Source organism: Pinus tabuliformis, chromosome 4_1 (genome assembly GCF_031772625.1).
Source record: "Pinus tabuliformis cultivar Carrire ecotype Pingquan chromosome 4_1, CPIR1, whole genome shotgun sequence".
NCBI classification, from domain to species: Eukaryota; Viridiplantae; Streptophyta; class Pinopsida; order Pinales; family Pinaceae; genus Pinus; species Pinus tabuliformis.
The window spans coordinates 713,671,850-713,743,938 of record NC_142303.1 but is presented as its reverse complement, the minus strand read 5'-3'; the positions used below and the strand labels follow the sequence as shown (position 1 = coordinate 713,743,938).

The 72,089-nt window shown below is 38.2% G+C and overlaps 2 protein-coding genes across 2 annotated transcripts; both read left to right on the top strand.

Annotated features, from left to right (window-relative positions):
• Positions 1–19,777: 19,777 nt before the first annotated feature.
• On the top strand, positions 19,778–26,444 carry LOC149178125 (beta-xylosidase/alpha-L-arabinofuranosidase 2-like). The gene is made up of 6 exons (XM_089423546.1): positions 19,778–20,224; positions 22,200–22,657; positions 22,753–22,850; positions 23,525–23,872; positions 25,006–25,419; positions 25,829–26,444. Exons 1-6 carry the CDS (start codon positions 19,823–19,825, stop codon positions 26,419–26,421), a joined length of 2,313 nt encoding a protein of 770 aa, XP_089279672.1. The 5' UTR covers positions 19,778–19,822; the 3' UTR covers positions 26,422–26,444.
• Positions 26,445–68,484: 42,040 nt separating this feature from the next.
• LOC149178124 (uncharacterized) lies at positions 68,485–68,949 on the top strand. Its single transcript, XM_089421992.1, has one exon. It carries the CDS (start codon positions 68,485–68,487, stop codon positions 68,947–68,949), a length of 465 nt encoding a protein of 154 aa, XP_089278118.1.
• The last annotated feature ends 3,140 nt before the right edge of the window (positions 68,950–72,089 follow it).

Genomic DNA, 72,089 nt, shown 5'->3' with positions numbered 1-72,089 from the left:
AAAGGATGAGGATGTGGAAGAATTGTTTTGTTTTATTTCTATTATCCAACTAGATTGGATAAATGAAGCAAGGGATGAATGGAATAAGGACAAAGAAGTGTGGCCACTCATTCAAAAGTTGCAAAATATCCCAATTCAAACAATATTGTCAGAACTTGAAGAGGAAGGAAAAATCATATTGGAACCTGGAGAAGTCATAGAAACAAGAACCCAAAAGCTACGAAATCAATCAATTTCAAAGTATCTCATCAAGTGGAAGAACTTACCTGCTGAAGATTCCACATGGGAGGACAACAATTTTATACAGAAGCATCAAGAGCTACTCAAGCTTTTAGGGCAACACTTTTTGAAGGAGAGGGGCATGTTAGGCCCCTATGCTACTAATGTAACCCCTTATTGTTAGTATTACAACCCCCTTATTATATTGTTGTACCCATGTAGTCCCCATATTGTTATTATTGTGCCCTTACATTATTATTGTTATGTCAGATCTAATTATATTAAGACCCCTTAGACTCCTATATATAGAAAGGAGGTCTTGTCATTTGTATGATCTAAGAATTGTTCATTTGCATAATGTAAAGAAGGTTGCCCCCTCGAATAGGCTTATTTCTAAGGCTTTCATCTATCTTTCTTATCTTTTTGTGAGCTAGTTTCATAACATGTGTTTTGCATGTTCATAAGTGTCATTGAACACCGAGAACGGTGTTCCCCCAAGGGGGAGGGGTTTCTAACAACCCTTGGTTGATTTTCTATGTAAATAAAATATAAGACCAAGGTCATGGGACACATATTCCACAATGAATGTTGGGAAAAACATAGTGATGGGTATCACTAGTGATTAATTAATGGTTATGGAAATTGGAAAAGGAAAAGAGGCATTAATTGGAATTTTATTTATGAAATAAAGGATAATAGGAGAAAAGGAAGGTGAAGAGATATATTTTCATGAGAGGGAATTGCAGGAAAAATGAAGGAAAATATAGAAAATAGAGGCCTCAATGATAAAAATGATTATGAGGATCAGTTGCTAGTTTTTTGTTAGTTTAGCTTTAGAGCTTTCTTTTATTCTCTCATTCTCTCATACTCTGCACACTTAGATAAATCTTGGAGAATTATTGGAGCATACTTGGAACACTTTAGCATTCACTTGGATTTGGAAAAAGAAGGAAAAAGAAATCAGGAAATCACAAGGGAACATGTGGATCAATGGCTACAACTGGATTGTTTTGTAGGTATCAAGATGCATATGTGAATTCCTTATTCATTTATGGATGCATGGTATATGTATGTGATTTCGTAGTTATGTGTTATCATTGGCATGGATATTTTCTTGGATTGACAATGGTTTTAGCCTTTCCTTTCCATTTCCTGGATAGCGATGGTGTTTTGGTATTTTCCACTTTATTGTTTTATAATTGGTGCTCATAATTCCTTATGGTTGTGGGTTGGAACAAACGCTCTGGGAGCCCTGGAACAACTTGGGTTGAGTTAGTAGTCTTGGAGCCTATGTTGGGAAAAAATCTCTAGAGCCCTTGGTGGGTTGAGCTACTAGTCCCTATAGCTGAGTTGGAAAAATGCTCTAGAGCCCTGGAAGGTTGTGGGTTGAGTTACTAGTTCCTAGAGCCTGGGATAACTTGGGTAGAGACCGATTTAGTTGGTGTTACTGATGTCCGACGGTGAGTTGGAATCACTGGTTGAGGGCTGAGATGGTTTGTCCTTTGGAAGCCTTGGTTTGGTTTGTCTTGGTTTATTCCATGAGATCCCACATCAATGCTTGGAATATGGTGTAGTGGTGATTGGTTGAAAGAGAGATTTGGTTTAGCCCAATCTATGGTCGACTAGTACATGGAATTCCTCAATTTGGTTGGTATTTTCCTATGTTGATATGAGATATTTTCCTATGATGATCTATTAGTATATGTATTGATTATTATGGTAATCTTATGGATATTCTACCATGATTTATATGTTGGTTGTTTTCTAGTTATATGTTGGTTATATGATGTGTATCATGTATAGCTCTTATCATGACTTGTTTATCTATTGATCGGTTGATGAATATATGGACTAATAAGTGTTGTTACATCTATGTGGAGAGGGCATAGGGCCTTCTTGGCGATTCTTATATAAATATCAAAATTTTATGATTAGATATACATTCATGACCTGTAGCTTACATGTTTACCACATGTTTTACGAAATGGGTGTTATGTTCTAGGCAGTCTAACTCAAGTTCTTCCTTCAAGTTTGAATGTCTAGCCTTGTTGTCAAGTAATTTATTATTTTGAGAAGTCTTTGTTGGGTGTGGAGCTTGATTATCTTCTTGATTCAGAGGTCTCAGCCACGTTGGACCCTAGTTCCTAAATGGGGCAGCAACGTTGCTCATATGATAGTTGCTAGGAGGGTCCAGAGGGGGGTGATAATTACTTTTAAAGAGCCTCCCCTAGCGGGGGTTCGGGGGCAGTGCCTCAAAAACTAAAAATAGATGAAATATTACCTTGTAAAATATTATAATTTCATATTCAATCTGGGTTTTTCATTAGGTGAATGATCGGATGGTAGAATTTACGTTAATTTAGGGTTTTTTGCCCTATAATGTAACCCTCAGTTTATATGAGGGAATTTTATTGCAGTTGTGAATGATTATTCTAAGAGAGAGAGAGAGAGAGGAGGAGGAGGTTGTGTGAGAGCAAAGAGAAAATTATAACGGGTCTGTTGTAGGTTATATCTCTTCATTTTGTTGGATAATATAAAAGGAAGGATTGGTTGTTTCTTCACAAACGTAGCCCAAATTTGGTGAACCACATATATATGTTTCTCTCTTGTTTTATGCATTTCTATATTTGTGTTTCCACAATATTTCATGTATTTGATTGTTCCGTTAATTCATTTCTAACAATCTCAGGCAGTTCTAGGCAGTGGTCTGGGGGCTGACCTGGAATTGTGGCTTAGATCTCAGGACCGCACCCTTTGAACCAGACAATTTTTGTGACAACAACACTCAGGAAGTGTTATGCATGTGGTTGTAGGCCTTCAACCACACCCAATCTGTGTCATGCATGCGGATAGAGGTTAGGTTGTGAGAAAAGCAACCCTAACTTAGGGTTTGGTCACCTGGGGTGGTCCTTTGGCCCCTGAGTGTCCTGTGGCCCTGATCGATGTTGTGTGTCATCAGTTTGAGGTCAATTTATAGGCCCCACTTCCTTAACTAGTGTTGGGAGGTCGGGTCATGTCATACTAGCTCTTCGTCTCATGATTACCTTGGAAGGCCGTTGAAATCAGGTAAATGTGGGGTGGGGGGGGATTATAGATTTAAAATGATGTGATTATTTTAGAGTTTTGTGTAACATATGTATATATTGTTAGAACAATAAGTAGATAGAGATTGATTGAAGAAATTTTTTGTTTAAATACAGTTGAGAGAAATTAGTATTTTAAATCAAAGAGAAAAATAATAGGAAATACTATTGATAAATCTAGTGCTAGTTATTTTCTTTCTGTAGTATTTACATAGAAGAAGCTTTGTTGTTATAGCTATGGAATAAAAGTGTCATTTTTATTTTACTTCTAAATAAGATATTGAATTAAAAAAAGATAAATAGTGTGCATGCATATGTATAATGATACATAAAAAGAAGTAATATAATTATCGATGATTAACTATAAACAAGAATAATAAAAAATATAAGAGTATATGTAGTAAAATATGAAGTAAATTATGTACAAATATACATACTATTATATATCATAAACAAACAAACTTTGTAAGATAGTAGAACAAAAATTAAAATATGTCAAATTGTACGCGCACGCACATATATAGACTGTGTGAAGAGAATCTAAACATGTATTCTTCAAACAACAAACAGAAGGATAAATTCCATAGTAATCCTCTTCTCAAAAATAAAGACAATAAAACAAAAATTATATTAAAAACTTTATTAGAACTATAACTATGTTCTATGTTGTAGACAAAATAACTAGATATAAAAACATCGGAAGGAAAATACAAGAGTATTTATGTGCATAACATTATGGAATTGTTTCTTCAAAATACAATATACAAAGTCTCTTGAAATCCTATATCACCATTATATGAAGGCCAAATCTAGAAAGAGGCAATTTCGACTTTAAAAGAAATTGCATTGAATAAATACTAAATAGAACCAAAGAAGTTTTGTTCACTATGAAAATAAAATTTTAATACACTAGAAGCTCATGGATTGTTTATATATTACTTAGTTCTGAAGGAAATATATGCCATATAAGGCATAAAATAAAATAATTAATACACAACTCCAGGTGCATACAGTCTAGGGATTGGCCTTCTTATAGAAGAATCACGTCCATGTAGAAGAGACCAAAAGTTGGAAATCTCCGACCTAGTGAATAAGACGAGTAATTTGAAGTAGAAATATTGATCCGGATTGGATCATTATATTGTTTTTCATCCATATCGATGCATTCAGAGTGGAAAAAGTGGAGGAATCGGATCACGGGACCATTTTTACCGGCGGGACCCAGTTTGGCAAAACTGGGTCTAAAACCTTTCGGGAGTGTTTCGAGGCATCAAACGAAGTTTTTTGGGGTAAAAAATTACCGCTTTAGCCCCACATCTTTTGATGCTATTCTACACACAAAGAGATTTCCAACAGTGCAAGAAGCGCATCAATGAGAGTCTGTATGCAGAAGTTATGCCACTCAGAAGTTGATCTTCCTATTTTCACACCTATAGTTCGGGATGTTGTCACGTCAACCCCCATTATTCATCGAAAGGTGGCTAGCCACGTGTTTTTTATGTAAAATACTTTAGAAGAGTCTATATTGTAACTCTAGTTAAGAGTTGATGTAGTCAAACTTAACCACTAGTAGGCCATCGGGTTGTGTTATAACGAGCCACTAGGAGGAAGAGGCATTCCATTCTTTCGAGAGAATTTTGTTCCATAGTTGAGCAAAGATAGCCAGGAGAGATAGGAGGTAGAGCACACATAGAGTATCTATGCATTGTAGCAGCCCATCAGCCATAGGCATTACTTCTTTGTAACTGCAACCTTATGTTCTAGACAGAGAAAGAGAGAGAAGAAGCCTCACCTTCCAGTTGGTTTTCTCCCAAAAGAGTTTCTCAAAGCATATATTGTGTCTTATGTGTGTGTGAGCTTATTTTGTCATTCCCTATTTTTCTACATAATTTACATTTGCATCCATGCACTAATTACAGTTAAATTTACATATCTAGAAGTTTAATAAAACTATAATAGGGTAAAAATCATAATTTTAATATATTATTATCAGATCTGTTATGAAAAACTATCTAGTGGAATATCCATGGCAGTTCACAGATAAAAAATGACTAACTTGAAAATGTTTATATGTAAATGCTATGATCAAATTTTGAACCCGTACTTGTAAATTTAGTCATAGATAAAATTAGTGAATAGTGATAAGAACTACATAGAAAAGTACGGAGAAGTGTTTAGTAGTTAAAGGAATATACACCGGTAGGTTAATCTTAAAATTACCTGAGATGAAGATGAAAAAGTCCAAGTGCCTTCCCTTCCTATATAGTGGAAATAAAAGATTAGCCACTATATACAGAATGAGGGATATTATTTCTAACAAGTGTTAAACGTATAAAAAGCATAACCAAAAAATAAACTTCGATAAACTAAGAAATACACAAGTTTGTAAACCCAAAACAGGGCTATATGTGAATGAAGACTGAGTTTTAACAAATTTTCTTTGAAGAAAGAAAATGTTAATATCAACATTAAAACCCAAACGTAAATAAATTTTGTAAATGATTGAAGTCACAAATAAAAATTAGTAGTTGTAAAACGAAGGTCAAAGAGACCTCAAACCAATAATTATAGTTAGAACACATGAAGGAACAGTGCTCACATTTAACAGAGAATCTATAATCAAAATGGGCTACTGAGAAAGTTGAATAATAACTTGAGACAATAGCCATAGAGTGATTATTAAACCCTTTCTAAATACAAATACTATAATATAATAATTTTGATAGTGTAATTGTATAGTATTTATATGAGAATATGAAATAAGGGTTACAAAACCCTTGAAAATTTCTTCTTCCTTCTAAATTTTTAGCTATGTTACTATCGACCAACATAAAATAGTGATTGATTCCTTTCCCGATACTACTGAAATACTAAAAACAAACCTAGAAAATGTTTGAAATGAAGTGAATGAGTAGTCAAATTTCATTCTTATTATGTTACCATAATGAATATTAAACCTAAAACACATAACGCTCTTATAGAACCAAAATTCCTGACCATTCAAACTTATTATGGTTTAAGAGGTCATAACTCAACAAAAGCCTAAACAACTTTGTTTGATGAATAACCAACGGTAAACTACTGTAGACCAAAACCATAACTTGGAAAAAATTACCCCAATAGAGGAGAAAGGTACTTGTTGTATAAATTTAGAACCAAATTTATAAAATTGCATGTTGTGCAATTTCATTCTTGGCAAGAAGTTGGAAGCAACAAGTTTTGCGAGAAACAGACCTAGTGAAGGAAGAAGTAGCAAATAGACCCGGTGAAGGCAAAAGTAACTAACAAACCTAGTGAAGGTAGAAGTAAATAACAAACTTGGTGAAGGAAGAAGCACAAAGTAGACCTGTGAAGAAAAAAGCAACAAGAAGACATGGTGAATGCAGAAGTAGTTGATATATATGGTGAAGGCAGCAGAAGCTAACATACTTGGTGAAGTTAAAAGTAGTAAGTAGACTCATTAGGGGTTGGTATCTCCTATATGATGTTATCTATAAAAAAACAAACGGAATTAATATTTCGTAGAAGGGTTCCTACAAAATAGTAGAGGAGATTGGTGTCTCTTGTAGGTTGGTGCCTAGAAAGAAACAAAGGGGATTGGTGTCCCCTATAGGTTGGTACCTATAAAGTAGAGGGGATTGGTGTTTCTTGTAGGTGGGTGGCTATAAACTAATAGAAGGGATTTGTGCCCCCTATAGGTTGGTTCCTACAAATTGGTGTAATACTAGGTTGGTGCATTCAATATCTTTCTTATAAACAGGTTTTGTGATTTTCTCTTGTAATGGTTTCCACATATATCTTAAGTTTTTCAGTTTATGAGATTGATGCTTTATGAAGTTTGAATGTTTAAATAAGTAAAAATTATCATTATATTGATTCAAAACCCCCCTCTAAGTATAATTGTGAATCCAACATGGACTCTAACGAATACAATTTCCATTTGTAGGCTTTGAAAACTAGGAATGGGTCATTTGTAGTTCACCATGGTTAGGGAGGAAAATAAATTCCTTAGGCCCCTAAATGAAGCTTCTTAGAAACAAGCATTTTGAAATAAATTTCCAACATGACACATGTCATATATTTGGGGGTATCTTTGGGCATTTACTACGATATTAGATTTGTTGGGAATATGTCCCATGTATGGATATTGGGTAAGACCATGATTGAAAAATGAAAAAGGTTCCCTATGGCCCATATGAAGGTTCTTGTATTCAATCACTATGAAAAAGTCTTCAAATAATTGCATAAGACCTCTATAATATATATTTAGCCTTCAAGTTGGATATTAGAGCCACTAGTAGATTTTGCACACTATGAACATATTTCAAGGTCTTGAGCCATATTTAAGGGAGGAGAAGAAGGGCCATAAACCAAACATTGAACCTTCTTGGGCTCTAATGTCATGAAAAAAGCCTTAAACCACAACAAAGGACCTCGATAAGGGGTATTTAGCACACAAGTAGGATATAGGTGCAATTAGGAGATTTTGTGTACCTTGGATAATATTTGAGTAATTAACAAACATTGAGGGAGCGAAAAATATCATTAGAACCTAAAAAAACTTCCTTACATCAAGTCCCATTTACAACAACCAACGCCATGAAATAATCTCCTATTATGTTATCTTTGGCCTGGATGTGGGATATAGTTGTCATTAATAAGTTTTGCACACCACAGATGAGTGTCAATACCTTTACCACAATTGGGGAAGGAAAAAATGACATTAAACCCATAGATGAAGCTTCTTTTATTCAAGTAACATGAATAAGGTCTTGAACCACCACAAAATCCCTTTTTATGGGATATTTGGTCCTTGAGTTGAATATGGGTGCCATTAGGAGATTTTTCACAAAGTGGATGGATCTCAAAGCCTTAGGGATAAATGAACATTTTCAAGCTCAAGTCCCATAAAAAAATGTCTATAATTTCCACACATGACCTCTATTAGGGACCTTTGGCAATGAAATAAGGTATGGACACTATTAGTTGGTTTCATACCCTAACAATGGATCTTAGACCTTTGACTATGGTCCAAGCTCCATTATAATTTTTTTCATGATGTGGATTGGTCATTATCCCTTAACCATCATTAGAGGATGAAAGTTAGGGTATTATGCCCTAAGTAAAGAGACACAATATCAATTCTCATAAATAGAACCTAGAACCTACAAGATATCATGGTTCTCACATATTAGTACTTACATATTCCTGCCCATTTAAATATATCATGGTGAAACCTTCTTCTATGTCATTTCCATACCTGACTAATCCAAGAATGACTTTTTTACCTCTTTTATTTCATGTAAAGGCTCTTATTTTCTAGATTATTTTTCCTTGGATCACCCTTCCATAGCCTAAATTTGTGGCCTCATTTTGGATGTGTAGCACTTATGTGAGGTTTCCTTACTACCTACCCTCTTGTGTTTATCCTTTAGCCATTGATTCTACTATTCTAGATCATGTTGAGGGTTTGATTGTGTCACTCTCCTACTATTTGGGGTTTGTTTTGGGCTCTAATCCCTTGATTTATCCTACAATGATGAATGAGACCTATAATTGGAATGAATTATCTCAACTATTTATTCCACCTCCAAGCGAGACTTTTGAGAAATGGCAACAAGAAATTCCAATTTAATTTGTCCTTAAATTAAACTATAAATTAAATTTGAAATCCATTCTCATAGGAACTTAAAAATAGTTATTTAAGTTTATTAAACTTACTTAACTTAGGAAAATCGAGTTGGAAGTCTTTCTGTCGTCATGTGTATGTTCTCCCTACTTTGTAGGAGTCCAGTGTGAGTTAATTGTGAGTTGTAAAATAGAAGACTCGGTTTTATGAGTTAGTTCAGTTAAATTAGTTCTCAAACTGATTGAGAGAACTAATAGTGAGTTAACAGTCAGTGGTGTCACTAATGAACTCCACTAGTGCTACTCTAGTTAACTGAATATTTACTCATCAGAAACTCATGCATGTCGATTCTGAGAAAGACCTAGTTGAGACTAGAGTGCAAGGACAGTGTGATATTTGTTTTGGATTTTTCTAAGTTGCACTGACAGAGCATGCATTCAGCAACTAATCGGTGAGGGATTGCACAGTATTTAGAGGCTTTATTTTCGTTTAAATACAAGTTATCCTCCATAAGAATTACGCATTAGAATAGAAACTTGGAGAGCTTGTGAAGAGGCTAATATTTTGCCTTGAGCTTGCCTATGAGTTGGAGATTGAATTTGTTGGGTGCTAGGATTATTCTAGATAGAACAAGCATTATAATTTCATCTTGATTTTCCGGATTAATACAAAACAGATAGTGGGGTTTTGATTTGTGGCTTTCCTCGGATATTTATTGTGTTATGTGCCTTCGATTCTATTCCTATATTGATTTTTGTTTGCTCGATGTTTATGGGCTTCTGTTGTAAAGAGTAGAAGTAGATTTATGTCTCTTGCTTTAGAAAATTTCATTAACTTGTGAATCTACAGTATTTTCTACATGGTATCAAAGCTAAGAACAGTATACTAGAGGAGATTTTGAAGTTTTTAGTTTTTGGGTTACAGGTGAAATTCGAATTTTTGATACATACTTCAGGATCGGAAGATGGTGTTCCATGGGTTGAGGCTTGAGTATGCCTTGGAAGGCAGCTCAAATTCCATAGCCTGGAGGAACGGGATGGATTCTGTGCTAGAGGACAATGGCTTGAAGGAATTTGTTGAACAAGAAATTCCTAAGCCAGCAGCAACTGATCCACAGAACTTGGCCAAGTGGAAGAAGTGTGTGGCGAAGACAAGGCAGATAATCCTTGAGGGAGTTTGAGATCATATTGTCTCGAGTCTCCGTGGAAACAAAAGCCCGCATGTTACATGGAAAACATTGACGGACTTGTATCAGAAAAGCAGTGATCAAAGGAAGTTGGCACTAAAGGATAAATTATGTAAAATCAAGATGGAGAAAGGTGAGACAATTCCAAAGTATTTGACCAAGTTCACTCAATGTCGAGATGAACTTGGAAGTGTTGGAATCATGATTTCCAATGAGGATATAGTGATCCTTACTCTTCTTGGACTCCAAAAGAGTTGGCATAGCTATCAGGACTCTGTCAATGGTCGGGAGAAGCTTCCATATTGGGAACGACTGGTCAAATTTGATGAAGGATGAGATTAGGAGGAACACCAGGGATGGCTCTTCATCAAATACCGATGATGAAGAGAATTGTGCCTTAGTAATTAAGGCAAGGAATGGGAAAGGTAAACTTTCCCATTCCAAATCAGATTCTTATCATGGGGGTAAGAGAAGCAGATGACAAAAGTTAAATGCTTTCATTGTCACAAGATGGGACACTTTGCTACAAATTGCCCATTGAATAAGTCCAAGGAGAAGTCCTCAGGAGGAGCGGCAGGTGAGGGTTTGGCGTCCCAATTCAAATTGGAATTTTCCCTAATTGCATGCCTGGTGTCTTCAATGATGCGAAGTGTCTGGTACTTAGATAGTGGAGCTTCATTCCATATGACTGGCGACAAAGAGTTATTCAGTGAACTAGAGAAGAAAGATCTCAAGATGCATATCAAGATGGGTGATGGCGGTAAGTATAGTGTTACTGGTGTGGGCACTATTAATTTTCAAAGGGAGCATGTGGCTCCACTTGCCTTGAAGAATGTTATGCATGTACTTGGACTGATGAAGAACTTGGTATCCGTTGTCATGCTTGAGGATAGAGGCTATGATGTGATCTTTTCAAAAGGAAAGGTGTTCCTTCGACACGTAGCCACGGGTCAAGTAAAGAAGATAGGGATTTAAGTTCAGAATCGCTATAAGATAGAGGTAGAGGATTATGTTGCATTCAAAAGTGAAAAATATGTTGAGCTAATACGTCGGCGAGTTGTGGCACAGGTGATTGGGCCACTTGCATCATGGGGCTTTGAAGATATTGCAGCAAATCTCTACCGGTCTTCCCAAAGGTACGTTTGAGAAAGTTGATACATGCAAGGGTTGTACTTTGGGAAAATACACCAAGTCTTCCTTTGGAGATAGAGATAGTCAAGAAAAGTCTATTATGGAGAGATTCCATTCAAATGTGTGTGGACCATTCTCGACAGCATCCACAGCCAAACACAGGTATTATATTATATTTGTTGATGACTATTCTCATAAATGTTGGGTATTTTTTATGCAGAAAAAGGATCAAACTTTCACAAAGTTTTGTGAGTTCAAAGCATTGGTAGAGAAAGAGTCTGGCAAGAAGGTTAAATCTCTACGAAGTGATAACGGTGGTGAGTATGTCTCCAATGAGTTTAAGAACTTTTGTGCAGCGGAAGGGATTAAATGAGAGTTGACGGCACCCCATAACCCTCAATATAATGGGGTTGTCGAGAGGAAGAACAGGAGCATAGTAGGGGCAGCAAGGGAGATGTTGCATGATCAAGGCCTACCACTACACTTATGGGCTAAGGCATGCAACACAACGGTTTATGTTCAGAACCGTAGCCCACATCGGATACTTGAGATGAAGACACTAGAGGAGGCTTATTTTGGTAAGAGGCCAAATGTTGGTCACTTTAGGATTTTTTGGTCATCGGTTTGTTTCCATGTGACCAAAGATGAACGGAAGAAGCTTGATCAAACTTCAGAGCTGGGGATCTTTTTGGGTTACACTTATACACCCCACAACTATCGAGTGTACATGCAGACCAGTCGGATGATAGTGGTTCGCAGGGATATCAGATTCAATGAGGAGAAGTCCATGCGAGTATCCCTTGAGAGGGATCTTAAGCTACATGTGGATGAGGAGATTTTAGCTCCTAAGGTTGAGGGGGCTCAGATTGATGTGGTGCAGCCACATGCAGAGGTTCAGAGAGTGGAGACATCGACTCAGACAGAGTCTTCAAAAGAGGGAAGAAAGTGCACTAGAGAGGCTGACAAATTGTTAGATGATGCACGGGAGAATGTGGGAGCACCCAATTCTCAGTGTAGACAAAGGAGGTCACTAGAGAGGTACACTAGATACATGCCACTTATGGGTGCATGTGTTGTGACAGAGCCATCTTCCTTTCAGGAAGCAGTGCAACAGCTGGTTTGGGTTGATGCAATGGTGGAGGAGTATGACTCCATAGTTCGAAACAGTGTTTGGGATGTGGTCTCGAGACCGGAGGACAAGTCAGTTGTGAGCTCCCGTTGGCTTTACAAGGTAAAGCAAGTTGCAAATGGTAGTGTGGAGAAGCATAAGGCCATATTTGTGGCCCGTGGATTTTCACAGGTAGAGGGGATTGACTATGATGAGACCTTTGCTCTTGTTGCAAGGTATTTGTCAATCAGATCTATTTTGGCACTATTAGCACAGATGGGTTGGAAGATCCATCAGATGGATGTGAAGACTTCCTTCCTCAATGGCATGATTGAGGAAGAGGTGTACATAGAGCAGACCAAAGGTTTTGAAACCTTGGACCGTGAGTCGCAAGTGTGCCAACTCAAGAGAGCGTTGTGTGGGCTGAAGCAAGCACCCTGTGCTTGGTACACCAGGATAGATAACTACTTCACTAGGTTTGGCTTCACGAAGAGTGAAGCGGATGCAAACCTGTATCACATAGTGGTGGAAGGTAAGTTGTTGATCATTGTACTTTATATAGATGATATCATACTGACAGGTGATGGGAAGCTCATCAAATTTTGCAAAGAGGGCATTGCAAGAGAGTTTGAGATGAAGGACATGGGGCTTATGAATTACTTTCTTAGCATGGAGGTATGGCAGGGAGATGGGGAGTTGTTTGTATCTCAGGGAAAGTATGCCAATGAGATACTCAGGAGATTCTGCATGGAGAGCAATAAACCCATGGAGACTCCTCTAATTGGTAACTGGAGGAAGGAGGATGCTACTTCAGGGGAAGTAGTGGAAGCTATTGTTTACAAGAAGCTTGTGGCTTCACTCATGTAATTGGTGTACACACGACCGGATATGTGATATGCATTTAACCAGCTTAGGCAAGTGATGGTTAGGCCTACCAAGTTGTATTGGAAGGTGGCAAAGCATGTATTGAGATACCTCAAAGGCACTACTCAGTTTGGGTTATGGTACAAACGGACAAAGGGAGTGAAGCTTCAAGGCTTCACCGATGCAGATTGGGCAGGGAATCCATCTGATAGGAAGAGCACATCAGGAGGGATCTTCAGTATTGGGTCAGTTGTAGTTTCTTGGTACAACAGGAAACAAAGATCAGTTGAACTCAGTTCGGCGGAGGCAGAGTACATCGCTCTAAGTTAGGCAACATGTGAGGTTATCTGGATGAGGAATATCCTAGTTAGTTTTTTTGGTCAGTAGATGGATCCGATAGTGATTTATTGTTACAATCAACGTTGTATCAAACTCTCCAAAAATCCAGTTTTTCATGATCGGTCCAAGCATATTGATATCCCGTATCATCATCTCAAAGATTGTGTATTGAGACAGATCATGTTGTTAGATTACATTCCCACGAAGGAGTAAGATGTTGACATCTTGACAAAGGCATTGTCAAGATGTAAATTCGAGTTTCACAGAGACACGATCGGGGTAGTTTATAATCCATTTCTTGTTGAAAGGGAGTGTTGAGAAATAAGAGGATCGTTTGTTTCTTGATAATCCATTTCTTCAACCTCCAAGTGAGACATGGCGACATAAATGGTTTATGGGGCCTTCACCTTGTCTAGGAAAGGAATCAAGTGCCTACAATGGAGTTGCTCCGTGTTTAGAAGGGAAATCCAAGACATCATAAAAAACCACTACAAAATAAAACAAAGACCTAATCAATTCTTACCAAGTAAGAGCACCTTTGTTCATTGACATTGCTACAATACTACAAAATGTCGAGCATAAGGATCATATCAATAACTAGAGGTCATTTTAGGACTGTCACAAGAATAAAATCAAACACAAAATCCCACTAACTCATTATATTGTCCACAAGTTTGTGTATCAACAAAGAAGTGGTATAGAATAATGAATAGTGTGGGAGTATTAAGTCCCCATTTATTTGGTGATCTATAATGAATAGTGTGGGAGTATTAAGTCCCCATCTATTTGGTGTTGCATGTTGATGCACTTGTTAAAAAAAAATTTAGCATTCATAAATAATGGTCATTTCATGGGGAGATGAAGAAAGTCTCCCCACACCGTGGTCCCATTTTCCATTATGCAACCGTCTTAGGTATTAATGTTTGCATTCTCATAAAAAAAAAAAAAAAAATTATTACATAGTCTTGATTCATAATGAAAATTCTTTGCATGTGGCAAAAAAAAACCCAAATTTTTTTTTTAAGAAAGTTGTTGAAAAAATATTAGAAACATTTTAAAAACTTTTATCCTTATAAACATAAGGACACTTTGAAACATTGTTAAAACCTCCGCCTCATTATTGAATCATTTCTTAAATCCATATATATTACATTTCCTTTCCGCAGTTGAAGATCCAAACATGCAACCCTTTTTAATATTAATTTTATTAATATCACTATATTAAATTAGCAATTCCCCACCTTTTAAAACATGTGATATTTCTATTCAAGGTAAGAATTAAAATAAACACATTTTAAAGGTGGCTAGTGTATGTGGAAGGCGATATAGGTTGTATGTCTTCTTTTTTAAATTGAAATTGAAAGATTTGTATTAATAAATAATGTAATGAACTTACAACAAATTAATAAATTATAAAGTTGATTTGTATAATAAAGCTAAGTTGTTATATATTATGTTATTGTTGTTTTAGAGATAATTATTCAATTATCAATTCTTACCTCATCTAATGAATGCTCAGATTCTACCAGCTGACAAGTCCAGTACTTCAAAGCTTCCTCAATAACCTGAACTCTAAATAATTTCACGGGTCACACCGCTGATGTCTAGAAAACTGGCGGTGATTAACCAGACAGATTCGTTTTTTCAGTGAAATCTTGGTTCCACACCCATGTCGCCGCTGTGTTGAAGACAGGCAACTGCCTATTCGTGCCTATTACCATGGGCACATTGATTAAGAAGAAAATGTGCCGAATTTCGTTGAAACAAAGATATTTAACGATCACAAGAGGCCGGTATGCTTCAACGGAGGAGGCGACAAAAAGAATCTGATTAACGAGGTTGAATGCTGGTAGGAGACAACTACCAGATTTAAAAATCTTTGCCATCAAATCTCAAAGTATCGAGAGCAGCAATTTTATTTGGAATGGTTATCGTTGTGGCAGCAATCTGCAGGTTGAATTTCCGAGTAGATTGATGTTTATAACCAACAAGGAACATGTTTATTACACTTAACTCTGTAGATTTTGAAAATATGTAAGTCATATTCAATAAATTTTTGCATATCAAATTTATAACTAAGATCTCTCGATATAACTAAGATCTCTGTGTTACAGTGGTGCAGTTGGATGCCCTTATCAAGCAGTGCAGGTATTTTGGCATATCATGAAAGAAAACAATGAGTGATTTCTTAACATTTTCGATTCGGCTGTGGTATATTTTGGGTATGTGGATTGTTGATTTCTCGAATATTTCCTTATCAGACCATCAATTATTTAACCGCGCCCATATTCTTCTGATTACAAAATATTCTATAAATCAGCAATCAATATAAACTCAGGGCTATATTTCAATTATAAGTTCTTTTGACTATAAATACATTGATGTCCGGTTTGGTAGGGCCTCAAGTCTTTTCTCTGTATTTGCATAGATGAGAATAGGGTGGCTATAAGCGAGATGTTTGAGGCGGGTGACGATCTGTTGGCTGTAAACGATTTGTTTCAAGCGAATGAAGATGGGCGGGCTCATTTAACCATCTGATAGTTTGTTGGATGAAATGAAAATCGGTTGCATTTTTGCCCCGCGTGTATTTTTGGACACTCTTGCTTGATGCTCAGGCATTGTTTCGTGGAGTAATGCAGCCATTGGATATAGGAATCTCCAATTGACATCAGGCATTGAGATATAACTTTTTATTCAATAACTTTTGTTTCATGCTTATTCTATATTAGAATATTTAATATATTTAATTAATATTAGACACTAAAAAAATTATAATAATATTTATTTATTAAGTTTATAAAAAATATATGTAATTGTTTATTTTAATAGTTTTTTGGAATTTTAATTTAATTATTAAATATTTAGTTTAATTTTGGATTTATGAGTAGCAATCATTTTTTTTTCATTTTAGAAAAAGATATAAGTTTACATCTCAAAATTTGATCTAGGAACTTGATAAATCAGAACTTAAGTGATTTAATTATTAACCATTAATAATTATAATTATAATTTTTTATTATTATTATTATTATTTTAATTTTTTTTAATGTAATTTCTTAACATCAAAAAGTTTTAATTAATAATTATGATTTTTAATTTTACTGTTTTATTTTCATTTATTTTTATGTAATTTGACTAAGTCAATATGTATACATATCATGACAAGAATAGACATAGTTGAATTGAGGCTTCTGTGATCCATAGTAGTTGAAAGAATAACTTCGGCGTAAATCACATGTAGACATACATTTGTTTCGAACCAACTAGTGTGGTTCATCGTCAGGACAAGTTGTAAGAATAGACATTATAACATCTCTTTTATAGAGGGTTGGAGAATGCCTCTAATAATTATTAGGTGGATGGCAAGGATTCAAACTCTATAAAATAATCATAAAATATTTTTAATAATAGTTAAGGATAAAGGGTAGAAAAGAAATAGTAACTAGCATAGCAATATAAGTTAAATGGCTAGAAATGTCGATAGCAATAAGTTAAATGGCTCCTGAATGTCGATAGGCTTAGGAGATAGTGCAAACAAAAAAGACCATAAATCATCTCTTTTATAGAGGGTTGGAGAATGCCTCTAATAATTATTAGGTGGATGGCAAGGATTTAAACTCTATAAAATAATCATAAAATATTTTTAATAATAGTTAAGGATAAAGGGTAGAAAAGAAATAGTAACTAGCATAGCAATATAAGTTAAATGGCTAGAAATGTCGATAGCAATAAGTTAAATGGCTCCTGAATGTCGATAGGCTTAGGAGATAGTGCAAACAAAAAATACCATAAATCGCTATTTATAAAATGCAAGTAATTTAATTATTTAATGACAGCCTTTCATTAAATATATTTTTTTTTATTATTAATCTTGAACCTACATGAAATATTTGTAACAAAAAACTCTAAGGTGAGGTCATCTTTCCAATATAGAAATGTGTATTGACATAAATATCTATATAAAAGTAATGGAAAAAAATTTGTTAAAAAATTCATATTTGAAGAAGGTTCACATTTTGAAGATGGAAAGGGATGCCATGGAAGACAAATAGTTGTTCAATAGTCATGTTTGTGGATAGGAAAAAGATTTCCTTTATGAGACATTTCAAGTATTAATGATGTTCAATGATACTAGAAACTTGGTTCACAAGTATAAGGACAATATACCTTATGATGATGGAATATGAAGCAACTTTGTATCTAGTCGGTTGAAACATTGCTTTCAAATATAAAGCCTTTAAAGAATGTCAAGTTGTATTTTTAGTTCTGTCATTGTGTCTTTGCTTTCAATAGTGTAAACTTTAAAAGACGATGTTAGATAAAAAGTATAATAATACCTAAGTTGTTAGGTATCTAATTACTGTTAAATGATGATTGAGATAATCACTTAACCATCTCTTTTTAAATAAAAAGCAATTAGATCTAATCATTTATAAACTCTATAAAAGAGAGATATGCTAGTGTAATGATGAATTGTAATCAATATTGAATATCTTCTTCAACTCTATAAAAGAGAGATATGTCACTGTAATGATAATTAAAATCAATATTGAATATCTTCTTTAAATTTCTCTCATCTTATTTTTCATTATATTATCATTCAATCTTCATTCAATTAAATCTTATTCTTATACTAAAATAAATCAAAAAACATTTATATTCAATAATTCTAATTCTAAAAATAAAATCTTAAAATAATTTCAAATATAATATAATATTAAAATATATAAATGTAAATTGTGATAAAAATAAACAAACAACATTCATCCATAAATGGTAACTTCTTCTCCATTAATTTCAAATGGTAACTTCATCATCTATATGTATTTCTAGATATTTCATTGCCTTTATAAGTTCCACGAGTTGGGGGTTGTTGTAATTAATGAATATTTTCATCTAGTTGAATACAATTTGCAGCATGTTTTCTTTCATTAATTAGACAATTAGTTGATATGATTTTTTTAATAATATGATTCTTTCCCTATGACTTCTTTTGAATATAAGTAATGTTTTTTGAGTTACCATTTCTTATTTTTTATTAACTATATAATTTATCTTCGATTGGAAGGTAAGCAAATTAAATGTTCATGCTCATAAGTTGTATTTCTATGGCATTTAAATGTTTTTTTTAGTTTTTTATAAAAATAAATAAAAAATAAAAAGTTGTGTATTAAATTTAAAGTTGTCAAATATACAATGCAATAATAGGAAAAATATATCTCAAAATAAAACTAATAAATAATTAAGGTAAATTGTAAATAAGATAAAATTGTGAAATATATAATGCAAATGCAAAGAAAGAAAAAACATATCCCAAAACAAAACTAGAAAACAAACAAGCTCAATTATAAATAAGATATGAAGATATTAACTTAACTAGGATAAGCACTTCCCAATGCTCCTATTTAGAATTCCCAACACAAATAGAAAAGTAGTATTAACAACCAATTCAGTTTAATTAGGAATCAAAATCAAAACCGAAAAAATCTAAGCATAAGTCCATTAATATTTCATATTACTTATTTCAAGAAGACAAATGATTCAAATGCATGTTTGTGAATTAAACATGACCTAGTTCACACTAAACCTTAAAATAAATTGATTTTAAATGTGATTTTGCATGCTGGGCCACACTAAGGCTGAAAATAACTAACTACATTTAAAACCAATTACAATGACTTTACAAACACCTTACCTGCAATAATATTTATATAAATATAATAATATAATATTTAAATTACATGATATGTATGTACACATACATCCCTATGTAGACACAACAACATAAACATATAGATATATGTTTGAAAACAATGAAGAAGTGATAGCTTGACTGACAGCCAATACTATTTCAGGAATGACGTGGATAACGAACATCCTGATTTGGTGTTAAGGTTCCATATCCTGATGGAAGACGTTATGCGTTGTCTATGATAAAATATCATCGAAATACGCGTGAAGACGGATTGCTTCCCCTAAATCGGGAAAGTATTACAAACGAAATTGGAACAATATAGGGAAAAGAGATCGTCCGTTTGCACGGAGAAAAGTGGGGGAATCGTAATCGATGTCGAATTTACGATGAAGCAGAGCAGTGCGAATGGCGTGCGGAAGAAAACTGATGTTTGTTGTCTTTCGTGATCCGAAACCTCCATCTATAAATTGGAGAGACACCCAGCTCCCATTTCACAAGGTCCTACCTCGGGGAGACAACGAAAGCCGGGAATCAAAAAGGATCCGAGCAAAATTCTGCGATCGGGTTCATGGAGAATTTGTTTCTCGTATTGATTTGCGTTGGGATAGGAATAGTTCTGAATGGCCGATCATCCTTAGTTCATTCGGCTGCTCCCTTCCCCTGCGATCCCAGCACCGGGAAAAGCAACTTTCCATTCTGTAACACTTCACTGCCGGTTGCAGAGAGAGTGACGGATCTCATTGGACGTCTGACTCTGCAGGATAAAGTGCAGCAGCTGGTGGATGGCGCCGCCGCCATTCCCAGCCTGGGGATTCCTAGTTATGAATGGTGGTCTGAGGCTTTGCATGGCGTGTCCAACTTAGGTCCAGGAACAAACTTCCGTGGCCCAGTTCTTGGAGCTACCAGTTTTCCACAAGTTATTCTCACCGCTGCTTCCTTCAATACTTCTCTGTGGAAAGCGATCGGCCGGGTTCGTATTTGCACAGTTTTGTAGATGGTATTTATGTTGCTTTTAATTGGTTTTTATAATACTCTTTATCAATTTGGTTTTATGGAGTTTTAGTGTTTGGAATCAATTTGTAAAAATAGTTTATTTGGAATTCAAATTTTTAGAGGCAACACTCACCTCACCCATATATTCTCATAGTATAGAAAAATATAAGCAATATAAAAACAAGTCCTATTACCAACTCCGCCCTCTAAAATTTTAGTGTTTAAAATCGATTTACAATAATCCCATCTTTGAGCTTACAAATATCCATTAATGAAAAAAAAAATCTATTAGATACTACCAAAATTTTGCTCTCCCTAAAATTTTGGATTTAAAAATAATCTCATCCATAGCCATACAAATATCCATTAATGGAAAATAAATTTATTAGATGCTACCAGGATTTTGCAATAAAAACAATTTTCACGTTCACTACTGTAGTTCAGTTACATTTTAACTCAGATCTGCTTCTGGCCATAGTTTTCTCCTGGCTTTACTCCTGCAAACTAGATGAATAAAACATCCGAATAGAGAATCCTCCGTTCACTCCGTCAAGAATATCGTAACGAATTTACAGGATCTTTTACCAATTAATGCAACCATTTAAACTATAAATGTAGATACATTTTAATGTCAAAAAATGTTTACGACTTCAAAGTCCGACAATTAAGATGACTGATGTTATAGTTCAAATTCATTCATGCCTCAGTTCAATACTTCGCTGTATTTTTATTTAAATAATTATGGCCGTAGGCGCATTTAGTTCAATACTTCACTATATTTTTATTTAAATAATTATGGCGGTAGGCGTTTTCTTTTCTGAATAAGTTTTTAATATTTAGATTTAATTATTAGTGTTTTTTTTCCGAAGGTGGCAAAACCTATTAAACTCAGGTGTGAAACCAACAATGAGGACAGCCATCTCTGGCTGCTATCCGCGAATGTCGGTTTGACTCATCACCGTTATCAAGGAAAACCACGCTACATGTAATAACCCGCTGGTGGTCCGTAAGGGAGCAGGGTTTCACTCCTGCCAGATGCCCCTGGTCCTGTTTCCTTAGATTTAATTATTAGTTATTAAATAAGTTAAAATATTTAAAAGATTATTTAAGGAAAAAAATTATTTATTTATTTTTACATTTAATTAATTAAAAAGAAATGTTATATTTGGTATAGTATTAATAAAATATGATATTGGAACAGAAGTTTTTTACAAATTTAAAATGTGTTTGGTTATTGGTAACAAGTTTTAGAAATTTTTTAGATATAATTATTTATAAATTAAGAATTCTTTAATGTTTTTAATGTTTTAGAGTTTTTCTAGATATTATAAATTTTTATGACAAAATAATAAGGAATCTCTAATAATATTATTTAACTCATATATTAATTCTTTTTATATTTAATAATAATTTTAAATAAATTTATATTCTAGTTTATTTTTATTGTTTTTTAATATGAACAATATAAGAAATATATTTGATGAATGTTTTTATCATTAATCCATTTTCATTTACCAATTATTTAATTTATATCACTCTACTGATTAAAATTAATTTATAGTTCTATTGAAAAAAAAATTAACAAGATCATTTGTTTCTTATAAATCTATTTTTCCTGGGGCGTAGGCAAACATTTAGCTTTTCTAAATACTGTGACAAGCAGAAAAAATGCCACAGAATTCTGCCCTTCTGAGGGCTGGATGTGGCTGCATCTAAGGTCCACGCTGGAATCAAATCAATTCCAATGATAGATAATGGCTATCGTGTTCCTTGTCCGTAAAAACGAGAATCTGGTGTTTTGGCCCGGCGAGGGTACCCAAAATGGACCTGAAAACGAAAATCGGCCCAATTTTGAGGGCCAAGCTTTCAAATTTTGAACGTAATTTTCGGAGAAAGGGTGCTTTTTGCGTGTTAGTTACGGGAAAAAGCGCTAATTCGAGTGTGCTGTGCAGGTGGTATCAACAGAGGCGCGGGCTATGCACAACGCGGGACAGGCAGGGCTGACATTCTGGAGTCCCAACGTGAACATTTTCCGTGACCCGAGATGGGGGAGAGGGCAGGAGACACCTGGTGAGGACCCGCATGTCGCCAGCCTGTACGCCACCAACTACGTCCAAGGTCTCCAAGAAACCGAAGGTGGTGACCCTAACCAGTTGAAGGTGGCGGCCTGCTGCAAACATTACACGGCCTATGACGTGGACAACTGGCATGGGGTCGAGCGTTACACGTTCAATGCCATCGTGACGCAACAAGATCTGAAGGACACATACGACCCGCCATTTAAGAGCTGTGTGCTGGATGGCAACGTGGCCAGCGTGATGTGCTCCTACAATCAGGTCAACGGCGTCCCCACCTGCGCCGATAGGAATCTGCTCGCAGGCACCATCAGAGGCGCTTGGAACTTGAACGGGTAGCTCTTTTTCTCTCGGAACTGAATTTGGCTACCTACTGATTTATTTACGTATGAAACTGCAAAGATTAAGGTTTCATGACTTCAATTTGCAGCTACATTGTCTCAGACTGTGACTCCGTTTCTGTATTCTACAACCAACAGCACTATGGGGCAACTCCTCAAGACGCAGTTGCCGATGCTATAAATGCAGGTACATGGTAGACAATGCCTCACATGTTAATCAGAACTGGGTTTTCAGATTTCTGAAATTTGGTTAGTTGCTTGATCATTCTATTTAATTCAATGATTCTTAAAACCTAATTCTTTAGATTTGAAATGTTGGTCTTGATTAAGTTTTTCCAAGATTTGGCGGGAGGTTATCAAGTTTTCTTTTTGTGTTTTTGGGGTTAGACTTTGATAGTAAGTTGATGGGAAGTGATCTTTTCAGATGGATTGGTCTAAATCATTAAAATCTAATTCTTTAAATTTGAAATGTTAATTTTGAGATGTTAATTTTGAAGAAGTTTTTCAAAATTTAAGTCAATGTTTCAAATCAACTAGGATAGTTCATCATCTAAATCTTGACAATAAATCATACTAACTATCCAAAAAAATTCAATATAATTTCTCAATAAAAATTTCACCCATGTAATATAAATCACAAAAACTTAAATTCAAATTAACAATCCAATCCAAATAAGGTTTCATCCATGTAATATAAATCACAAAAAATTAAACTCAAATTAACAATCCAATCCAAATAGGGTTTTCAAGATTTCTGACATTATTCTATTGAATGTGAAGATTCTAGAAACTTTATCCTTTATATTCGAATTGTTATTGTGAAAGACTTTCATAATTAATTGGCATGTCTGGATATAACAGGTCTCGATCTCAACTGCGGGACATTCCTAGCTCAGTACACACAATCAGCTGTGCAACAAGGCAAACTGAACGAGACTTCCATTGATATAGCTCTGCATAATATCTTCACGGTGCTGATGCGCCTCGGCTGGTTCAACGGCAACCCGGCTCAGCAGCCATATGGGAATCTTGGACCTAATGATGTGTGCACTGATGCTAATCAGCAGTTGGCTCTCGAGGCTGCGAGGGAAGGGATAGTGCTGCTAAAGAATGATGGTAAATTGCCATTGGCAGTAAACCAGGTCCACTCCTTGGCTGTCATTGGCCCCAATGCGAATGTCACTGCAACAATGATCGGAAACTATGCCGGTATGTAGCATGTTCATTCTCCCAATGCCCATTTATTTTGGAGCTTCATAGTGGCTACTCAAAACGCCTCAATTTAGGCCAGCTACTCTGGAATTCGACCAAATATTGTAGATAAATCTGTGTTCAATTTCCTCTTTCTAGGTAGGAATATTAGTTTTAATCTCATTCTTGTTTTTAGGATTTTATAATAATTTTAAAATATATCATCTAAATAAAAGTAAATGATTAAAAATGTGTAAATAATTAATTATGATTGATACAATTTGAGTAGGTTTAATGGTCAAAGGCCTGTGTTTTCTTTTTCTTCTTTAAAAATCACATGTTCAAAACTAAAATGATAAAATATTACAATCAAATCGTTGAATAAAAATAAGTCCTTTGTCCCACAAACAAAAAATCTCATGCATAATATATACATTTATATCATAATAAATAAATAAAACATATTTATTTATATTTTAAATTATTTTTTATATTTAAAAAACTACCCAATTTATATCTATTAAAAAACACCTTAAAAACTCAATCAAAATATCACCTTTTTTAACCCATATGCCTTAATTTTATACCTGAAATAATGATAAAACCTTAAGCTTACAACTCTAATAAAGAGGTTATGCCTTCCATCAACATGCCTGAACCCTATACATAAATCGAACATAATAATCCTAACTGAAATTTAAGGTAATCTCAAAAACAAACAAAAACGAATTATTTTCTTTAGGGTTTATTCTCACATATTATTTTTATATATATATAATAAAAAATAAAAAATAAAAAAAATAAAATAAAAAAACACCAAAAATTATACAAAACCATAAAATGTAAGTTTCTGATTCAGTACCGCATTTATATTCAATTTATCACTTCTAGTTTTGTGTAGCGTAGTCTCAAAACTTTGAAAAGGAGTAAGTGAATAGATTGGCCAGGCTTTCCCTGCAACTCAAATCTCCAAAAAAAAATGGTGCTGTTTGAGTATGCCAGAGCCTTGACAATCGAGAAAGGGAGCAAATCGGCCAGAACTTTGACCGTAACTCAAATGATGCGTTTTGAGTGGCCTTTAATGGTTTCTTCATCAGATAGTTGTCTGGATTTACTGAACACTCTTGAAACTTACAGAATCTTGTTGGCAGGCATCCCATGTAGGTACACAACGCCCCTTCAAGGCCTTTCAGCTTACACTCAAACTGTCTACGCAGCTGGCTGTGCAAACGTTGCATGCACGGGAAACGAGTCAATACCTCAGGCAGTCCAGACAGCCAGCAATGCAGATGCAACAGTGCTAATAGTTGGTGGAGACTTGTCATTGGAAGCAGAGGCTCTAGACAGAACAAGTTTGCTGTTACCAGGACTGCAACAGCAGCTCGTAGACCTAGTTACCGACGCAGCCAAGGGACCTGTAGTTCTTGTGATTATGTCAGGGGGTCCATTTGACATAACATTCGCAAAGAATGTTAACAAGATCTCAGGGATTCTTTGGGTGGGTTATCCGGGACAAGCTGGAGGAGCAGCCATTGCAGATGTAATATTTGGAAAATACAATCCAGGTAAGCCATATTCACCTGCTTTGCTGAGGAATCAAGGTAGATAATCACATTCAATCAAGGTACATAATCGCATACAAACAAAAACCCTGTTAATGTGTCATAGCATGAAATTCCAACCGGGATAGAAAAAAGATCACAGACTGTCCCCACCACACTTCCCCTCGTAGCATGAAATTCCAACCTAGATAGAAAGGAAGATAACAGACTGTCCCACCACACCTCGGCTCGACTCAAATCACTGAATTATTATTAAGACTTGGGTTATTAAATAGGTCCTCTTAATTTTCAGAATCCCCACATACCAAAATTTTTCTGCAAATTTTGGGACCAGCCCTGATAATTTTTTCCTGGTGCTTTGTAAGTATAAATCTGAATGCATACCAATTAAGGCAATTTTTTCTCTCTGTAGGTGGCAGACTGCCTGTGACTTGGTACCCAGAAGAGTTCGCTGCCAAAGTCCCCATGACTGACATGAACATGAGACCAGATCCTGCCCGAGGTTACCCTGGCCGGACTTACAGATTTTATACAGGAAAAACTGTGTACAATTTCGGTGATGGACTAAGCTATACAAAATTCGAGCACACTATAGTTAATGCACCCAAGGTCATCTCTCTTCCCACCCGTGGACGCAGAACATGTTGTCCGACAAAATCAAAACCTTGTGTGGCTGTCAGAGTCACCCACATTAAATGTGAGCACTTGTCCCTGAAACTTGCTGTTGATGTAAAGAATGCTGGTTCTAGAGATGGAAGCCAAGTATTGTTTTTATTCTCTACACCACCATCCAGTAATCGACTCAATCCCCCAACGAAGCAACTGATTGGATTCAGAAAGATTCATGTCCAAGCAGGAGCCACAAAAAGAGTCCATTTCAGACATAATGTTTGCAAGGACCTCAGCGTTGTTGACAAGACTGGAACCAGAAAGGTGCCACTAGGTTCTCATCAACTTCACATTGGTGATCTGCAACAGGATGTTTCTTTTCAGATAACCTGCTGATTCACATGAAGGGAGGGGAAATATGGTTCTCATAATGTTTCTCAGCCAAGTGAGGAACATATTATTGATCGTTTTTCATGTTTTTTAACAATTAATGGCAGTAGCTATGTTGCTATTCATGATTGCTATTTTGTTTCTCCAGCTGAAATTGCCATGGGTCAGATTCATGATATGTAACATCATTGCCTTCACAGTAAATCTTCACCCAGAGATTCACCAGTCAGATCAGGGGTGTTGATCACTACATTGTTTTAGAATCTTCATCAGTCAGAAGAAGGGTGTTTGATCACTACTTGGAATTGGTTTAGATTCTGTATGATGACTGGTTTTATTAATGAATAAGCAAACTTTAACTCGATATATATACCGTAAATTTCATTGGATGACTCAGGCTATTGGGTTAGAACATGAGAAATTACACAATTTTATTTTTGTTATGTTTTCTTTTATATAATCAAATTTATTTATTTTACATTTCACTTTGTCAATCGATCTGTAAATTTCATCCTGTGAAAATTCGCCATCAGACTCAATTCTTTATTAATGGTTTTACTATCTTTCCACGAGCGAAATTCCCCCTCATGATCCTTCATACATATATATGTCAAACTCTGATAAAAATGTATTTCTATATATTTACCTCTAATGAATATATTTATTAATAAAATATTATTTTAGATAGTATTTTTATCAATAAATAATAGATAATAAATATTAAAAAAATTATTATTAAATAACTTTAAAAAAAATATTTAAAAATATTAAAAAAAATAACTATTCAAATTACAACGCTTGAGATAAAATTTGAAGACAATGTTATAGTCAAAATTAAAGAAACTTGAAGTAACATTGAAATTAAAAATGGTTGGTGTTTATAATTATTTTTAAATATTATAAATTTAGAAATCTGAAAACATAAAAAGAGATGGTAAAGTTTATTTTTAAGAAATATTATAGAGAAATATGTAATCAATTAGGCTAACAATAAAAGAATAATAAGAGGACATGGGAACAAATTAGATAACACTCAATTATCTAAATCAGCTACAAAAACAAATAAAGAATGGGTTAGGCTCAAGATATGAGGAAGGAGACCTCATGCAAAGAGGGATGACAGTAACATATGCACACATGAAGTGCTTAACAAAGCTTAGATATATCATCACTCATTCATCCAAGAAGTTATATGCATATGAAGAGTCCAAGAGCAACCCAAAAATGTCTAATGTTAGACATCAAAGAAGAAGAGTTGGTTACTTGGAATTAGAAAGTACTTTTAATTGCATAGATACTCATCTAACTTGGAAGCTAGAATAACTATATACCATTTGCAAGGAAAATCCTCTATATTGTGGGATAAGTTGAAGCAATTCTAATACGTTGATAAGAAAATGATTTCTAGGAAGCAATTCAATAAATATTTCCAATATCAATATCCTTCATAGCACTCCTATGATAAGAACATGCAAGAGTTTTTTGAACTCAAATTGGGAAGCATGACCGTGGAGGAGTATGAAAGAAAATTCTTTGAGTCTTTAAAGTATGTGGGCTCTATCAAGGAGGAGAAATTAAAAATTCAGAGGTTCTTATGTGGAAAACTATAATTTTATAAAGACAAGATTCAATTTGATGAGCCTAGGAATTTGGATGAAACCATTAGAAAGGCCAAATACTTGTATAAGCAAAACAAAGGCAAAGAGTCTTATCAAAAACCTTGAAGGGATAAGAACAAGGAGAGGCTAGATCAGAGAAAGAAAGGATTTCAACCACCTTTCAAAAGCAATAGCCTTGAAATATATCAACAAAATAATCATGCACAAAACAAATCCAAATGGAAGGCCCGTTAGGAAAAATAGGAACACCACCAATCAGAAGTTGAGGATGTAAAGGAAATCACTTGTATAATGATTCCCTCATAGAGATGACATAATGAGGACCATGGGTAGCATTCAAAAGGATACAATAGTGGAAGACATGGGATAAATATTCCAAGGATATATGCATCCTTAGATGATTAACAGGAAAAGCACGAAGCTTGTATGATTAAGATGGAATGTAAGTTATAAATCGGTCTATTGCTATTTTGATTGATTCAAGAGCAAGTTATAGTTACATTGAACCTAAATTAGTGAATTGATTATATTCGATGAAAAATAGACTTGAAAAATCATGGTTGGTTCAAATAAGCCACGAGAACCAAGAGAAGAATCAATGAAATTGTCAAGAATCTTCCTATAAATAAGAATAGAGTTGATATAATTCCAATCTTGAACATCATACCATTGGGATGTATTGACAGCCAAAATTGACAATATCAACGTTTGATAAATCGCCCAGTCATAATCCTAATTAGACCCTTTTTCCATTTGATATAGTGATTTCAACTGGTGTGTGGGTCCAGTTGCCACTTAAGGAATTTGATCCATTAATGAAGACTTATTGCAAGGATTATGAATAAAATGAATTTAAAAGGAAACAATGTAAATGAATCTTATAATTTAATCATAATAAAAGAAATATAGATAACTACTCTACCACTACTTATATCTCACTAAGATAATTATATCCTAGGTATTATAGCTTATGTATGTGAAACAAAATGTTTAGTCATAAGTATGTGATGCATATCTACACACTTATCGATTGAAAGGAACCGATTATATATGAAATTAGACTTCAGTTAAATAGTTAAATGAATATGCATTCAGTCACAGTGTTCACATGTGTATTCTTCCCTTAATGCCTCAATAATAATGAAAGTTATTAGCCAACAATAACTATAATACCAAAGCAATAAAGTAGAGTAAAGCATTTTGATTTCAATATAAAATGAATAAGTAAATTAGAGCAACAGTACCATAATCACTTGAACTCATTAAAACTTGAAATCTTTGTGGTCCAGAATTATATTAAAGAAAAGGTCAACTTTACAGCAGTGCGGAGTTTATTTCTTCAGAAAAATCATAATCCTTTTGTTTAGACTCATCCTTCCCTTCAAATAATATTACAAAATAAAGGATAAATATCTCATCAAAGTTTTCTCACTAGAAACTTTGAAAAGAAAAATAGAAAAGTAGAGATTTGTTATGATTTTGGGATAAAATATGCCTTTAGCTTGTGGAGGTAACACCCTAGGAAGCTTCGATTGCTGGTAATGTTGACCTGACATTTGAACACATGTGCTTCAATTGATGGTAATTCTTGCACTATTTTGTCAATAACTAATTTGGTCAACAAATATGACTTTGAGGTTTGACCAAATATCTCCAAATAGAATCCAGGTCAATCTTTTGCATTTGCTCAATTTGACTTCAATGCACTAGTCTATATTCTTGCACCTTCTTCCTCAAAATATCGACTTCAAGTGGCTTGTCCTCAAAAATATTTGATTATATTTCAGTCTCTTTAACCACCTACATTATTGATTGTCCCAATGGAGAACAACTGTGTTCTACAATTTTTACTAGTTCTTTGCAAATATGCAAGAAAATTTTCCAAGATTTTAGAATTGCTTCTTATGCATCATGTTGATTTTGGGTAGGCCGGGTATGATTCTCCTCTACATTTTTCCAGGCAATTAGCTGGGTTAATTTCCTGTCAACTTCTTAATATTCCATTTCTTTGTCAATCGTTTCATTAAGCAATCCATTTACCAAGTTTTGTTGAGCTTGAGCAAGTCTTAGCTCATTGTAGAAATATTCTTGTTTATGAAGGAATTGTTGGTTGACCTCAAGTGCTTCTTGCTTAAACTTTCCTAGGTCAACTACATTATTGGTTGCTTCAGACTTTCAATTGAAGTTCAGTTATTTGGGTATCCTTCTGCTTATCATAGACATCAAATTCATGTTGTAATTTGTTGATTTAATCTTTTAATTTTTGTTGCAATACATCAATATGTTGGGTTTGCCTTTGATGAGACTCACCATCTTGTTGTCATAGCTATTCTTGAAAATGTTCCTCTTTCTTAGACAATTGTCGTTCCAACTTTGCAATCTTGCCATATTTTTGCTCAATAATCCTTAATTATTTGGTAACATACCAAAAATTAGCATTTGCATAGGCTCCAATAGAATGAGCCAACTCAATTGTCTTCTCTTCACTTAACTAAGAACCATCCTCGACTAAATGAGGTAGAGTATTTGTGTCTTCCTTTTCTCCTTCCATGTTTCTCTTTTTTCTACTCCTTTTAGTTATAGGTTTCTTTTAAGGGCTGAAATAGTAATACAATGGAGGGATATACTCCATTTCATTGGTGGACAAAGAGTTGGCCATCATCACATTTTTTGAATTGTCACTAGGAAGAGTATTGATAGGAATTTTCAATATAAGTTCAAAATCGACTAAGTCATTGAATCAGTACCAACATTGGTAGGAGAAATATCTATATGTTGTTGTGGATGTTGCACAGGAGTAGAGTTATCAAGAGTAGATTTGAGGACCTTTTGTTCCTCTAAAATACTAGTCATAGACAATATGAAATTATCCCATACTTGTTGCATTATGGTAGTGGTTGCAACTTTCTCTATAATGTCCTTCAAAATTTCATCAGCAACTTCTACTATTATTTTCTTCATTTCTCCTAAATCCTCATACGGAATCACTATAGGTGCCTTGGATGTAGTAGACTATGTAACTTTGGGTGCACCAACTATTTTCTAAAGAATGAGTGACAAAGATGTTTTTCTTTCTTCCTTAAAGTAAGGAAATGTTGATGCATGTCATGAGATAATTTATGTGCTTTTTGGCAGGCTTCTTCATAAGATTGAACTCTGCAGAATATATCATCATATGGTAACTTTTCATGTATATACTTCTTCATACTAACCATAAGGAAATAATTACCCACATAGCTAATGCACGCTTAGAAGGGAAGGTAAGTAAGAAGGAAAGAAGGTGGGCAGGTTGTGATCACTGAAACTCAGCAGGATCCACTAGCCAGCAAGCGAGATAACGACCAGATAGCAAGACCAAGCTAGTGATGCCAGCCAGAATGAATGGGATTGATAATTGATGTGATATGAATGAATTGATTCCATTGATTAAGCCCCAGCTGGTGAGCTCATTCATACCAGCCATCTGCCATGAAAGCCAGCTAGAAAGCGGTATAACCTATTCTTGGAGCTAGCCTCCTTTATTATTGGATTTTGGCATATGGAAGCAATCTTTCTTATTAGTGCAACCCACCCTTAGAGTATAAAGTGGTTACTATCGATGGGACCAGACCAGTAGCGAGCGAACCATCCAACATAGTCACCCGACATAGCCTTACCACGTAGCCTAGCATAGAAAGACAGAAAGAAGGTCATTGCTGATGGCTAATAGTAGATCCAGGTAGGTTTCAGGTGTTTATACAAGTGTAGATGCCGGTACCAAATATAGGTGTCCCTGCATTATCAGTACTCGCTGGTGATGATTCTTTTCCGGTACTCGCTGGAGGCCATCCCAGTATATGCCAGGTAACTTGATCCAGGTATCAATACAAGTGTTTATGCTTTAAATGCTTAGCTTTATTTCTTTATACTTGAAGATAGAACTATTCCCATTGAGCAAGGGCTATTATATAATATCCCCAGTACAATCTGATAAAATGACCCATCTTACGGGAGAGGCATCGATCAAGTGAATCAATTTCTTTTTGATGAGTCTTACGAGAAGAGCGTTACCACCAACCACTTCAACATATTCCAAAATAGGCGTTATCACCGGCACAGGCAACTTCTACACAAAGAGGACATTGATTTAGGCCATTCAATCCGCCCTATTCCGTTCGCCCTCATTATTATCATCGCTACCGCTTGGGAATGAGCACCAGTTGGAAATGATTGCTACCGCTTGCCTTATGTGGAAGGAAAGGAGGAGCGCTGTCGAAATAGCCCTATTTAAGAAAGATGAGCCTGGTTCCAATAGCCCTTTCAAATAGACCTGGTGAAAAAAGACCTGGAGAAAGAGTAACCCTTCCTTATGAGGAGCCTGGTTCGTCATCTGACTCAATCAAAACAAGGTGTCATTGAGCCAAGCTAAGATGCTTATGGGGTGGTGGGGCATATGGTTGAGCCTTAAAGCGCATCATGACTGGAAGAAAGAAATGAGAAACCATATATTATATATGTCATTATGCAATTTTGAGAGATCGATTTCTTCCCCTCAATCTAGCCAGCTTGGGCCTTTTGAAGTAGTCGTAAAACGCACGCAAGTGGCCTTTCAGTAGAGATTGAGTCAGATATGGAACTAGTAGAGAGAGATAGGGTATGGAGGGGCATAGAGCGGGGAGTGGATCCAGTTGGTTCCGCGCCCTAATCTTATCAGCGCATCAATCAAGTTGGTTCAGAGAGAAAAGCGCGGGGAGTGGATCCAGTTAGGCTGAGAGAGAGAAAGGGGAATGGATCCTGATCAGTGGACCCGTATCCGTCCTCCGTCTCCATCGAGAGGAGAGGGAGTGGTTCCGCGCCCTAATCTTGAAACCCTCTCCCTCTCCCTCTCCTCTCCCTTATGGTCGAGCACCCTAAAGGGTCCTTAACAGTCGAGCACCTAAAGGTCCTCTCCTTAACAGTCGAGCCTGCTTGCGCATCCTTATGGTCGAGCCCCTGACGGACCTTATGGTCGAGCCTGCTTACGCATCCTCCACCAAACTAAAATGGCAAGAATGGGAGGGAATCTTGAAAAAACCTCCGTCGGAACATAAAGCACCTGGACTTGAACAAAGAGAATGGGGCCTGAAAAAGCTTTCCCCGCATAACGTACCTCTCCTCTCCCTCTCCTTAACAGTCGAGTACCTAAAGGTCCTTATGGTCGAGCACCCTAAAGGGACGGAGTCACTCACTATTCATATGGTGAGGGTCCTCTCCCTTTTGGTCGAGTCTGCTTACGCATCCTTAACAGTCGAGTACCTAAAGGTCCTCTCCTCTCCCTCTCCCTCTCCTTAACAGTCGAGTACCTAAAGGTCCTTATGGTCGAGTACCTAAAGGTCCTCTCCTTATCAGTCGAGCCTGCTTACGCATCCTATGGTCGAGCCCCCTAAAGGGTCCTTAACAGTCGAGCCTGCTTACGCATCCTTATGGTCGAGCACCCTAAAGGGTCCTTAACAGTCGAGCACCTAAAGGGACGGAGTCACTCACTATTCATATGGTGAGGGTTTTAACTCTCACTCATCATATGGGTGAGGGACGGAGTCACTCACTATTCATATGGTGAGGTCCTCTCCTCTCCCTCTCCTCTCCTCTCCTTAACAGTCGAGCCCCCTAAAGGGTCCTCTCCTTAACAGTCGAGCCTGCTTACGCATCCTTATCAGTCGAGCCCCCTAAAGGGACGGAGTCACTCACTATTCATATGGTGAGGGTCCTCTCCCTTTTGGTCGAGTTTGCTTACGCATCCTTAACAGTCGAGTACCTAAAGGTCCTCTCCTCTCCCTCTCTCTCTCCTTAACAGTCGAGTACCTAAAGGTCCTTATGGTCGAGTACCTAAAGGTCCTCTCCTTATCAGTCGAGCCTGCTTACGCATCCTATGGTCGAGCCCCCTAAAGGGTCCTTAACAGTCGAGCCTGCTTACGCATCCTTATGGTCGAGTACCTAAAGGTCCTATGGTCGAGCCTGCTTACGCATCCTTAACAGTCGAGCACCTAAAGGTGATGGCGGCCTTAACAGTCGATCCTGCTTACGCATCCTCTCCCTCTCCCTTATGGTCGAGTACCTAAAGGTCCTATGGTCGAGTACCTAAAGGTCCTTATGGTCGAGCACCTAAAGGTGATGGCGGCCTTAACAGTCGAGCCTGCTTACGCATCCTTAACAGTCGAGCCCCTACCGGTCCTTAAGATTGATATCGAGCTTAAGGTTCATCCCCAGATCCAAAGCTAGTAGTTCCATATCCCATTGAATAACCAGGTAACCGGGTGGACAAAGTAGCATATTATTAAGTAGTAGAGTCCCTAGTGGCAGAGTAAGACCTAGCAGCAGATGCGGATCCATAAGGACTTCCTATTCCATATCTAGGTGCATATCCAGATACAGATGCATATATAGATCCATTAATGAGAGATCCCGTTCCGGCAGAATCATATCTGGTTTACCGAGTAAAAGCAATCATGATGTTTAAGAGTAATATGGGCTAGATTGATAGTATGATAAGTCAAGATTTATTTCTTAGCATGGCCAGGATTCTCCAATGTGTAAATACCATTATGAATTGGAAAATTGGGCTATATTTTCTTAGAGTTCCTATGAAAATCATTAGCAATGGCAATTTCAATAGTTTGGCATGTTATTTCCTTACAAATAAGTTTATCATGAACAAAAAAAGGAAGTGCATGTGGAGGTGCTTCACATACATAAATTCTAATATAAGAAAAGGTATCATTAAAATACCAGTCACCTATATGAGAAATGCTCAGCTTGGCTTCTTCTGGAATATGAGGTTTTGTCTGGAAGAGATTCTCATAAATGGGGATGATGACATAATGGAAATTATGATAAAAATGCTCTCCATAATTCTCTTCCCATAGCTTAGAATGATAAATGTGAAAGGGTTCTTCTTTAGACATTGTCCATTTCTAACTTGTTAAAGGAAAAAAAAGTAGAAAAACAAATTTCATCCATGATATAGGCTGACATATATAATGGAGGATTAAACTTATTAGTTTTGGAAGCTCTAAAATTATTAACTTGTTTACACAAATTTTCCAAAACGATATTAGCCCAATTGAAAGAATAACCATCTAAATTCTTCTATATTAAAGGAACCCATTTTAAATGGAAATGGGTGGCTCCCTTTTTACCAAATAGTCTATAGAGCATAGCTGTCACATAGGATGGACAAGAGTTCAAAGGTGCAATTGCATATTCCTTGGAACTCTCTTCTTTAAATTTGTGTTCATTATCCCTCTGTGCTCTAATCAAATTAGAAATAGTTTTCCATATTCAAGATATTCCTTCCAAGTAAGCTTATGAATAAATTCAACATTATGCTAGAGTTGAGCTTCAAGGAGTTTATACAATACTTAGATATTGCTAGAAATAACCCATGATAACACCATCGAAAGTGTATATATAGTGTGTTGGCACATGCACATGGTCCATGGCTTGGTGAATCATATCAGTATATGGTAGGAGTCACAGTCGTGTTGCTATCTTATGTAGAGCAGACATTGCAACTTGGAAAAGAGTGGTAGTGGGCCCCCTAATTGCTCCAACTTCATTTGGTTCTATCTCCTCTGAGTTTCCCTGAGCTTCCACTTTGAATAGCTTATATACATTGTGCTAAGAAGATGTATTGATTTCTCCTTTCAAAACGATGGTATCAAAGAACAAACTAGCATTCAAATTCCTATCATCTGCATATTTCATTGCTTGCTATTAAGTTCTCTGAACTTTCTTAGCTTGTTTGCCCATGATGTGCATCCTAGTGAAATTTGCAGAGTGTGAAGCCTAGAATACAAAAAATAAATGAAATGAAGGGATTACTTGAGTGCATCAGAGCATTTTAGAATTTCAAAAACATTTAATACAAATCAATCCTTTGTTTAAATGCCATAATAATTTGAATGCTTCCACTTAAATGAAAAATCATGTCCTATTGATACACTTCCTTTTAACATTAAATCTTGAAATGACTTGCAATTTCCCACAAGGTTCCTTTTCTTAATTATCTAATAAATGGTAATCATTTTAATTAACCTTAATCCATGCCATGGAGATTTTTCCAAGTGATGCATTTGTGTATCACTTCGAGTTTAGGCACGGAAAGGTGTGAAATAAATCTATTATTAAATGAGAAAGTTAAAGTTTATTAGGCCCCTTTTCATTAAGATAAGTTGGCACTTTGCCACCATGACTAGTGACATGTATAGAATCATCACACGTATGCCTTGTTGCAGGGACATGTGGTAGGTGAAAAATGTGATTTGAAATGGCGAATTGGCAAAAAATGGATGACACCTGGCAATGTTCTAGAGTGACAGGTGGCAATGTGTGCTAGGTAGTGTCAACATAGAGTACTATAGCCACATCATCGCGGGGTTTTATTCCCCATCTTTGTTTCACAATTATATATTTTAAAAGTAGGCATGGTTGACAGGAGGCACGACCTAATAGAAGTTGTGAGATGAATAATTTTATGTTAAATGATGGAAATAATTCGCATCCCACTACAACATTTTATGTATAAACTTTGAGTTTTTATGGTAAAGGATGCATGGTGCAGTTAATGGGGAGTGGGATGGAAATATTATATGGCATTTGATGGAGAAATTAACATCGCGCCATGGCGTATTTCCATAGAGTATTTTACGGTTTCCTGGCACGATAGACGAAGGTGTGGGATGGGAAAATTTATGATATTTCACAGAAATCATTTCTGTTACACCAAGGAGAGTTTGCATAGAGTGAATTTCTAGCCTTAAGCACTATAGGCAGAGAGCACACAATTGGAATATTTTTGTCCCAAGGCATGGGAAAAGGCGTGTTATTTGATGGCATGCTTAAGACCTAGTCATATTGCATTTTATAATGTTTTGTTTAAAGAAGGACAGAGTTATGATAATGGATTTATAAAAAGGGGAGATTATATACATGTGAGGCATACAACAAGGAAAGGTTTATATATAATAAAGAAAAGGGTAAAAAGATAAAGGAAAAGGAAATAAATAAGGAAAAATAACTCAAACGAAAAGTGGGATATTGGAAATTTGAAAGGGTCCCCATTTTTATTAGGAATTATATATAAAATTGGGGGTTGTTTTTCCACATGAGAATGTTATATCATCTTAATTGGAATGGAATGATCGGAAAAGTATCATGCCATCCTAGATTTCCATAATAATACATCTGCATGTTTTGATGAAGGAGGAAATCAAAGCATTGTACAAGGAATTCCAAGACCCATTTCTAGAAGGAAGATTTCAACTTTGAGTTTTTATGGTAAAGGGTGCATGGTGCAATTAATGGGGAGTGGGATGGAAATATTATATGGCATTTGATGTAGAAATTGACATCGCACATGGCGTATTTCCGTAGAGTATTTTACGGTTTCGTGGCACGATAGACGAAGGTTCGGGATGGGAAAATTTATGATATTTCACAGAAATCATTTCTGTTACGCTAAGGAGAGTTTACATAGAGTGAATTTCCAGTCTTAAGCACTATAGACAGAGAGCGCACAATTGGAATATTTTTGTCCCAAGGCATGGGAAAAGGCGTGTTATTTGATGACACGCTCGAGACGTAGTCATATTACATTTTATAACGTTTTGTTTAAAGAAGGACAAGGTTATGATAATGGATTTATAAAAAGGGGAGATTATATACATGTGAGGCATACAACAAGGAAAGGTTTATATATAATAAAGAAAAGGGTAAAAAGATAAAGGAAAAGGAAAGAAATAAGGAAAAAGAACTCAAACAGAAAGTGGGAAAATGGAAATTTGAAAGGGTCCCCATTTTTATTAGGAATTGTATACAAAATGGGGGTTTTTTTTTCCACAAGAGAACGTTATATCATCTTAATTGGAATAAAATGATCGGAAAAGTATCATGCCATCCTAGATTTCCATAATAATACATTTGCATGTTTTGATGAAGGAGGAAATCAAAGCATTGTACAAGGAATTCTAAGACCCATTTCTATAAGGGAGATTTCAACCTTACAATTGAAGAGATGTTTGAAGAAAGGATGCCAACTATATACATTCCATGTAGAGGAGCTATAAAATACCAAATAGCCAAGTCATGAATATCATCAAGTGTTGAAGGATTTTGAAGATGTATTTGGTAAATACCAGGTTTTCCACCAAAGAGAGGTGTGGTTTCTATATTGATTTAATGATTATAACTACTCCAATATTAAAGACCCCTTACGAAATTAGCACACAAGAAAAGAAGGGTTACAAATTGAGCTAGAAGAATTGTTGAAGAAAGGGTACATACTCCCAAGTGTTTCACCTTGGAGAGCACCAATCCTTTTTATGAAAAATAAGGATGGAACATTGAGATTATATATTGCCTTTAAATAGTTGAAAAAGGCCACATTAAAGAATAAATACACTCTACCTAGAATTGATGACCTATTTTTTAGGAAACATGGTTATACTGAGGGGAGGGGTGAATAAGTATAATGCCCAAGTTTAACCAATCAAAACACTTCAATGCACATATAATATCAATCACATCAACAACATAAAAATACATTATATCTATATATATATATATATATATATATATATATATATATATATATATATATATATATATATATATATATTGTGTGATCTTGTAAGAAACAACCTACTATTACATTGATTTACTGGCACCAACCAAAAAGGAAGAACTAACCCCCTGAAACATTTTGCTAAAACCAACCAAAATGAGACACCAGTCCCTTTAGAAATGCAAGTTCCAACCTAGAATTCTTTACGAGCACCAACCAAAAGGAGGCACCAACCCCCTGAAAAATGTTGTAATGGCACCAACCAAAAATGTTTTACTCGCACCAACTAGAAGCAAATACCAATCCCCTAAGAAATACAAGCATCAAACTAAAATGCTTTACTTGTTTTTGATCCAAATTGTCTTTCCTTAAGGTCTCTTCTACTTCTGCATATCACTCGTAGCTCTATGTCTTCAACTCAATTTTATCCAAAATCCTCATATGTTGCTCCTATGTTCTATATTGGCAATCATTACTTACCCTAAAATACCTGGATGGTTGGACATTTTTTCTCCACAACCAATTTTGCCACAATTGCCTTATTCTTCACTATTTTAGCCAAAATGAAAATACACAGGAAACCTTCACCAAACCAGTCACTGGTGTGAATCCAAAGACTCAAAAGTTATCATGTCACTACCACATCATCTGTCATATCATTGTCATGTCATCTTCCAAGTCAGCACACTACCACATGTGTCATTTTCTGCCATGTCCAAGTACCTACCAGATGTCATCTCCCACCTATCCAACAAGCCACCTAAAAATTATAAAATGAGTGCCACATGTTACCACCTATGGCTACCACATTATCACTTGGTCCATGTCACTACCACCTACCTCCATGTACTGCCCCATCGACTGGGGTCCACCTACAATTTTTTGTCAAGTAAACTATTGGTATCGTAGGGGGCCCTTCCTGATTTTGGTACAGAGAAAGAGGGGGGCCCGCAACCAATCACATGTTACCACATCACCAGTGGTAAATCATGATGCTTTCCAACATGGAGGGGTACCCTCCTATTATGTTTAGAAGGGCATGGGCCCCCTCCTATCATCAATATGCTCAATAGCTTAATCTAATAACACTTAACCTTATAGAAAATAACTCCATATCCAACCCACTTCTCAAGTTGTTTCCTCTATGCAACCCTAGATACCTAAATGATTGGATGCCCTAGTGCATCCTGAATGTCTACAAAAATATTTGGATCTCTTTGAAAGAATTGGAATTATTGCTTAAACCTAGATATAACTATAATGTGGACCTTGACCATCTAGAACCTTGCTTTGACTTCTTCACTTCAACTTCATTTTCTCTTGATTCTTTTGGAGTTAGGAAAGGTACCACATACCATTGGAAAGGTATCAAAATAGACTATTCAACCATATAACTTTTAGTCTTATTTGGAATAGGGAGATAGAGAAGAAATTTCTTCAAATATATGTTATTCAAAATACAGTTTTGACAACATGTTATTCACACATTCAACAATCTCCAGTGTTACTGGACTTTGACCATCAATGACACTATAGTCAACATCAATGGAAACACATGTGCAACAATCTCCCCTTTTGGCATTAATGGAAACACCATCAAACATCTATTGGTCATTGATGATCTTAGGTTAGATTTCCACTATTTGTTTGTTGATTGTACTCGCACTATATGCTTATGTCTACTTATTCTCTTGATGTATTTTTATTCTCACCCTTTGACATCAATGATAAAGGGCATATACTCCACCTAAGGTTATGCATACTCTTTCCTTGAACTCCCACTGTCACCAACATGTTTCTTTTTTAAAATAAATGGATCACTCCCCCTTGTGAGGAAGAAATTACACCCATTTTGTGTATGAGATATTCAAGACTTTCTATGGGTATAGGTTTGGTAAATATACCTACAATTTTCTCTATTTTTGGAATGTATTTCAATCTTACAATTTGATCAACAACTTATTCTCAAAGAAAATGGTATTTGATATTAATGTACTTTGTTTCAGAATTCATAATAGTGTTTTTAGAGATATTGATAGCATTGGTATTGTTACAAATGATGGGCACATGCAGATCGCCATTTTCTTCAAGATCCTTAAGGTTTTGCTTCATCCATACGAATTAATTGCAACATTATGTTGTTGCAATATATTTTCCTCGGATGTGGATAGAAAAAACGGAGGTTTGTTTCTTATTGAGCCAAGAGATCAAACTACTACCTAAAAAGAAGACCCCCCCCATTGGTTATCTTCTTATCATCGACACTTGTAGTCCAATATGCATTTGTATAAACTCTAAGAGTAAGATATGTGCCCCTTGGATACCACATGCCATAATCTATGGTGCCCTAAGATATATTAATATCCTTTTAATTGCATTCATGTGAGTTTATTTTGGGCTTTATTGAAATCTACCCACCATACCTACCGCTTGCATGATATTTGGTCTTGATTCTGTTAAGTAAAGAAGGTTTCGAATCATGGACTTGTGCATGGTATAATTTGCTTCTAGATACTCATCATCCTTACTGAGCTTGCAACCTAATGTCATGGGAGTGCTCACAAGTGCGCAACTTTCCATGCCAAACTTCTTTAAAATTTCTTTAAGATACTTAGTATGAGAGATAAAGATGCATTTTTCTTATTGATGAACCTACAATCCAAGAAAGAAAGATAGTTCCCCCAACATAGACATTTCAAACTCCTTTTGCATGTTATGCAAAAAATTCCTATAGAATCAACATCGCTTCCAAAAATTATTCCCTACACATAAACAACAATGATTAGTAAGTTATCATTTTCAGTCTTGATGTAAAGGTTACTATCTTCTTCCCCTATCTTGATTCCTTGCTTCTAAGTATACTTATCCAATCTAGAGTACCATGCTCTAGGTGCCTATTTTAATCCATACAAGACTTTCTTCAATCTGCACATGTAATCCTTATCTTGAGTTAGCTAAAATCCTTGTGGATGCTCAATATATGCGTATTCTTGTAGTTCTCCATTTAGAAATGTTGATTTTACATCCATCTAATAAAATTTAAACCCCTTAAATCTTGAAAAGGCCAAGAACATCCTTATTACTTCAAGTTTGGCTACCAAATCAAATGTCTCTTCGAAGTCCACACCTTCGACTTATAAATATACTTTACATACAAGTCTTTCTTTGTTAATCCTTATTACATGTCCATCGTTATTCAGCTTGTTTTTCTATATTTGCTTGGTTCCTACACATTTTTGTCCTTATGTCTTGGAACATGCTCCCATGTCTCATTCTTCTCAATCTAATCTAGTTATTCATTCATAACCTTAACCCATTGTTCTTCTTGACTAGCTTGAGAAAAGTTTTGAGGTTCCATCAAGGATAACAGAGCTAAGTTATCATGGCTTGTTGTTCTAACAAACTTTCTTCAAGTTTACACTCTTGATTCCTTATCTCCAATAATTTGGCTATTTGGATGCTTCTTTTGGACATATCTGGACAGGGTTTTTGGATGCAATTTCTGACCTTCTTCTTCTTATTCCTCATCATGTTCTTCATTCTAATTTTCTTCTTCTTGTGCTTCTTGTTAGTTATTTGGTTGTGGTTGGGTTTGAGGGAATGCTTCATCTATTCTTACATCAATACATTCATCAACATTTCATGTCCTTTTGTTTTAACATCTATATCTTTTGCTTCTATATGCATATCCAAGAAAATTCCTTCATCATATATGGAAACAAATTTTTGGAAATCATCTTAATTTGTCTTAATACAAAATTTGCTTCTAAACACTTTGAAATGTTTGAGAGTGGTCAATCTACCATTATATAGTTCACAAAGTGTTTTAGTATCGTCTACCCTTATATGTGCTCTATTCAAGATATAAATTATTGTGTAAATCACTTCTCCCCAAAATCCATTTGGTAACTGAGTTTCAATGAGCATGGTTTAGTCATTTCTTGCACTATTCAACTTTTTCTTTTAACCACTCCATTATGTTGTGGAGTTCTTGCACTAATTAGTTATATTCTAATTTCAGAGTGTTCATGAAAGCTATTAAATTCATTGGAAGTAAACTCACCTCCTCTATCATTTCTCAAGCATTTTATTTTTAGACCAGTTTCATTTTCAAGTAAAGCCTTGAAAGATTTGAATTTCTCAAAATCCTCAGACTTTTCTCTAAAGAAGGTAACCCATGTCATTGTTGTATATCCATGACCAGCATAAAATACCCTTAACCTTTCAATGTTTGAGTCCTGGCTAGTCCACAAAGTTCTATATGGATGAGTTCCAAAGGCTTGGAGGTAGAGCATTCTTATGTTTTGAAGAATATGGGCTGAAATGTGTCCCCAATAGATAGGGGGTCTCCTCGGTGTGAAGTCCGAGTTAGACATCACACCATTTGAGATGGGAGTCCCATCCAATATGTAGGCCTAGCTACCATCATGTTGGTTTTGCTCCTAGTTGTCAAATGAGGAGATGTTAGAGCGAGGACCCTAATGAAATGCACAAACAATGGAAATAATATCAACCCAAGATTGACAAACTGTAGAGCGAGATACTAGAAAGTAACAGCAACAACAAGAATATGTATGCCATGAGAAGAATCAATGAGATAAATCCATCTCATACATACATGGACATGAACATGCCAGAGGTTAATTGCAAATAAGTTCGCAATAAGTTACCAGCATGGTGTGGAATAAGTAAGCACAGATTCAAAGCAAACATGAAATCCATAAGCTAAGAATGAGTTCATTAACATATGCCCACATGAAAGCACACATACAAACATGATGGAAATACAAGAAAGCCAGTACAACAATCATAAATATGCATGGGAATCCATGTTGAAAGAAAATAACTTCTTATTAATGTTTTTGCAAATACAAGTACAAGTCTTGCAAACCATCAAGCCCAATAGTGGAACATGGGTTTCTCATATCATTATCCAAAGCAAAACCCTAGCCTCACCATAACACACCCTACAAGCTGCCAAAAGTTGAATGCCTCTAGCTCTTCAAGCATAGATCAACTATCTATTTTTTGTGCTAACTCAAGTGCTAAAATTCCTTTAACAATGAGGCATGAGGGTATATTTATAGGGGTGAGGCGATTGTTCACCTATTGTGACCTTTCATCTACCCTCATGACTCTTGAACTTCCTCACTGCTCCCTCATGCCTAATGAATAATACATGTTCAAGTCACTCCGAACATAAGTGTTATCATTATGATGATCAATATTTTACATTATGGTGAAAGAGAAGTTATGAGGAGAACATAGAGGGTTCTTTTAAACCCCAAAGTACTCATTGCCAATGTTATTGCTAGGTCACAAGACAAAACTATTTTCATGTTATTGTGCCTCACTTGCATCCAACCAAACTTTGATGTTGTGACCTTGGTATTACTAATTGATTTCAATAGCCTTCATGAGATACCTTAGTTTCCTCTACACAAGCCAACATTCTCATTCTCTGCAAGAAAACACATAGGTCATATACATTGGAAATTAGAGAACAATACTGGAAACTTAACATATTCATGAAAAGAAAATATCAGTTCTAGACCCTGTAACTATTGTTTGATCATCCAAGGGTTTCTTCATCAAACAGAGCTTTAACATCATCCATAAGCTTATGAATAGGGCTTCCTGAACAATCCCTCATTGGGAAGTATTCTAAATCCTTTGTAGTTCCAATGGTCACAATTATTCCTCATCCTTTACTATAAAAGTAATGGAGCAAATGCTAAATGCAACTTCATTTTCTTGAAGTGATAAGAGGCATGTAGTTTCCCTAGTTTTGAGATCTAGAACTTATGCAACTTCATTTTCTTGAAGTGATAAGAGGCATGTAGTTTCCCTAGTTTTGAGATCTAGAACTTTAATTCAAGTTGCCCATTTCCTTGAATATGCAACCTTATCTACTTCAAAAATATTACGATGCTTAATGCAAAGTGCTACTAATTGATGTAAATCCGTTATTTATTCCACCAAATTGAGGATGGAAAAGGATTTCTCTCGTTTGGAATTTCTCTTGTGATAGAGTAAAAACTCCTTCATGGATTTCTCTCGTTTGGAATTTCTCTTGTGATAGAGTAAAAACTCCTTCATGTTCCACTATGAAGGATGCTTTACATCCTTAGCCAGCTTTGCATAATAGCCTTTTGTTATATAACACAAATTCTCCTCAAGAGTGAGCACGGTGTTCATATTAGTAAAACCAATCGTAGTGATCCTTGGCCCACAATTTCCACACCTATATGGTGCATAACATTACTGCATAAGATTGGAACACTAAAAGTGATTTGAAAACCAATGTTGACAACTATTCCTAATGTTCGTCATGTATGCAGTAAAGTTATTTGAAAACCAATGTTGACAACTATTCCTGATGTTCGTCATGTAGCATATAGAGCTAAAACTTCCTGATCGAAATTGAAGTTTTTAATATTCCAATACTCCTTCCAGATTGTTGCATATCCTTTCTCCACCCATACTTGCAATACCCTGATCCACCATCTATGATGACTGACATTAGTCTTTTCAATGGTTACTTGAGAGGAAGAACGCCCAACATAGATCGCAACTTTATGCCCGAGAGAAAGTCACATTTTTTGGAGCAAATCACATTTTCCTAGGCTTAGCAACTGGAAGCTGCAAATGCAATTTGTGATCTGAGAACTACAAATCGCATGCTTCAGTGTAAGTCACACTTTGCATTATAATGAAGATCGCATTTGACTGTAGATGGAGCTCCAGGTGCAATTTAAGACCTAAGGTCAGTCACAATGCACACTTCCAATGCAGATTGCATTTTTCCTTTTGTGATGAATTTCATTACACTGCGAATTTACACCATTCTTCAACACGGCGTTATGTGGTTGAGTGCACTTAGATGCAGCCTCCGAGGTCCATAATGATAAATTTTATTGTTATCCACGTTTTGTGCATGTGCAACATGCATTATCTGGGAAGTTATTCAACACATTCATTTACTGAGAACTTCAACACATTTCTGATTTAGCCTTGGAGTAATTTCAGTGCCGGTCTTTTATGGTTTCGAAATATTTCACTGGCGTGGTTTTCCAACGTGGCTACGTTGCATGTCACTCACTCATTCCATGATTGTATGTCGTTTGCACTATTACTACACCTTGTATGTGTGTTAGGTTTCTTCTTGTGTTGCACTTAGCACTGGAAATAACCTTTGTAACTATGATACACCCTTCATGCCCTTAATATAACTTGTAGCAAGTTTTTTGCGTCCTTTATTACCTTAGGCTCATTTCATGGAAATATTTCTTCTATTTTGGCGCATATGTATTGTATCCAAAGGCTTAAATTTTCCAATGCTCCCTTCAATGCGGCCTTTGAATAGTCTTTATGATTTAGGGTAACTTGTATCATTTATGCGATGAATGTATCACCTTCTCATTGTGTGTTTGATCAGACAATTTGGTTCATGTGGAATGTCTCATGTCGACCCCTTGCAACGCGTTACTTGTGTGTTAATGTACACACTGTTGTGCTTATAATATTTATTTCTATGGACTTTCAACGCAACTGAGGTATCGATAATGATTCTTAATGCCACCCCGTTAACACTTGTTGCTTTTACGTTATCGCCCTTGCAATGTATTCATGTGTTCCATAATATAACAGTCTTCAATACTTTGTCTTTTTCGAATGGGATCTAGTCCCATCGCTCATGCTTCTTAGCACATTAGCTGTCAAATGCGCATGTTAAGAGGTAACAACGTTAAGATAAGCATATTTATAGGCCGAAGTTTCCCCACGAGTCGCATTTCCAAAAGGCATCCTTGATGCGACCTTTTGCTGGTCGCATTTTAGTAGTTATAATGAATGAATGATTTTTAATGAACTCATGTTTTAAGGGACTACATGTTGTAACTTAATCCATATTTAGATTGTTTTTTGTTTGATTATGCTATTATGGATTTTGAGTAAGAAGTTTGTTGTTTTGTGAAGTTTTATTTTCTTAAAACATTGATTGAGAGTGTTTATCTTTAGACTATTATCAAAATGATAACGAATAGTTTCATACCTACACATTCTTTGATAAAATTCCATTATGTTTCTGTCACCCCAGCCAATCATTAGTTGTGCAATTAAAATTTTAGTTTTTCCATTTGATTGAAGAACTCAAATACTCTTTATCATCATGTTTCCATGTTGGGTTAAATTCTTTAACATAATATGTTTTGTTTTTGCCTACTTGTTTGGTCCACGTGGTAGACCTCAATTTTTCTAACACCTATTTTTTATCTCCTCCTTAACATGAGGACATGCAGGCATATTTATGTCCCATTTGCCTAACCACTTTCTATTTTGCTTCATCCATGTCTTTTTCGGGAGATTTAGCTCTTCTTCAACAACCAATTTGGGCCACCTGTGCTTATCCATGTTTTCAACATTCTTTAGGTAACTTAGCAAATGAATGATTGTTGAAACCTCAATTGGAAACATGGGATATCATATGGGACCATTGATTTGAATTTGAAACTACTTGTGATTAGGTGCTTTTGAATTATTTCTATTTGTGATCCAGGTGGATGTTGGTGGCCACCCACCTATCCCATTTGGACCCCCACAACTGTCTCTTTCAGTTTTTCAGTTTCTTTAATTATAGCACAGTTTACTATTTTTAGTAGTTTTTCGGGTCCTAAACTTCCAAAGCCGTTTTGAGGGCCTAAACGACGTTTTTTGGGAAATCCACCGCCAAGCAATATTTTTGATAAAAATCGTCTTTTCCGTCGCAGTCCTCGGATAGATCTTTCCAACGGGCTATCATGCGCGTCAAACGGAGATAATACAAGCAATTCGCGACCCCGGGAAGTTGGCTGTCTAACTCACCCCATAACGGGGCCCACAATTTGGCGTTTCATCTTCTAGGGTTAGGCTTTGGAATGTGAAGGGTTTTCTATTGTTTCTCAATAATAAATAGGCCTTCGAGCCTCATTGTAAACACAGTTCAGGACAGTTCAGAGGCATGTAACCACCACATCTCTTCTCGGAGATAAGATACCATCACCCTAGCTGGTTTATTTCTATTACTGTTTGTAAGCATATTTTCAGTATTCTCCATTAATGAAATGAAGTATTATTTCCGCCGCATCTCTGTATTTATGGTTATCGCATCTCTATATTTATGGTTATCTCTGTAATCTATTGCGTTCCTGTTTAAATCTGGATCAGTGGTATCAGAGCGGTCTGCTTTTTTTCTGTTTTTCTTTGCATGTCCCCAACGAGGTCGGGATATAAGGAGTTAGGGCTTGAATTGGTCGAACCTTTGCAAGGCCAGCCTCGCAAATCTCGACGACCTCCCATGGCAGATGAGAAGAAAGACGAGGGGGCAGGAGATCCTATCAGAATCTTGCTCGAAGAAGCCCTCGAGCGGCAAAGGAACGCGATGATGGATAGCTTTGCGCAGATCCTTCAACGACTACCCAGAGGCGACGCATCGGCTTCCAATAGCTACTCTGGAAACGCCACACCGTTTAAGGTACAAGTTAATTTTGAAATCCCCATCTTCGAGGGTCAAATAGACGCAGATGCCGTAGATAAATGGTTAAATCTGCTAGATGGGTATTTTTCTGTTCATGAATTTTCAAGTCGGGAAAAGATTGTTTTCACTCTTCTCAAAGCAGCCCCCCACGTCAAGGACTGGTGCGAAACATACTGCGAGCAGAAGGATGAAAGTACAGGCTCACTGTTTTCAACCGCCCCCACTTGGAATGACTTCCGGGATGCCATCAAGGAGCAATACTACCCTGTCAAAAGCTATGAGGACAAATACATCAAATGGACCACACTGCGGCAGGGACGAGACCAAGATGTGCCAGAGTTCACAAATATTTTTCATACCCTTCGCACACAGTTGGGTATCAAAGATTCTGAGCTGCATTTGGTACTCAAATACCGCGGCTGCCTACACAGATACATCCAGGAAGAGATGGAGTTCTTGAACATCTCCTCACTCGGCACAGCATACCGATACGCTGTCAAAATCGAGCAAAAGTTCAAACAGAAGAAGCGAGACTTTGGATCTACAAATCCAAAGCCCAAAGGACAAAGCCAAGGCGGGGTGACCCAAGACAACCCGTCGAAGCCGCAAGAAAAGAACAACACCACGAAGCCAAAGAAGGACACAAGAAAGTGGTGTGAGTTCCATAAGAGTCCCACTCATAACACAGGTGAGTGTCAGACCAAGCAATCGCTGGTGGCCGAGTTGAAGGCTTCCGAATCAGATGCATGTTCCGACTCTGAGTCAGAACCCGACAAGGGGAATGACAAAGGGAAGCAGATCATTGATGCGGATCCCAGCGCCACTGTTGCTACTACCAAGATCCAGAAAAATGAGCCTGAAGATCCAGAGGAGGGGGAACGCCTTTTCCACTCACAGATGTGGGTGAAGGGTTCGCCGCTGCAATTCATTGTCGACAGTGGCAGCCAAAAGAACCTCATTTCAACAGAGGTCGTGAAGCGGTTGGGCCTACCAACTACACCACACCCACAGCCGTACAATATCGGTTGGCTTCACGAAGGACGAGATCTCAAAGTTTGCCAGCAGTGTCGCCTTCCCTACAGCATCAAGCCCTTCACAGACGAGGTATTGTGTGATGTTACACCTCTGGATGTTTGTGATGTACTATTAGGCCAGCCATACTTGTGGAGGCGACATGTTGTGTATGAGTCAAGGCCTCGCGCTGTCATCATTTCTTTGGATAATTCATTATACAGGATACCAGAGGTAGACCCACCTACCGCCACCTCTTTGATCACAGCTAAGAAAGGAAGCAAGCTCATCTCACAGACTAGGAAATTTGTTTTTTGTCTGGTTCACTCCCAAAGTAAGGGGAAGATCGTTGCTACATCCATGACCCCCGCGAAGGGTTCCTCCACACAGCAGCAGCAACAGAGGGATACAGTTGTGACAGAACACAGGAACAACTTCTCCTTACCTGGAGGGGTACCACACAAGTTTCAGGTGGGCGAAAAAGCTTGGTTACATTTGCAGAGGGAGCGCCTTACCAGAACCCATCAGAAACTCAGACCACTTCGACATGGTCCTTACACCAGTAACAAGGCTACGGGAAACAATGCTTTGAAGCACAGCATTCCTCCATTCCTTCGCTTTCACCGAGTGTTCAATGTGGACCATCGCCGACCATGCTCCCCACCATTTCTGGACACATCAGAGATTGCAGAACAGCTCACCAGAGACCCAGCTCAACAGAAGCTTCCTCATCTCAGGAAGGAACTCAACGCAATGGGGACCATTGCTTCCTAAGGGGGGAGGAATGATCCAAGTGGATGTTGGTGGCCACCCACCTATCCCATTTGGACCCCCACAACTGTCTCTTTCAGTTTTTCAGTTTCCTTAATTATAGCACAGTTTACTATTTTTAGCAGTTTTTCGGGTCCTAAACTTCCGGAGCCGTTTTGAGGCCCTAAACGACGTTTTTTGGGAAATCCACCACCAAGCGATCGTCTTTTCCGTCGTAGTCCTCGGATAGATCTTTCCAATGGGCTATCATGCGCGTCAAACGGAGATAATACGACCAATTCGCGACCCTCGGAAGTTGGCTGTCCAACTCACCCCATAACGGGGCCCACAATTTGGCGTTTCATCTTCTAGGGTTAGGCTTTGGAATGTGAAGGGTTTTCCATTGTTTCTCAATAATAAATAGGCCTTCGAGCCTCATTGTAAACACAGTTCAGGACAGTTCAGAGGCATGTAGCCACCACATCTCTTCTCAGAGATAAGCTACCATCGCCCTAGCTGGTTTATTTCTATTACTGTTTGTAAGCATATTTTTAGTATTCTCCATTAATGAAATGAAGTATTATTTCCGCCGCATCTCTGTATTTATGGTTATCGCATCTCTATATTTATGGTTATCTATGTAATCTATTGCATTCCTGTTTAAATCCGGATCAATTTGTCATCATTTGTGGATTGACATGTTGTTCCCCATATTTCACAGCCATAGAAGATAACTGGCACGATTAATAGACCAAAAAAGGTTTTCTTAGTCTTCCAATCTCATAATTTTGTTTGTCTATAACTGTTTTGAAAAAGATACGAAGCTTTCCACCCTCCTTAAATACTCTTTGGTATAAATTTCTCCAAATTAAACCAAGAAAAAAAAAGAGCAGGTCGCAAAAGGGAATGGGTCACGAGGTCGCAACAAAGGGAAGGTCGCAAGGTCACAAAAAAGAGTAGGTTGCATGGACCGCTGGCTCTTTCAGCTACGATCTTGCGACCCTGCGTGTCACGCCCCCAAGCCGGCGGTAGTCTTTCAACCGCTCTTAGCGAGGTGCGGCACCACCGAACACTTTCTTTTCACCAATACTTATGTTCGTGGACTACGCCTAATTCACTTTCTCTTACTTAGTTTGTGTTTCGCAACCAAGTATTATTATGTTTAGCCTTTATACCAATGAACACCCATACTCATTCATTATCAATAGCAATTATAACAAGAACACAATTGCACAGTATAAAGGGAGGGGCAACTCCCTGAACAATGAGTCTGCCCGAAATATATATATTAATCAATCTTTAACAATACAAGCTTTTACATGTCTACTTGGAAGATACCAAGTTCCATACTTAGCCAAATTTACAATCACGGCAAAATTGCCTCTATGCACACTTGCACGATGGGCGGGTGCTCACCCGAGTCACCAAGACACCCACGCCAAGACTTCGTGCACCTACAACCAACCCACGGGCACACCTTGCCCAACACCTTCGTCTTTCTTCAAGTGCGAGCTAAAACCGTGCGCAAGTCCAACCTTAGCTGTAACGTCCTCGGGTGCGCAGCGCGGTTGGGCACCGGGCGGACCGGGCATGCGCGCGGGTGAGAGGCGAGTTAGGCCACACGAAGGTTGTGCGACGGAGCTGCGACAGGCGTGCGACGAAAACTTGCAACAATACACATGCGATAATGAAATGCGATGGAATTTATATAATGATTGGAGCATGGAGCGATTCATTTGGAAGCCGACCACACTTGGAGCGAAGGCCGACTTACAACGAAGGGCTTTCAAGGTGAAGTGTGGGTGTTGGGGGGTCGGCTGGGCAAGCCACCACCCCCACTTACGATGGCTACATATATGTGATGCGTTTGGAGCATTTATCATCACACAATTCGATAGCTTCTTCGCATAAGGACTTGAGTGTGCAGTCTTGTGCGCAGGAACAAGGAGGATAAGGGCGCATATCTCATGCGCACTTCTTGGTTGAAGTCGCACATTTGGTGAATGCACTTGGAGTTAGGTGAAGGTGTTGGGCAAGGTGTGCCCGGTGATCGGTTGAGGCGTGCACGACAGTCGTGCAAGTGCCCGTTTGTGCCAAGACTGGCGTGGGTGTTTTGGTGGCTCGGGTGAGCACCTGCCCATCGTGCAAGGTGTGCACGAAGGTGAACGGAGGTTTGCCTTGATTGTAAAATTGACTGTGTAAATTTGGGGTTTCCCAAGATTTAGCTTGTAAATTGTAAAAGAGAAGATTATATAATATATTGATTCGGGCAGACTCATTGTTCAGGGAGTTGCCCCTCCCTTTATAGTGTGCAATTGTGTTCTTGTTATAATTGTTGTTGATAATGAATGAGTATGGGTGTTCATTGGTATAAAGGCTAAACATAATAATACTTGGTTGCGAAACACAAACTAAGTAAGAGAAAGTGAATTAGGCATAGTCCACGAACATAAGTATTGGTGAGAAGAAAGTGTTTGATGATGTCGCACCTCGCTAAGAGCAGTTGAAAGACTACCGCAGGTGTAGGGGCGTGACAGGTGGTATCAGAGCTAGCTGATGACTGGGTTGACGATGAAGTGATAATCCCACTGCACTATCGTGACAGTTGGTATCAGAGCACGCTGATGACCGGGTTGACGATGAAGTGCTGATCCCACTGCACTATCGTGACAGTTGGTATCAGAGCTCAGTTGGAGCTGGTGTTAGAGCAGGGTTGCTCGTGACGAAGTGACAGTGGAAGCAGGTACTTGCAGGTGAAGGAAGTTGATTTCACATACAAGCGGAACAAGGGCCGGTTCATGGTTGCAGGGAACTTGGTGAAGCTGGTGAATGGTGAAACAGGTTTAGCAGGGGTAAAGCTTAGTGCTTGGGCCAAGCTGAATGACAAGGCATGGCAAGTTTGGAAGAATGCGAAGGGAAGCTCTTGCTTACCTTATACAGGTTGAAGAGGTTGAAAGAAGAGAATCCCCGGATTCGAAAGGAACTTGAAGTCTTGGAAAAGAATGTTGAAGACGAACTTCTTCAACTTGGTTGGACAATGGAGCAAGATGAAGTTGCAGATTGTGCTGACAAGGAAGAGGAAGCCGTGATGATTGAGGATGTTGCAGATGTGACAACGATGGAGGATGAACTTGAGATTGATCAAGTTGGACCAGGATCGTGTAGTTTGCAGACATGGATGAATGGGGATACTCACATGGAGGAACCTCATGATGATGATGATGTAAGTACTATTGATACTTGTGTTTCACTTGAGCATTTGGTAGATGGACCATATGTAGGGAAGGGCAAAGTCAGTTTGCCAATGCAAGGGAGCATCTTACCATGGATGACTATGATGAGACCTTGTATGGAGAAGCAAGGATTGTTGATTGTTGCAAGACTTGTTGGGGTTGTTTGTGACCTTATGGTAGAAGGTACAAAGGCCAGTGACAAGGGAGGAACATAATGATCGTTGTGAAGGATGGGTCATGCTTTAGCCACATAGAAAATTGGCTAAGTGCCCGGCATGAATCGTGGACAAATTGAAGGGCACACACTTGAGGTATGATGATGCTTGGGTGGACTTCTCATGGCCGAGACCAAGAGAAAACCTTGGTGGAACCTTTAGTGGGGGAGCTATGATGGAGAGACTCATGTGATGATGATATGGTTGGGTGACCGAGTTCACTAGACCGAAGATTACAGACTTGGGTGAGGATGACCGATTGTTGTGATGGGTCTACTTGGTTGGACTACATGGGTAACTTAGTCATGGACATCAGGTTGGAGACATGGAGCATGGCAATCTTATGCAGGGACATTGTGCAAGAGCACTTGAAGAGGTGTCACTTATGGGCATCCAATGAGGAGTGTCAAGGCAGAGATGTTGTGCAGATGGATTTGCTGATGTGACATGGAGACTTATTACTTATGAGCCGATGGAGAGGTTGTGCACTCTTGTACAACAAGGCCATGGACTTGGATGGAGTTATGAGCAGACTATGGAGCATTCCTACTACATGGGAAGCTGAGGCATCTTGCAAAGACCTTTAGGCCGAGACTTGTATGCTTGATGAGGTGTTGGTTGGGGATGGTTTATGGAGCTCATGATGACATGAGATTGTTGTGACTTTTGAGGACTTCATATATGGTGGACTTGGAGGATCTGATGCATTGAGGAGCTGAGGTCAGGGACTTTGATGCAGGTGCATACTTTCAAGTACATGCATGGGTATGGCTTGAAAGAGTGACTTGATGTGGAGGATCGATATGAGACACTTTGGAGTGATGGAGTTATGATGATGATGATGCCTTGGTGGCAACACTTGGGCATGGGTTGAGCCGAGACTCAACCATCTTTTGACATGGGAGCTGATTGATCTATGATCATGGGCAGCACATGGATAGATGAAACAGGTGTATACTTGTTTCTGTGGCAGACTTGAGGGATGGCACATTGCAGATATGATGGAGGTTGCTTCATGGACCTGGATGTGGCACACCGGGAGTTAGAGATTGATGAGATGATCTCTTCATATGGAGGAGATACACATATGGATGATGTTGGGATAGATGTGGCTGATTTCATGTAGCACATTGACACCAAACATCATGGACAGCATGTTGCAGATGAGATGAGGATTACTTCATGGACCTGAGCATGGCCTACACTTGTATGGAGATGGATTCTTGATCGAGTTGAGGATGTGACAGGATGTTCTGAGAAACGACTGATGGTGACATGAGGATGTGCATTCTCATGGTTTGAGCGTGACAGTTGGACTGATCACCCAACTAGTTCAAACATGGGGGTTAACAGTGTGCAGAGATGTGTTGACATTTGTTGGAGTATCATGGCAGTGGTTCACATGATGACACATGATGAGGTCGACACGAGATGTTGCAGGAAGCATGTAGCTTGAGATGGAGGGACCAGCCTTCCATGACGGGGAGAAACATGTGGAGATTGTGACAGGGTGATCGATGATCATGGATTGAGATGATCTCTTATGTATGACATACCGATGAGGTGTATACCTTGGTATGGTGATCTTGGTGGATGGCTACCAGGATGATATGTTTTCGAGGACGACAACGATTTCAGGTGGAGGAGGATGTAACGTCCTCGGGTGCGCAGCGCGGTTGGGCGTCGGGCGGACCGGGCTCGCGCACGGGCGAGAGGCGAGTTAGGCCACACGAAGGTTGTGCGACGAAGCTGCGACAGGCGTGCGACGAAAACTTGCGACAATACACATGCGATAATGAAATGCGATGGAGTTTATATAACGATTGGAGCGTGGAGAGATTCATTTGGAAGCCGACCACACTTGGAGCGAAGGCCGACTTACAACGAAGGGCTTTCAAGGTGAAGTGTGGGCGTTGGGGGGTCGGCTGGGCAAGGCACCACCCCCACTTACGATGGCTACATATATGTGATGTGTTTCGAGCATTTATCATCACACAATTCGATAGCATCTTCGCATAAGGACTTGAGTGCGCAGTCTTGTGCGCATGAACAAGGAGGATAAGGGTGCATAACTCATGCGCACTTCTTGGTTGAAGTCACACATTTGGTGAACACACTTGGAGTTAGGTGAAGGCGTTGGGCAAGGTGTGCCCAGTGATCGGTTGAGGCGTGCACGACAGTCGTGCAAGTGCCCGTTTGTGCCAAGACTTGGCGTGGGTGTTTTGGTGGCTCGGGTGAGCGCCCGCCCATCGTGCAAGGTGTGCATGAAGGTGAACGGAGGTTTGCCTTGATTGTAAAATTGACTAAGTGTAAATTTGGGGTTTCCCAAGATTTAGCTTGTACATTGTAAAAGAGAAGATTATATAATATATTGATTCGGGCAGACTCATTGTTCAGGGAGTTGCCCCTCCCTTTATATTGTGCAATTGTGTTCTTGTTATAATTGTTGTTGATAATGAATGAGTATGGGTGTTCATTGGTATAAAGGCTAAACATAATAATACTTTGTTGCGAAACACAAACTAAGTAAGAGAAAGTGAATTAGGCGTAGTCCACGAACATAAGTATTGGTGAAAAGAAAGTGTTCGGTGGTGCCGCACCTCGCTAAGAGCAGTTGAAAGACTACCGCAGGTGTAGAGGCGTGACATTAGCGCATGAGCTATGCACTCTTACCTTGTACTTAATGCGCACTTTACACCTGCACCTCTTATGCGAAGTTTCCTTGTTCGAATGAGTTGATTCGATGATGGTTTGAACGCTCCAAAGTGCATCCAATATATATGCGTTGTAGTGGGGGTGGTGGCTCACCCAGCCGACCACCAAAACATGGTTTACACACCCTCCAAACGTGCTTGAACATGTCGTCCTGCCCTCCATCATGGGTCGGCCTACAATCATTTCATCCCACGCTCCATCATGTATAAATCTCCCACCGCAACCTTTGTCACATAAGTGTCGCAATGTTTCATCACATCTCCGTGTGCCTCAGCTCGTCGCTCCACCCACGCGCCCGTCGTGTGCCTTAACTCGTCGGTTGCCCACGCCCGCACCCGGCGTGCGCCACAACTCGTCACTCACCCGCACCCGCGCCCGGCGTGTGCCTCGACTCACCGCTCGCCCGCACCCGCGCCCAGCGTGCGCCTCAACTCGTCGGTCACCCGCACCCACGCCCGGCGTGCTCCTTGACTCGTCGCATAACCGCGCCCGTGCCTGGTTCGCCCAGCATCCAACCGCGTTATCACCCGAGGACCTTACATCCTCCTCCACCTAAAATCGTTGTCGTCCTCGACAACATACCATCTTGGTAGTCATGCACCAAGATCATCAATGTCCATGATGTCAACTCCTCCACATACGGCAAACATCCCTGCAACATATGTAGAACTCCATCTCCACCATGTCTCCTCAGCAACCAACTGTCACCAAGCTCACCATACCAAGGTATACACCTCATCGGTATGTCATACATCAGATATCATCTCAATCCATGATCATCGACTCCTCTGTCACAATCTCCACTGCAACATCCGTGTCGACCCCATCATGTGTCATCATGTGAACCTCTGTCATGATACTCCAACAAGTGCTAACACATCTCTATCATGTGCCAACATCTCATCCCAACAGCAACATCATCCTGTACACTGGATCCCCTCATGACTCAAGCTAGTTGGGTAGCTAATCCAACCATACGCCCAAACCACAAGAATGCACATTCTTCCATCACCATCAGTCGTTTCTCAAAACAACCTGTCACATTCTTGACTCATCAAGAATCTATCCCCCATAAATGCAAACCATGTTTATGTCCATGGAAACTCCATCCCATCTCATTTGCAACATGTCATGATGCTTGATGCCAAGCCATCCCTACACCATCAGTCATACCTGCTCAACATGTTCTAAGGACTCACTGCCATGAGGAGCTAACAATGAGCCCCATCTTCTCATCCATCTAAGAAGATGTAGAGGGAATAGGGCCTGAAGGCTCTCCCTCACTAATCAACTTGATCCATCTATCAGGATCCTCAATCTCCATCCTTTGTAGATAAGCAACCCGGTCCTGTCCCTGAACATCCGGCCTCACATACACTTCCTCATCATCATCATCATCCTCAACCAACTCTAGCCTTCTTGACAAGTCTAAGATGCTATCTGAAAGTGTCCTGATGACCAATGACTGCTTGGTAAGCTTTGCCTCAACAGTAGACAACCACTTACTCATGTTTCCCATTCACTTCTCGTCCTCCATTTGCATCACTCCCAATTTACAATCAGGTCTTGTTACTCCAATGGTTGGCACACCAATGGGTACATCCTCCCTTCCATCATAAATGTAGAGCTTCCTCAAATGTGGAACAATCATAGCATCAAATTTTTTCATGAATTCCATCCCTAGCACAGCCTCATAGTCATCAATCCGCACTATAGTGAAATCAACCTTCCCTGTCCATTCACCAAGTGTAGTGTCCACCCTTTCAGCTATACCAAGAACTTCAATAGGAGGAGAATTGACTGTCTTCATCTGTGCCTTTGCCGGTACAAATTTCAGCCCAATCCTTCTCGCAGTATCTTCACCCATGAAGTTGTGAGAAGCCCCACTATCCACCATAGTGAGTACATCAGCACCTCCAACCTTCATCCGAACATACTCCAACCTGTTCCTCTCAGGATCTCTCCGAGAGACCACCTCTGTAGTAGCAGAAGCACCAAGTATTTGCATCATCCCCACAGAAGCTCCTTCATTCTTCGCATCATATTGTGCAATCGCAGCCACTTTCGGTCTAGAAGGACAATTCTTTACCGTATGTGGTCCAGCACATATCCAACACTTCAAGGCTTTCTTCGTCTTCGAACTATCATCCAATTTCAAAGCATCACCCTTCTTCTTCTCCTTCGGCTTATCGGACTTCTTCTTCTTATCATCAGAAGTCTCATCATAATGCTCCACCAACCTGTCAACGGTAGCAAAAGCCTCCTCAAGTGTTCTAATCCTCTGCCTCTTCACTTCATTTCGTGCCCAAGGCTTCAAACTAATAATGAAGTTGAACACCTTGTCCCTCTCCGCCATGTCAGGAAGTTCCAGAACCGCACTTGCAAACTCCCACTGATATGTCTGTAGGTTCCCGGTCTGCTTTATGAACTTAATCTTCATCCTTGCTTCCCATGTTTCATCCTGCGGACTGAAATGGGTCTGCAAAGCTTTCTTCATGTCATCCCACGAAGTAATGTCACCAGCACTGCCATTGGCAATCTGATCCATCCTCCTTCGCCACCACATCTTAGCATCCTTTGTTAAGAACTGAGCAGCTACCTTGACCTTTGTCTCATCATCAAATAGACCCAACCGTTCCAAGTATTGCTCCATGTCCCATAGAAAGTTGCCAAGAGTCTTTGCACTCCTTGTACCATCATAAGATTCTGGTTCCTTGACTTTCACATGAGGCACTCCTCCACCTGAGTTATGCCTCACGGCCTTCTTCAACACCGCGATCTCATCCCTGGCTTCGTCAAGAGATTTCTTCAAGTCCATGATCTCTGCAAGACCCTGGTCCCTTTCTTCTTCAACCTCCTTGACCCTTACTTCAAGTTGTGTACACATAAGATTAGTGTACTCGTGTTGAGTCCGGAGTTCCTCGAGCTCTTCCTTCATCTTCGAGTTGGCCTCTTGCTCCTTAGTGAACAAGTCCATCTTCTTATCCCAGGAAGTTTCCATAACCTCCATCCTCAACAACACCTTTTCCATAAGTGTGATAGTAGCATCCTGCACATGATGACTAGACCCAGCCTGAGATTCAGCTGCCATCTCTAACAGCTTCTTCTTCTTTTGCAATCTAGTTTCGACCATCCAACAGCTTCACCAAGATGCCTGCAACCCAAGTCCTTGATGCAACACTAGAAAGTGTTCACCAACCTCTTTCACCTGCAAGTACCTACTTCCACCGTCACTTCGTCACGAGCAACCCTGCTCTGATACCAACTTCACTTCGGTGAAGTTGTGTAGCAGCTTCAACCTTCAATGCCCGAATCAGCTGCTCTGATACCACCTGTCACGCCCCCAAGCCAGCGGTAGTCTTTCAACCGCTCTTAGCGAGGTGCGGCACCACCAAACACTTTCTTTTCACCAATACTTATGTTCGTGGACTACGCCTAATTCACTTTCTCTTACTTAGTTTGTGTTTCGCAACCAAGTATTATTATGTTTAGCCTTTATACCAATGAACACCCATACTCATTCATTATCAACAACAATTATAACAAGAACACAATTGCACAGTATAAAGGGAGGGGCAACTCCCTGAACAATGAGTCTGCCTGAAATATATATATTAATCAATCTTTAACAATACAAGCTTTTACATGTCTACTTGGAAGATACCAAGTTCCATACTTAGCCAAATTTACAATCATGACAAAATTGCCTCTATGCACACTTGCACGATGGGCGGGTGCTCACCCGAGTCACCAAGACACCCACGCCAAGACTTCGTGCACCCACAACCAACCCACGGGCACACCTTGCCCAACACCTTCGTCTTTCTTCAAGTGCGAGCTAAAACCATGCGCAAGTCCAACCTTAGCGCATGAGCTATGCGCTCATACCTTGTCCTTAATGCACACTTTACACCTGCACCTCTTATGCGAAGTTGCCTTGTTCGAATGAGTTGATTCGATGATGGTTTGAACGCTCCAAAGTGCATCCAATATATATGCATTGTAGTGGGGGTGGTGGCTCACCCAGCCGACCACCAAAACATGGTTTACACACCCTCCAAACGTGCTTGAACATGTCGGCCTGCCCTCCATCATGGGTCGGCCTACAATCATTTCATCCCACGCTCCATCGTGTATAAATCTCCCACCACAACCTTTGTCACATAAGTGTCGCAATGTTTCGTCGCATCTCCGTGTGCCGCAGCTCGTCGCTCCACCCGCGCGCCCGTCGTGTGCCTTAACTCGTCGGTCGCCCGCGCCCGCGCCCGGCGTGCGCCACAACTCGTCGCTCTCCCGCACCCGCGCCCGGCGTGCGCCTCGACTCGTCGCTCGCCCGCACCCGCGCCCGGAGTGCGCCTCGACTCGTCGGTCACCCGCACCCACGCCCGGCGTGCGCCTTGACTCGTCGCATAACCGCGCCCGTGCCCGGTTCGCCCGGTGTCCAACTGCGTTATCACCCGAGGACCTTACATTGCGACTAAGTAACATTGAGGCAAGTTCACGTGGCGATGGGAAGGTCACAAATCATGAGTGTATCAGTGTGGACTATGGGTGCGATTAGTGACTTGGGGAGAGGTCGCAAATTGGAAGTGTGAGTTGAGGAGAGGTCGCAAATTGGGTCATTATGCCAGTCATTCAAAAATAGTCTTTGAAGCATATAGAACAATTTCCTTGGAAATATCAAGGCGATGGCTTTGAAAACCAAAAGCACCGACTACCTGCATGGGATTCGTTCCACTCCATGGCATAGGCAAAGTAGTCAACTCCCATAAGATCACACCAAAGCTAGAACATCCCACTTTTTAATTCGATGGTGGCAGAACCTCTAGTGCCACCCATTTTGGCGTTCCTGCAGTTGACTTGGAAGACAGAACTATATGTTATTTCAAGCATGACAATCCAAAATCACAAACCTTGGCAACCCAATTTTATCAACAAGAAGATTTGGGGGCCTCAGGTCTAGATGAATTATTACAGGATTGCCACTATGCAAATAATTCATTCCTTGAGTCGCATCAAGAGTGATTCGTAAACGCCGCTTCTCATCTATCTGTAAGTAAGGGTGGTGGACTCAGTTAAAACAAAGATATTTGGAGGTCGAGTGACAACTCCCATAGAAGAATAATATGTGGGTGATGCAATCCTCGCATGATACGCACTTTACTGCAGAATTATTCTAATGCATCTCGTGAAAAATCTTGATCAAGACACTTCTCAACACCAACTCTCGTTCAATTCCACTCCGTATGATAAACTTCTCCATACAAACCACCATTGATTAGATCCCAAATTCATATTTCCAGCAAAATCAGTCGCCAAACATTGATACACACTCTCCATTGCAATGAGAACGTTTAACATGTATGCACTCCGATAGATTTAATATTTGACATATCCAAGGTGGTGTGCATTGGTACAATACATGACCTTTAGTTGTTACGAGGGATGGCCTCTTGGATGACCCATTTTCCACAAGCCCCGTCGTTTACTTTACAATCTCGTTGTATGGATTTTGGTAGGTCAAACGTGGCCCCAGCGCTTAGTTTGTATCACATTTGTTGGCGTGGTTAACATATTGGTCTTGTTTTGGCAGATTTGTGATGCATCCCATGCATTTCCTTCATTCATTATTTTTTTCTTCGGTTATCCCAGTGTTAGATCCCTTCCAACAGGCTAGGTCTATATATATGTTACTGGAATGAGCTTCACCATGTTTCATTGGAGTGTATTGTGTATTAATCATGTACACCCTTGTATGACCATTTTCACAATCTGCGCATATGTTGACATGTTGACTTCCATATCGTTATATACGTGTTGCTGCCAAGAGGTTGCGAAAAGAGAGTGAAATCCTTGTTCTTTCGCCCCGGTGTGCGTTGTATTGACACAATAACAATTTAATGCTTCTATATGCATGGTTCTTCCAACACGTAATCCTATCAGAGCGTTGAAACCATTGCTATGCATCGCCCGTCTCATCGTTTAAATTAGGGCAGCGCTATTTACTAAGTGTTGATCATGGTTTCTCATATGTGCGCTGACCCACTTAAATGATTAATAAAAAACTTAAGTGCGTTGGCCGATGTTAATGGCTTTGACATTTGGTCTGGCATTATCGGATGTGCTCTCTTTGCTTTTCCCTGCATAGCACAATGCAGCAATGGGTTAGTTAAATGATGCTACATGATAATGTTTCATAATTAAAAACTAAAATCTAGAATACGTAATCAGGATTAAGTGTTTGTAGATTATCTTTAGGACTCATCGCATTAGTTTTTAGAATTTCGACGTTTCGTTCGAACGTGCTTGAGGGAATATGAAAATGTGCCCAATTGTGATGTGTCGTGCACTAATTGGAATTTTGAGTACTAAGTCTTTATGCCCTAGTAAGGTTGGAATTTTGAGTACTAAGCCTTTTATGCCCTAATAAGGGTTTTTTTTCAAATAATGAGATATTCAAGCACGTGAATGAGTTTGTTTAAGGTTTTTTTTTTTTTCAAATAGTGAGATATTCAAGCACGTGAATGAGTTTGTTTATGGTAGGTGATATGATATGTAGTGATTCTTATCATGATGCTATGTAAGTGCGATGTAATAATGATGAGAATGCGTCTCTGGAGGGTTATGGGTTAGGATAAAACGTGAAGGCAACTACCATTTTGATAATATAGGGTTTTAAGGGTAGATAAGCACAAGACCATCTCCCAAACTTTAATGTAGTTAACAAAATGAGAGCCAATATGAAGTCTTTATCCATTAATAGAAGGTACCTTCACTAATTATGATGCATAATATAGAAAGATAAAACTTCGACGTTGCATGAGACACTTGTACATTAATAAGATCGATATCCACAATAGAACACTAGGAACAAATATCATATGCATCACACAAGCATAAGGATCAATAGAGTCAACAACGACCATGTTAATGCCAAGTTTTACTTATTCAAATTCTTAAGCATAATCCTTGAGACCTAGACAAGCAGATGGGGACCAAAAATTTTGGTGTTAGGCCAAAAATTTGGGTGGGTGTTGTAGCGGCTAGAACACCATATTATCAAAATTGATGCGTCTCAATCTTTTGCGTGATATCCAACTCTCTTCTATCTTTCCCAAAAAGCATTTTTCTCTTTATGTTCCATCAAAAATGTACACATTACCTGAATTTAGGTTAGCCTTTTCCACCATGTTTTCTGTATTAGCATTTCTAATTTCACATTTTTTGGAATTGAATGTGAAATCGTACCCCTGATCACACATTTGACTGACAATCAAGAGATTATGTTTCAATCCTTCCAAATAGAAAAAAAAAATTGGGCCTTATTTCTTCCATTATCTATGCATATTGTGCATTTCCCAGCTATTATTTCCGATGCATTGATACCAAGTAGCATTTTTCCTCCATCTTCTTCCTTTAGTTTAATGAATTTACTCTAGTCTCATGTCATGTGTCTCAAACATCCACTATCAATATACCATTTTTTTTCTTGTTTTTGGGCATATAACATAAGATTGCACTCTTCCTTCTTCTCATGTTCCCTTTCCCATACTCTTGGACATTGACTTCTAAGGAACATTATTCCTTGCCTTGGTTTTGAGACGTTTTCACACTTATTTTGCAATCTCATGCTTTCTGCCCATAGTTGTTGCATATGTAGCATTCAATTTAATTCAATAGAGGGCAAAAATAATTTCCTTTTATAATACCAGTTTCATATGTACCTTTAGGTTTTGCACTTAAATAGTCGTTCATTGGAGTCTTCAAAAATTCTTTTCTTCCATAGTCTCATGTGCTCTATAATCAACTTCTTTATGGCCAAAGTTATTACATGACTAGTAGTATCCATAAAAGAAATTATCTTCTCAGAAGTGAAACATGTATCTTTCTTGCTATCATAGAGAGGGAAATAGGATGAAAAGGGAAAATAAAACAAAATAAAATAAAATAAAAATCCCTAAACCATTGGATCCTTGTTTGCAACATGAATATGGAGTAATCAATAATCAATTTAGGCACCTTTTCCCAATAGATATCTTGGGCATACAACTCCCATTGATGTTCCTTGTGACATGTTGCAAGTTGAATAAGGAGGGACATGGCTAAGGGTTAAGGTCTTGACAAACATACTTCTCGTCATGAAAATCATATTCAAAAGAGGCAGCCAAATTTGGCTCATAACATTCACAATCTATGGAATCTAAATATGAAATATGAATGATATCAAAAAGAAGTGAAGATAGTTCAAACAAATAAATAATCATACCTTCTTGATCATCACATGGAATTCAAGGCTCATTTCTAATAATATCCCCTTATGACCTTTATTTGATTCATGATCTTCTTCTTCAGCTTCTTCCTCAACATCTTTAAAAGAATCATAGATACATTCCTTTTGGAGGGTTATAGCCAAATATTGAAGGACATCCTCAAAGGTTTGAAAGGTTGGTCCCAAATACTTAAGAAAATTTTCAATGAGTACCTTAATTTAAGGGATACTTTTAGGTTTGCAAGAATATTTAACCCATTCACATTGATTTGTCCCAAGAGAATTATTGAATAATTTCATGAGAGCATCCTCATGAACCATATTTATCTTTGAAGCATACTTAATCAATTTTATGATAGGATCAACTACTTAAGAAGGATCACTATTTTGGAACATTTGACATATAATTTGTACCATAATGATTAGGATGTCCAAGAATATCCTTAACATCCACAGCAGGGTTCATTAAATGCAAATCCCAAGTATCCATTTTTATGAAAATCAAATATGAAATCGCCAAGGTGAATTTAAAATGCCTTCAAAGATGCTTGCTTCACCCTACAAACATGGAAAGTTGTAACTTCTATGAATACCTTGGTATTTTTTCTTTCAATGGAGTCACCAAATGAGAAAAAAATGCCTTTTTATGGGATAAACTTTATCAATAAAATGAAGCTTAGACTTTGGATTACGAGGAGGCTGACTCAACTCCTCCATAGCAATATCGCCAAAGATGTTTGTAGCAAAATATAGTAGGGGTAGTGAAAATCCTCATCGTGTGAGGACCAAACCTTATAGAAACTAAGAGAAAGGGTTTCCACTATCACCTCAGTTCTCCTTCTTTTTAGGGGATTTTTAACAACAAGGAATGCTTCCCTAAATCACCTAGAAATATACTCTAATACTAGAGCTCAAGGTGATGATTAAATATCAAATGTTTCATAGAGTACTAGTAAGGCCTCACATGGATTAGGATTATTATGTTATGGTTCAAATACTCTAAGCATTGACCAACAAATAGGATACTATAAGTTAGGGCTTATATCATATGCAATGATATGGCATTCAATATCATATAGCAACCTTAAAAAATGTCTAAAAATGATATTTAATAAAATAAGGATCAAGACATTCTAATAGAGTCTAGGTTTAAGCTAGGGTAAATTATTATATGGCTATTAGGTATGCATAAACAATTATAAAAGAGTGTTTTAAACACTATTTAGGAGTTTTAGGTTATGCCCTAAGCTATATTTTTCTCTTGGAAAAATTATAGAGGCAATTCTTATTTTATCAACCACCAGCATGCATTTAAAATTTAACTTTATTCACAAATTATCCCCAAAAACCATAGTGTCTGCCCTATTGATGCAGGAGCATCCAAATGAAGAGGCGACAGCTAGGAAATATTTTTGTTCTGTTTTAATTTGTTTCATTTAAAATTAAGGTTGACTCAGCCATTGTTAGTTCTTAAATTAGACAAACAGATTAAGTTAGGATTAGTTAAGAACTGTTTGAAGAAACTATTGAGAAATTGTTTCATAATTGAGGAACAGTTCCTCGAACTGTAAAAAAAAATTGTTAATGATGTATTGAAAAGGAAACAAGAAACAAGAGTAGGGAGTTAGCCAAAATGAGAATGTGACTGTAAACCTACGGTCAAGTTGTAAGTAGAGGCCACTGATAATAGAAGATCGGGCCAAAGATAGAGAAATTATGCAAATGTGTGTTTATACGTAGATTCAGTTCCAAACTGTGTAAGTGCGTGATTCAAACTTGAAATGTTAAATTATGTGTGTATCAGAGATTATGTGTAATATTTGAATGTAGGTGGAGTCGCGCAGTGAAGGAAGAAGAACCATGAAATGACCTAAGTCGCAGAGAAACATTGAAGAAATGATATAAAACCCCAAATCAAAAGGAAAAGCGAAGAGGCGAAGTGATGATGCACAGACACCGTTGGATTTATCAGATCAACAGATAGGGTTCAGTGGCATAGAACTGAAATATCACATCGCAACGTTTCGATCATAAGGAATGAACCTTGGGCCACTTGAACCAACGATGGCGATTTGCGACGAGCGATATCATCGCTAACCGTTGGATCGAAAGGTTGGATCAACGGTGGAAGATCGTCGCGAAGTATCACATTGCAACAATCCAAGGGGGAGGGATTTAACATTGGCGGTAGCGATTACGAATTGCGATTGATGCGATCAGCAATGTGATCGCATCGCAAAACCCCATGATAATGTATCGGCCGAGACTGAATGCGACATGCGAAGTTAAACGAACCTGATAAGGAATAGGCATCAATGTATAGCGTTTGGAATCCGGCGTTATCGCATATCGAAGGAGAAGGAGTTATGTATTGTGTGACCGTGGCCAACCCTGATTGCGATTAGCGATAAAGGGGAGCCCTTGAGAAATGTGCAAAGACTATGGAAAAAGCGGGAAAAGGTGTGTTACACATGTTTTATGCGTATTTCCTTTATAAAGGTTTTATAATAATTATAGCACCGATTTGAAGGATTTATGTGGTAAGTCCAATATAACCAAGGTTAAAGAGGAGTGGTTATATATATGCGGGATTAAGGACTTAAAGCGTTATAAAGGGTTATAGAGTTCCGATAGGATGAAATGGTGAAGGGAAAGACTGGGTTACTGAATTGAATCATTCCACAGAGACTGGTTAAAGGGGCCGTAGCCATTAAGGTTTGAAGATTGGTGCATGCAGGTATTTGACGGCATCATTTTGGTATCAGAGCTGGTTTTCCTTCTCTTAGTAAATATGGAGGTAGGAAGAAGGGGTCGAGGAAGAGTTGTCAAAAGAGCAGCAAATGAAGAGTTACGAGAAGAGATTAGAAATTTAACTGCACGTTTGGCAGCAGTGGAAGCAGGAAGGCGTAGAGATCCGGAAGGCGGGGATGACAGTGAGGAGGAAAACATAGCCACGACAGATGGGTCAGATGACGAAGGACCCGAAATTAAGCTATTGAGGTCAATTTTGTTGGCTAGCAGCAATCCAAGACCAGAGCTCTCTAATTATGATGGCAGTTTGTCCACAGAGGCCTTGTTAGACTGGATAAGTGAATTAGATAAATATTTTGAATATGAAGAAATCAACGAAGACAAGAGGGTCAGGTTTGTTGTCACCAAATTGAAGGGACATGCAGCATTATGGTGGGACAGTGTACAAGTAGAAAGGAGGAGATTAAACAAACCATTGATTAAAAAATGGGACAAGATGGTTTCTAGAATGAAGAGAAAGTTTCTGCCTAAAGGTTATCAGATTTCCTTTATAGACAGGTACAAAACCTGAAGCAGAGAATGATGACTGTGAAGGAATATACTGAAGAATTTTATAAAATTAACCTAAGAGTTGGTTATGTAGAAGATACCCTTGAGAAAAGAGCGAGTTTTGTGAATGGTCTACGGATGGAGATACTAGACGAAATTAGCATTCTTTCCCCTAAGACCATGGAGGAAGCTTATCAGAGTGCTTTGAAGGTGGAGGAAAATATTGCTAGGAAACAGAATGCCAGAAGAGGACGTGGTTCTAGTAGAGGTCGAGGACAGACCTTGGCAGAGGTAGGACTGCCAACAGCAATGAAGAGGGTAATAGTTCGAAGACTTCGGGACAGAGTGAAAGGGAAGCTAACACCATAGGAGGAAGGCCATACCAGCGAGGAAGTGGTAATGGCAGAGGCAGAGGAAATGCCTATCAGTGTTACAAGTGTCACAAGTGGGGACACAGGTCCTTTGAATGTCCTAAAAATGAACAAATTGCGCAAAGGGGAGCATATGTCGCTCAGCCCGATGAAGCGGAGGTACCGCCACAAGAGGTGGAAAATATGCCAGAAATTGGGGAAGCCTTGGTGTTGAACAAGGTATTATTAAAACCAGCTAAGGAAGTAGCTGATTAGACACAGAGGAAAGAATTGTTCTGGACTGTATGTAAGTCACACGGAAAATGCTAACAGTGAGAGCGATGATAATTTGGTAGCTATGAAGATGGTGGAGAAACTGGGTTTGAAGAGAGCAAAACACCCAACTCCATACAGGGTGTCGTGGTTGTAGAAGGGACACCAATTGTTAGTTGATGAACAATGCGAGGTAGATTTTCAGATAGGCAAGTACAAGGATAAGGTGACTTGCGACATAATGTCGATGGACGTGTGCCATATTCTACTGGGAAGACCATGGCAGTACGATAGAAAGGTAGTCCATGACGGAGTGAAAAATTATTACAGATTTGTCAAAGATGGGATAAAGCATACCTTGGTACCCATGAAAGAAGAGGAGACAGCAGAAACAAGTGGAACGAAAGCATTTATGCTAGGAGGAAAGGATTTTTTGCGATGGATTGAGGAGAGTGAATTAGGTTATGCAGTTGTGAGAATACCAAGGGCAGTGTTAGTACACACCAACCTTACTGATTTACCTGTGGAGATACAGAACATGCTGCAAGAATTTAGTGATATTGTGGTAGACGATCTACTGGACAAATTACCACCGAAGCAGAGCATTAGTCACCATATTGATTTTATTCCAAGAGCCAGTTTTCCAAACAAGGCTGCTTATTGGATGAGTCCGAAGGATAATGAAGAAATATGGAAGCAGGTGTAGGAGTTGTTGGGTAAAGGACTGATTCGGGAGAGTTTAAGCCCTCGTGCAGTTCCAACTGTTTTAGCTCCCAAGAAAGGAGGTGAGTGGAGAATGTGCACGGATTCCTGGGCCATTAACAAGATCACCATCAGGTACAGATTCCCTTTGCCTCGGATGGATGATATGATGGATTATTTGAGTGGAGCAACGTACTTTTCAAATATAGACCTAAAAAGCGGCTACCACCAAATCAGAATTAGAGAAGGCGACGAGTGGAAGACAGCTTTGAAGACTAATGAAGGCTTGTACGAATGGTTGGTTATGTCATTTGGGTTAAGCAATGCCCCTAGCACGTTCATGTGATTGATGAACGAGATGCTAAAGGAATTCATTAGTAAATTTGTGGTTGTGTATCTGGATGATATACTTATATTCAGCAAGACGAAGGAAGAACATTTTCGACACGTGAGGTATGTATTGGAAAAATTGTAGTTGAATAAATTATTGATAAATTTGAAGAAATGTTCTTTTTTCAAGAAAGAGTTAATTTATTTGGGATTTGTGATTTCTGAGAATGAACTAAAAATGGATCCGGAAAAGGTTGTAGCTATAGTTAGTTGGCCATCTCCCAAAAGTTTGTTTGAGGTACGGATTTTTCATGGATTGGCGAGTTTTTATCATAAATTTATTAAAAATTTTAGTGGGATTTGTGCACCCATGTTGGACACCATTAAGAAAACAAATTAGTCTTTCCATTGGACAAAAATGGCAGAGAAGAGCTTTCAGTTACTCAAAAAGAAGATTACCGAAAAACCGATTTTGAGATTACCAGATTTTAACAAACTTTTCCAAGTTCGTTGTGATGCCATTGGTGCAGTACTCAGTCAAGAGGACAAGCCAGTAGCCTATTTCAGTGAGAAACTAAATGAAACTAGGCAGAAATACACGTCTTATGACAAAGAATTTTATGTGGTGGTTCAAGCGCTAAAGCATTGGAGACATTATTTGTTGGCTAATGAATTTGTATTATTTTCAAACAATTCTGCGTTGCAGTATATTATGCAGCAGCATAAGTTGAACCATAAATATGCGAAGTGGGTGGAATACTTGCAGAGTTTCATGTTTGTGTTGAAATACATCAGCAGTCAAGCCAACAAAGTGGCAGATGCGTTAAGCAAGAGGAATTTGATCCTACAGAAGAGTACAATACAAGTATTAGGATTTGAACATCTTAAGGACTTGTATGAGACAAATGCAGATTTTAAGGAAGCTTATGAAGCTTGCCAAAATCCATTGTTGAGGGATAACAGTCCATGGCTGGACTATAATATGCAAGAAGGATTGTTGTTCAAAGGAGGGCAGTTGTGTATTCTGGAATGTTCTATGAGAGAGAACTTAACCCAAGAAAAGCATAATGGAGGTTTAGTTGGGCATTTTGGCATAGACAAGACCTTGGATTAGTTAAGCCACTTTTACTATTGGTCAAAGATGCGTAGAGATGTACAAAGGTTTGTGACTAGATGAAAAGTGTGTCAGCTTGCAAAGGGACACAGCCAAAACACAAGGTTGTATATGCCCTTACCCATTTCGAACAGACCATGGGACTCAGTCAGTTTAGACTTTGTCTTAGGTCTACCAAAGACGCAATGGGGATTTGATTCCATCATGGTGGTGGTGGATCGTTTCACCAAAATGGCACATTTCATTCCATGTAGGAAAACCAATGACACCACACATATAGCACATTTGTTCTTTACCGATATAGTCAGATTACATGGCTTGCCGAAGTCTATTGTTTCGAACCGAGATGTTAAGTTTACAGGACATTTTTGTCGAACCTTATGGAAGAAATCAGACACCAAACTAAACTTCAGTTCAGCTTATCATCCACAAACCGATGGTCAAATCGAAGTGGTGAACCGAAGTCTGGGAAATTTATTGAGGAGTTTGGTTAGAGAAAATTCTCGACAGTGGGATTGTGTGCTTGCACAAGCGGAATTTGCTTATAACGATTCGCCCAACCGAAGCATGGGCAGTAGTCCTTTCCAGATCCTATACGGAATGTACCCACGTGGAGTACATGAGTTACAGGATTTGGGACAGTTGGAACGTAGGAGTGTTGATAATGAAAATTTCGCAAAGGCAATCAGCGATCTTCATGAACAGGTGAAGTTAAAATTACAGAACAGTAGCCAAAGATACAAGCAGAAGGCAGATTTGAAAAGGCGGGAGGTACAATTCAATGTAGGAGACCTAGTATTAGCACACCTACACAAAGAGAGGTTTCCTAAAGGCGAGTACAACAAGTTGAAATGGAAAAAGATTGGGCCTTGCAGGATTCTTCAGAAATTTTCTGCGAATGCTTACAAATTGCAGTTACCCCCAAGTATTGGAATTTCACCCATTTTCAATGTAGCAGACCTGTACCCCTACATTGCGGCAGAGGACAAAGACAATTCAGAAAGACAAACACGGGACACCCAGAAATATAATGATTCATGGATTAAACAAATTCCCCCAGCAAAGCCTCTAGAGATCGAACAGATCCTAGATACCCAAGTGGCTAGATGAACTCGACGGAAGGAATATTTGCAATACCTAGTCAAGTGGAAGGGTCATCCTATTGAAGATAGTTCTTGGTTAGATGCTGGCCAGATTCAAAGCGCTGGGTACTCTATTGAAGAGCTCATGGACAAGAGCCATGAATTTAATTTACCCCGGGAGCCTGATGCAGGAGCATCCGAATGAAGAGGTGACAGCTGGGAAATATTTTTGTTCTGTTTTAATTTGTTTCATTTAAAATTAAGGCTGACTCAGCCATTGTTAGTTCTTAAATTAGGCAAACAGATTAAGTTAGGATTAGTTAAGAACTATTTGAAGAAACTGTTGAGCAATTGTTTCATAACTGAGGAACAGTTCCTCGAACTATAAAAAAAAAAAACTATTAATGATGTATTGAAAAGGAAACAAGAAAGAAGAGTAGGGAGTTAGCCAAAATGAGAATGTGATTGTAAGCCTACGGGCAAGTTGTAAGTAGAGGCCACTGATAACGGAAGATCGGGCCAAAGATAGAGAAATTATGCAAATGTATATTTATACGTAGATTCAGTTCCAAACTGTATAAGTGTGTGATTCAAACTTGAAATGTTAAATTATGTGTG

Coding starts and splice junctions, on each gene's coding strand:
- LOC149178124 (XM_089421992.1), top strand. CDS start 68,485: ATGTCGATGGACGTGTGCCATATTCTACTGGGAAGACCATGGCAGTAC.
- LOC149178125 (XM_089423546.1), top strand. CDS start 19,823: ATGGAGAATTTGTTTCTCGTATTGATTTGCGTTGGGATAGGAATAGTT. Junction 20,225..22,199: donor TGTGGAAAGCGATCGGCCGG/GTTCGTATTTGC, acceptor TGTGCTGTGCAG/GTGGTATCAACAGAGGCGCG. Junction 22,658..22,752: donor GGCGCTTGGAACTTGAACGG/GTAGCTCTTTTT, acceptor TTCAATTTGCAG/CTACATTGTCTCAGACTGTG.